Raw genomic sequence first — 63,848 nt, 5'->3', positions numbered from 1 at the left:
AGTTGACGCTTCCCATAGGACTTGTCAAAATTGCACTTGCCAAACCAAGATGTAAAACTTTGTGTCAGGATGTTTTCAATGGTGTGAGGTGAAGTGTGGAGAGTCCTGCTTTTCTGAGTCTCCTGAGGGAGTAGAGATGCTCTGTGCTTTTTTGATAACTGCTGTGGTGTTAATGGAGAAGGGCAGGTCATCAGCTAGGTGTACACCCAGGAACTTAACACTGCTGACCCTCTCGACAACAGCACCATCTATGATGAGGTCTGTGTGGTGATCTCTGCCAGACTTTATGAAATCGATCACCATCTTCTTTGTTTTGTCCACATTGATGGTGAGCTTGTGGGATCTACACCACACTTCAAGCTGCTCCACTTCCATTCTATAGGCAGACTCGTCATTGTCAGTGATGAGACCAACCACAGTTGTGTTCTCTGCAAACTTCACAATGTTTTTAGTGGTATGTACTTATAAATTCATTTCAAACAACTTAAAATCCCATAACAACAACACTATGAATACAAGCTTTTTTCAGCCTCTTGCAGGGGGTATGATTAAAGGTTTTCATCTTTTATGCAGTAAATGGTTTTCACCCATTGAAGTTATTCGTCTTGCCTGTTGTTAGCATCTGGGTCACCTGTGTTGATTCAGTCCTTTTTTGTTTCTTTTACATAATGCAAAATATAGTAATAACAATATAAAAATTATTATATGTAGGTGTACTTTCACACAGTAATGTGCTTTTCTTATTGAATATATTTTGTTATATATAATGGTGAATATCAAAATTAAACAGTACAAGCTATCAAGTTATTTTCATTCACATTTGAAAAAGTGTATTATTCATTTAAACCCGAGACAGTCATAAGAGAGGCCCAATGTTGTCACAGTCTTCATTCATAAACTGTAAACCGGCTGTCATCCCCTCAGAGAAGACTACAGGCTTAACAGTTTTCTGCATGTTTGCAGGCTTAAATGTGCGTGTGTGTGTTTGTGTACGGGGCGGGGGGGTGGGGGGGTGGTGGGGGGGCGGGGGGGCAACGACTGTCTAATGTGACGCCGTATGTACTTTGATTCTTGCTTTTCTCTCAAAGCATGACAAAAGAATGTCATGTTTTGTGAGAAACAAATACAACTTTCGTTTTTCAGAGTTTTCCATCTTTCTTTCCCGCTTTCTTTGTTAAAATACATTTATATGTTTTGGTAGAATATAGTACTTTACATCACAGTAAAAACAAAGTACAAAAGACAGCCAGAATGGAGCAATGCTTCAGGCTCTCAAGAGCTGGATTCACTCATGTATTTTGGTTCCCCTTTAGTTTAGCATTAATAATTGGTCTCTGTGTCTTATACATAATATACTATACATACTATAGACTATATATATGCTATTAACGTGTAATATGTTTATTTTGTTTATCCCTTAATAGGGAATTTGTTTTGAAAAATTTCCTTTTCATTCACTGTGCAGAAAGAATAATACTAGAAAATACTTGACTGTAGGTTCTTATGCTCACATTATATTTTTATAGGCACTATTAAAAAATGCACCTTCCTGTACAACTTTTGGCCTCATGATGGTGATGTGCAGATCTTCTTAGTTGCTTTAACATAATGTAAAGTCTATGTATTTTTAAATTGTATTAAACACTGGGTACTTATACAGTCACTAAATGTATCTTTGATTTGTCAGACTGAGAGATTCACTGCCGTCACTGTCTTTCTGTCCCGTACCCCACAAACTGCAAACTGTTGAGACTGCTTTCTACTCCGAGGGGATGACAGTGTTTGCTGACTTATATAGGCAATAAAATATCTGCTGTGACACTCTGTTTACATAGATTCTTGTTTTTCTTCTTTTTGTCATACCTTTAGGGGAGTCAATATTTTTTAAGACTTATCATATGCTCATCTTACTTTTACTTTTTCCTATAATGTTCATTTGTGATAAAGCATAAGATGATTTATTTTTCCAATTTGGTAAATTACTTTGTGACATTTTAGTAAAATATTTTTACTTTAAAGAATAAAATAGAAGAGGCGAATACAGACTACAGAAAGTCACCGAGAGCTTCCATGACAGAGAGAGTACAGGGAAAGGTCAGCTACTGGAAGACACAGAGATAAAACTGATTACGACTTCTTCCTGTAGTTCTGAGGTTTCTTTCACAGTGGACTTTTTTTTTTTTACCTGGCAAAAGAGATAAAGTACAACTCCATTAGCCCATTATGATATGCAGTTTGAAATGTGCAAAAACTAAGTGATTATAAATTATGGTTGCATAACAGGGAAGAAAACATTTGTCCCAGGGAATTTACATTCATCTGACACCTGTTACACATCTTGTTAATAGCAGCTGGATCCTTTTTGCCTAATCTTGCTCCTAACTCTAACCCTGTTCCATCCCCAAGGTACACTATTGGGTTAAGATCTGGTGACTGTGGAAGCCATTTTAATGTTTAGGAAACCAGTTTGCAAATGATTTGATTTTTGATTTTTACAATCTTCTATTGTCTGGTTTTGGTGAGCTCGTGCAAACTGTAGCTTCAGATTCCTGTTCTTAGCTGACAGGAGTGACACTCTGTGTGGTCTTCTGCTGCTGTGGCCCATCTGGTGTTTTGTGTTTAGGTTTGCTCTTCTGCTGACCATGGTTGTAACTAGTGGTTCTTTGGGTAACTGTTGCCTTCCTATCAGAATGAATCAGTCTGGCAACTGAGTATATAGTAGTTACTAGAAAAATAGATAGCTGCTGTACTACTTTTGGCCTCACGATGGCGGTGTCTTGCTAGACAACATCAAAGCTAACACAAGTAACCATCTTTTTGAATCCTCTCAGTCTGACTGAAGGAACATTATTTTTTGTACAGCATTAACAATCTTATAAAATCTGACATTTTAACAGTTGATGAACATACAGTTGTTCAGAAAGACAGAACCACAGTTGCCAGAGGCAAAGAGGAGTGGTCTCTGCCCCTCCCAAAAATGCAAACTGACTGTCACCCCCTCAGAGAAGAGAGCAGGCTCAACAGTTTTCTGTGTTTACCAACGTAAATATGTGTGTGTCTATAGTGACACTGTGTTTACTTTGATTCTTGTTTGTCTTCTTTTACTTTTTAAGTGAGTCCAAGGCTTAACACAAGATTTTAACAGTCATCAGTAACAGCAGTTTTATTTATTTATTTATTTTTTAATTACATGCATAGGTGTTCTGCAACTATACAGTATAAATGATCAAACTGTTGGTTACACTGCATGCTTCCATTACAGGAAGATATATACTGAAAACACAGAGATAAAACAGATGATCACTTTCTCCTTTATGGTAGACATTTTGCCTTGGTGGAGCAGATAAAGCAGAGCTGTATCATAATCATTAACTATGACTCTATAAAGTGCTTACATACTGGATGACATGAACAGAAGAAAGGCTTTAATGATGCGGTTAGTAACGCCTGCATGTACGTTTCCTAATGTCCTAGTGTCCTATCCCAGTAGATGCTATTGTGGCTCATTGTTTCATGATAAAGAGGAGGGGATAGAAGACACACAAGACTCTGACTGACAATCTGTTGTATGCTGTGGTGAAGTGAAGATTTTTTAGTCTTTCTGCCGTCCCTTTTTTTCTCTAGGGGGGCCATCGTCCACTGGATATCCAACCAGCTCTTGGTGGTATCTCGCTTGAGAGCCTCTGCACTCCTCCCTGTCTTGCTGCTGGCCTGTTCCAGCCGTTACAGCGTGGGGAGGCCATGATAAGGTTATCAGTCGGCCTCCACAGCTCAGTTCACTCTGGAAGAGTCTGCTGCCCACAGATTTCACCCCTCCTTTCCTCCCACTCATTCTGACTTCTCACTCAGCACATCCCTTCTCCTGTCAACTCATCTCAGCAGCTGGCGGTTTATCAGCTGTAAAGGAAATCTGTATTTATGGTCATATTTGGATGTGTTATGTGAACTTCAGGCCACACCTACAAAAGCCCAATCATTTTCTGTATGTAAAGCACAAGATTAGTATCAGTGATTTCTTTTACTGCTCTCTAGTTCATTTAAAAAGTGTCTTTTGCATGTTTTCTAGATGCTTATTAATGCTGAAAAGACCCTAAAATAAATCAATGACCTACTGTGACCTTCTGTCAAATGTTGCATGACCAGGTAAAGATATGAAGGAATTTATTTCCCTGTGTTATTTGATTTAATCAATTTTTTGTGATTTTGTGTGCCTAATGATTAATGGTTAATTTAGTAGCTATTAGCACATTTCAGTGAAATCAAACTTTCAATCCCCCTAGTGAGTTGCCCAATATTCCCCAGAGTTTTATAGCATAAATAGGGAAGATCCCATACTCACAGAGGCCTGTGAGCTCCATCTGTGTGCAGGGCATAATGCAAATCTCTGTGTATTTTCTTTATACAAGAGGCCATTGTGACAACTTGTTCACATATTAGTTTTCCATTTCAGGCACGGGGAAAGAGTTAGAATTAGGGTTTGCTCTAAAAACATGGGATGATATTTAACATTTAACAACAGGAAGCTTAATGTCTGTGAGGGCCCTGAGACAAAGACAGATTCTCTCTCCTAGTGGCTGAAAATGTAACACTATTCCTGGCAATGATCAAATATTTCAGCAATCAGTGTTTTCACATTATCACTATGTTAAAATTCAAACTTTCTGCTCTTTCATTTGATGTATATATGTATATGTATTCATAGAACAAAAATATGGTCACTGGTAAGTTCGACACAGTACTCAGGCAAGGCCAGTGTGCTTCATCATCTAGAATATGTGCAGTCACATGTGCAGGAGCCTACTGTAGTGATTCATTAGTGTTTCTTACAGTACCACAGCAGGCTTCACCCTCTGGGGACTATGCCTGCAATATTCCTAGAGACTGACGAGAAATTGGAGATAAAACCTGAACCTGTAGGATCTCATGGTGAGGTCATTAGATGGCTCTGCTGTGTTTCTTAAACCACTTTTTCTGGTATGGTTTAGTCCTACTTGTTCAACTACAAATCAAGTAGTTTTGAATGATCACTTTATCCTCTGATAAAATGCTTCTATACAGATGGCAACGCTTTTTTCCAGCATATAATGGTCCTTCCAAGGACCATAAGAGCCTCTGAAAGGCTTGAAAAGTCACCAGTTCTCAACCCAGTTGAGCTGCTAGGCAAATATTTTGGACCAAGCTTTAAAGAGCTCTCTTACTTTAAGACCCTTATCAGCCACGGCTAAACACCTTATATAGAGATGTTTTTTTATTTATTTGTTTGAATTTTTTCTTTTTATTTGTGCCTCGAAAGACCAACAGACTGGCCCACAGCATTAGACTAAAATAACATTAAGCTGTATTGTCTTGATGAATTCTCAATCATCCAGGTAAGTAAATCTCCAAAGGTTGAATCTGCTCATGAAGAAGTCACTTGGATGAGTGACGAAACATTTCTCCCACTGAAAACGCTACGTCCAGATGAACAGAGTCAACCTTTGGAGATTAAGCTGTATCTGCTTTTAAAATCATCTCAAGATCTCCTACTGGAAAATAAGCCATGATTAATTACTAACCAATGTGTCTTGTTTTGTACAAAGAACCTTTTACTGTGTTGTCTGTTTGGCTTTATCAGATAGTTTTGGCAGGAAAATATAACTACATGGCTTACATCCAAGACTGCTGGCCAACCAGGACATCCCAGCAAGTATTACCACTTATCATTGCTTACAATTTTGTTTTAATTATGGTGGAAAGACAATACAGTGAAAGAATCTTCCACATCAAAATAATATTTTATTACCTGCCTGTACTTAAAAAGATCAGTTAAGGAGCTGAAGAGCCAATAAAGGTTACCATTCCTAAACTAAATGTAGAAATATTGCAGTGCTGAAGGTCTCCTTATAATTATTGACAGTCTGGATGCAACTTGAATGCAGCACGTTGTTTCTGCCTCTAAAAAAGACGAGAAGCTCCCTCAAACATGCTAATCTGTTTTTTTGTTTTTCTCATGACTCTTGTGGAACATTTTGTAGGTGTGTCCGTTTGTACACGTCATCCCTGCACTTATCTAGAGGAAGGCAGGACCACAACACTGTGCCACTGGCAATCAAATAGTATCACACCCCGACGTTGTGTGACAGCAGTGGTTGTGATCGTGAGGCATCTGCCCCCAGTTCAGTCTTACAGAGGAAATCTGCTGACAGTTTGTTTTGTATTTGTTTTTTTCTGTTTGCCGATGATGGATCGTTGGCATGTCACACAAGCCTGACTCCACAGAGACAACAAACGTCTAGCTTCCTTGTGTTTTTTTTAAATATATTTTATGGCTTGTATTTTAGCACTTGCAGGCTATATATATTTTACACCTCCGAGTAGCCCGGGTTATTTATGAACCGGTCCAAAAATCCACCTAAAAGAAGTGTTTATACCAAAATTTTGAGTGCATAGTAATACATTCATGGTTATTATATTTTAATGCTTTACACCACATTGGCTGTCACACGTTATGTCCTATTTTGCCTAGTAGACACAACCTTAACAGCCATAATTGAATAGTACAGTCATGATAGTGAGAGATCTGGTGTCATTAAACTGAAACTAATAAAACCACTCTTGTTCAGGGTATTTTCGGCATGATCTTATGAAAAACAATGAGCTAAAAAGGCAGGAAAGCTATCTTCTTAAATCTTAAATTGTTACACTAAATCTGTGAGACAAGCCATTTCAATCCTAAATCTGTGAATCATCAGGAATGTCAAATAACAAGAGGAACAGGGAAGGGATGTCAGCCATAAAGCTTAAAAAAGAAAAAGAAAAAAGGGAAAAAAGTCTGTCCCTTGTTTCTGGGATCAACTGTCTCAGCCAGAGCAAGCTGGAGATGTGTCTTGTGGCACAACTTTTGTTTGGTTATTGGTATATTACAACAGTAATGACTGAGAGACCTGTGACGTTCCTTTGATCTTACAGGGAAAGACACACCACTAGGGGAACTCCCGCTCTGTCTTCCATGAATATGTCATTGATGCCTCAGGCCTTCATCCTGCAGAGTTTCCAATGTACTGGCTGAGACTCATTTGCATAGATCAAATTTGCAAGACAAATTCAGCGCTGTGCTCTATCACCTCGCCTGTTGCTTGTGTCTGTGAGATAGAGACACACTCAGTACCTGCATGTGGATTAGGGTGTGTTGTTCATAACACAAAGAGCTAATGTTTTAGTCTTGATTTTTTTTTTTTAAATTTGTTGGTTTGGTTATTTGCTGGATGGATCAGATAACTGTGGCTGCCAGTGCTGAGACTGTTTCTGGTGTATGATTCTGACATTTGACACCACCGGTCAGACAGAAACTTGAAGCCATTTTACAGACATCTGAGACACATCAAACAAGTACACTCAAAATATTTCACTGTTCTGCACTCCATGCAAACGTGCAGGGATTTTGCATATCTTTACATACAGTTTCTAAAAAATTTTGTTTTGTGAGAGTATTTCTGACTGTTTCCTGTTTAGTAGATTTACAACTTTGAGGATACAGCACCTCAGGCAACAAGATATACAAATTAACTGTGGCTCCCACTTTCGTCACACACAACTTTAACACAGCTGCTTCCATGTGGGATTGTTGCAGACACATGCAGGCATGCATGCTACCTTCATGTTCTCCGGTTTTCCCCCAGGCAGCACCACCCCTCCTCTTTCAGGACCCATGTCCTGTTTGCTCGGTTCCACCCAAGATGATCCTCTCCTTTCCTTTCTGTTGGTTTACCTGGGCAGGATTTTGATTTGCTCAGTCTCCTCACACCCACAAGCTGCAGCACCAGTAAGTCTAACTGTTGCAGAGGATAACAACAGACCCTACTGTAATATCAACAAATTTTGCATAGAGACCTCAGATTTGTTTGCCTGACAGTAAGCCCTCATGTTTCTACTCGTCCCTTCACAAACACTGATTTCTGCAGCACTAACACAGCTGAATACACACTTGCTCTTGAATTTATAATGTACGTTTTTATACTTTTTGTATATCTATTTATCTACAAGCCATCTAGTTCTTTAACTGTACAGTGGAGAGCTGCTGTATGCGGGCCACTGAGGTTGGTAAACTCAGACATACATATAATAACAAAATATGTAATGCGCAACATTTTTAATATCAATGAAAATTGGAGAACAGATGTGAATTGTTGCAGTTTGCATAGATTGGAGTCTTGTAGCGTGCCAGCTGTTCATTTTTTCACAGTCTTGCCCATGCATTTTGGATATAGATGCATGCATTGAACAACAGAAACTATTCATTCTAACATACCAGTAACGATCCACTTACCTGAAAAATTGATATCATCATGTTTACATCACAGCATGGCAGGGAAGGTGGGGGTGGGTGGGAGCTTCAACTTTGGGTTCACTTTAAATGTTCACAGTGCTTCTTTAAGTTCTTGTCAGATTTAAACAGAGCAGGTGAAGATCTGATTTGCATTTAGCAGCTTAAACCTAACAGGTTTGGTGTTTGAGGAGGGCGGTGTGTCTTCGTTAGAATCGCCATTTGTTTGTTGAAGTAAATCCAACAGGCTGCCTGGGTGTGGTTAGAGCTGAGTAAGTAATCGGTACCTTTTCAACAACCTTTTATTAATCCCTGTATCCCATTAGGCTGAATGCACTGCAAAGGCCATTTAAAGGTGTGTAGGGAAAACATACAGTATGGCCGGGCAGACGGTTTGTGTTATTCTGATTTTTACTGAGATTACAGAGCTCCTTTTTGCTCTTGAACATCAAACTGGACGATGCATTTGCTTCTAACTTTCCTTTAGCTGCTTTCTAGTCGACTCTCTGGAACGAATGGCTCCCTGCGCTTGGATTTGCATAATGTTCTGGGTGTTATTTGAATGCAGGATAACTCCACTACACACTATATCTAGTCTTGCGAGAGATTTCCACCTGGGGCCTGAGTCACAGTTTCATCCTGTATGTGTTTCTAACTATGAAAAGCAGAATAAACCAGTCAGGAAGGGAAAGTCTGTTTACAATGTTCATCACACTATGTGTGTATTTTACCGTGGAGTGACAAAGGACTAAGTATTATATTTTGCCTCATTCAAAAACAACAACCACAGACATTTGAGATTGCTTCAATATTTATTGGACTCTAAGCAATGGAACATTGCAACACTGCAACAACACAATGAAAAGTGCATCAGAATAAACATTCATTCATATCTTGAAAGATTTCTTTCAATGTAACTTATATAGTGCCTTTTAACCTTAACTGGGTTCTACTAAGCACTTCATAATGTGTTTCTCATGTGCCCATTCACAGTCACACACAGCTGCTGTTCAAGGTGTTTGTAGGCCAAGAGGATCTTCCCCAAGGACACCTCAGCATTTGAAGGGGTCAACGGCTGAGCCCTCAACCTTGTGATATGTTAACAAAATGCTCTACCAGTTGAGCTACAGCTTCCCCCAGTGTCAGCTTATTGTTAAATATTATTTATCACACAGGTTAAAAAACAACAACAACAAGAAAGAAAACACTTCCTCTTCAGTTTATGCCATGCTGGCTCTCGTGGTGCCTGCGCAGATCAACCTTGCGTTGGAAGCCCTTTGAACAAATGTCACACCCGAAGGGCTTAAATCCCGTGTGTTTCCGGCTGTGTGTGATCAGGTTGGAGCTTTGGCTGAAAGCTTTGCCACAAACTTGGCATTTGTGAGGTTTTTCACCTACAAAAAGAAAATGAAACACACAGAAGGACACATGCCGTAAGAAATCTACACCAGGGATATCAAACTCATTTTACATCATGGGCCACATACAGCCAGCTTAAGTGAATCGGACCAGTGAAACTCCCCTTTCTGTCAGTTTAAACAGCATTTTACAGGAGAAAAAGAAGCACAATGTCCACAATACATCTCATTTTTGCTACATGAGAAAGAAATACTGCTGGAGTGAATGACGGAATTCTGTCAGTACAATTAAAAAAAAGGTTTAAAATTACAGAAAAAAGTTCTGGTAGCTCACTCCCCACAACTCCCCAAATCCAAAATGTATGCCCTTATACATATTTCCCAAAGCTGTCAAGTGGGCCAGACTGGAATCTTTGCCAGGCCAACTCTGGCCCCTGGGCCTTAAGCTTGACACCCCTGATCTGCACAATCAAAACTTGGACAATTTTCAAGTGATTTGTATGAAACTGTTATAGTTTTCTTTTCACTGCTTAGGTAAAATCAGGTTTTCCAACATTACCAAAAATGGTGCCAAGCGTTTTGGTCATACAGATAACGTTTTTCATTAAAACCATGAGAGAAGAATCAGGCCATTGTTCAGATTTGTCAGAGACATACTGGCAACAAATATAAACTACAGTTCCTTTTACAGAGCTCTGTGAAGAGGAAACCCAGATATGCAAATCAACAGGATATTTGTTTAAGCTTCTTTTTCTGATTTATCAGCAGTTATATTACTCCTAGAAACAGTCCCTACATGCTTGACCTGGAAAGCAGGTGATTGCTGAAGATGGATCATATGTAGGGTCACACTGATGGTCACAAACTGTGAGAATGTTAAGACATTTACCAGTGTGTATGTAGGTGTGCTTTTTCATATCAGATTTCTGATGAAATCTCTTGCCACAGTACTGGCAGGGGTAAGGCCTGGTGTCGGAGTGGATAAGCAGGTGTGTCGAGAGCGTGGATGAACGCTTAAAGGATTTGCCACACATCTTGCACTCGAAACTTTTTTCCTGATCAAGGACAAAGACAAAAAAAGTGAGGCACAATAATCAGTTAGTGAATAAATGTCAGAAAAAATTGTCTTTAAAAGTTCATTCCAATAATTTTAGTAGATTTTTGGGACCTTTTGATGGGAAAAATTGTAATAAAGGAAATGTATATGTTCACATTTCCTTCATTGTTCCTACTTTAAATGATCAAGAGCATTTTACGAATAGGAACTATAGTTGTGTTCACTAAATGTAAGCATGAATCTTGAAAGCTGTCAGCATATCAGACAAGTAGAGTAAAAAATTGAAGCCTAATCCACACTAAAGATTTAAAGGCCAAGATGTGTTGTCCTCTGCATATTCAGGTCCCTAAACTCTTTTAACACTGAAATAATTCCTGCTTCGTCAGTATACCTGAGAGTGGACGTTCATGTGCTGCTCCAGGCTGACAGCATGACCAAATGTTTTTCTGCAGATGCTGCAGCCAAACGGCCTCATTCCACTGTGAGACCTTCTGACATGAACCTCCAGTCCATGGGAAGTTGAAAATACCTAGAACACAGTTTGCCCATAATTGCACTCGTCAGTGGAGTCAAAGTGACAAAGTGAAAGCCGTGAAATATGTCTGCACCTGACATAACAGCTTCGCGAGCGGCACAACCAGTTTTAAGCCTTTGATCTTGGCCTAAGCTGCGGTACCTACCTTGTCACAGGTGATACAGTGATAGGTGTTCGAAGAAGGCGAGTAGTGAGTGCTGCAGTCTAGAGGCTGCTGAGGCTGAGGACTACGGTTGATGTTGGTGCTGTACAGGTTACTGGCATGCTGCAGCACTGTGGGGCTGAAACTCATCTGACGGAGCTTGTAGGAAGGAGACAATGTCTCCCAGGCATAAGGCGACTGTGAGCCATAATGTTGGAAGTCAGCCAAATGAGGCTCTAAAGGGCGCACACATAAGAGACAAAAAAAAAGCATATCTTATCTTTGTTATAGATGCCTTTTTAAAAAGTTTGCATCAGGGGTGTTTTTCCAGTAGCACAAAATTTTCAGTGGGATGGTACAGGGTTTATGAAGACTGAGCTGCGGAGGGTTCATTGGAAATAGTTTTAAAAAGGCTTGAAAATTGTTTGAAATTCAGCGAGTTCTAATGATTTTAACTGTGAATAGACCAATAGTCTCTAAAAGCATGCATCAGATGACATGGCTGCCACGTAACAACAGTACACATATGTTGGATTCTTTTAGGTGGCAGAAGTTAAAAAGCTTCAGTTAACCTTTGAAAATTTAAGTAATTAGAAAATAGTTGGCAGTGAAGCAAACCACTGTAAGACATGAAAGGGCCAATCCAGCCTAAAAATATATTGCTTTATATCTGTTAAATCACACCCATGTCATTTTTTCTCAATCTCGTAGATGTAAGCATAAGGCTATACAACTCTATTTCAGCATGAAAGCATGAAATAGTACTGTTTTTCCTTATATTATTTTTCTTGAAAACAAAAAGGATCCTGTACATTAAAGATGTACATATCTGTTACTTATTTGGATAACATGTAATGCAAAATTGAGTGGAATGCCAGTGCAAACAGAAACTTCTACACATGAAAAACAAAGCCAAGGTGGAAGTGCTGGATACCTCCTAGCATGAAAAACATGTTTAACAACTGATATTAAAAATATATGCTGACAATGGAGCTGAATATTTTTACAGTGCATTCACCTATATACTGGGGTTAACTGGACTGCTGTCCTGACACAGAGACAGCTGTAGCTTTTGTGATGTTAGTGCCTTTTCATGCTCATTAATGGAACAATCTTTTTTCTTTTTTTAAAAAAACACTTTTATTTATCCCTTAAGAGTAAATCTTTTTCAGAGGAGACCTGACCAAGACTGCACACCATTACAATGTTACAAAATAAAAATCAAAGAGTTTGTACTTCAGGTTTTGTGAGTGAAATTAGTGTTTTGTTAGTTAGCTACTCAGCCTAAGGGAATAACTTTTAACCCTTTTTCATCAGAATGTACAAATCTTTAAAAAATAAATAAATAAATAAATGAACCTCAAACTGTGGTCAAAATGCCAACTTTGAAGCTTTAAAATGCTTTCCAAAACTAATGGGCCACGTCTACTTCCACCTCTGATATGCAGTCTCTATTCCAGCCTAGTCTTTTGACTTCCAGTTGGCAAGTTTTTAAACTTACCTGTCAGGTAGTACGGCTGTGTCTGAGTCATGAGAGGTCTACTTGGCTCTGGGTGAAGCGGTAAGGGACATTCAAGCTCCGGTTCCTCCTTAGTAAGTAAGCGGGGGTCTTCAGGGGAAGATTGCCCCTCTGACTTAGGCCTGTCTGAAATGTCTGTGGTCTGAACGGCTGGTGGGATTTCTGCAAATCCAAAACAAAGTGAAGTTCGGTTGATTAGAGAGAAAGTAAATCTAAATTAATATCTTCTTTTGTTCAATTAGGTGTTTTCTTTAATAAGAAAAAGCTACAAATAACATCAGAAGTTTTTTGTTTTTTTTTTAATTTGCAAAACAAATAAAAATTTGGCAAGGAGATTTGGGGTTGCGATAAAAAGCAGTTACACCCTGCAGCAGTAATTTCATTTAATTATTTTAATAGGGCCCCGTTCTTCACCTATTCAGATCAACTCACTTCTTTTTTTAAAGACTTACCAGATGTTGCGGAGGCCTCCGAGTCATCTTCATCGAAATTTTTTTGCCTGTAGGAAGTGAACTTTTTGCTTCTTACCATAAACGACAGAGGCATGGTGATCCTAGACCGGAAAAGTATAATAATTAAAAATATTTTTTTAAAAAGGTGATCGAGGCTTTTACGTAGGCTTTTACGTCAACGTCAAGAGTATAACAATAAATAAATACACTTAAACTCCCGGAAATTCTCCTCTTATTTGAATTTTAATGATCTCAAAGCTTCACATGAAATGATTTCAGTGCGTCTAATTATTTCATACCGTTAAAAATCCGCGAAGATTAGGAAAAAAGAAAAAAGAAAATGTCCCCCTGCTGATTTTGTAGCTCCTCGCAGCTTCTAGAGACGAAAACAAACGCAAAAGGGGAGAAAAATAACCCAGTTAATATTTCCTTTTTTTCTGGAAGAAAAACAAGTTTCAGAGGAGAGATGCGTCGATTCCAAAAGTCTTTGAAAAGCAGTGTAAACCTATCAGGCTTATACCTCCCGCTCATCCCCCCTCCCTGATTTTCAATCTCGCAGCGGAATCTGACTGTGGTTTTAGCCAATGAAAAGGCCAAACGGCAGGTGGAAATTTGCTTAGAAAAACACAGGGCCTTGGGAACAGTTATACAAAGCACACAGTACTCACAGGACCAAAAAAAAAAAAAAATGCCGGAACTAAAGGTAAAATATATGTGCAGTAGGTTTACAGGCAAAAGACCAATATAGTGATATGCTAGGCGAATTATTATTTGTTTCTTTTTATTAAAAAGGCTTTTAGACTTCGACTGTCACCAGCAAAGCAAAACCAAATTCAGCTAAATAAAAAAAAGCTTAAAATTAATAAATATAAGCTGGAATTTGAAATACAAAACTAATTAATTTAATAAATAAATATTTTCATCGCTCCGTGTTTGATTTACAGGATTTACTTGCAGTAAAGATGTATGATTGCGTGCAAGATTTAAACGGCTAAAAGATCATATGAGATTGTGGGACCTCCAAAGATACACACACCAAACCAGTCCGGGAGATTAACCGTGTTGACTCTTTTCGTGTACTTTTATCGAAGCTTGTCTTTATTCGGGTATGACAGATTTCCCGGCAGTCTGTTTTAGATTCACACAAGAGGAGGTCCGAATGACAGGAGACCTATAATGTGAGAGATTTGGGGTTTTTTCTGGTTGAAATGAAAATATCAGCTTATTAAATCGCATAACTGTAATCAGATTAAAGGAAGGAGGGAGAAAACGTTTTGTGGAGAAGGGCGAGAAATGCGAGTGCGCCATCTTGTGGATAACGTGTGCATTTTCAATGAGGATCATGTATTTTTATTCGGATGTTAATTCGGATGTTAAACAGATTAAATTGAACATTTATTTTTGAATGTGTAAGTTTTTCTGATTACGTTTTGTTGTGTGTATTGTGTGTGTTGTTATATCATTTTATTCAATTTAATACATCAGTAAAACATTTGGAGTAGGCTTCATTGTACAAAACAAACTCAATAATAATAATAATAACAATAATAATAGAAGTACGAAAATCTCACAAACCTGCATTTTATTCACAATAGAACATAGAAAATGTATAAATGTTTTAAAGAAAAATGCATTTTTGAAATTGATGGCATCAACACCTCTCAAAAAAGTTAGGACAGAGGCATGTTTACCACTGTGAAGCATCCCCTCTTCATCTAAAAACAGTCCGTTAACATCTGAGAACTGAGGAGACCAATTCATACACATCTGTTGTCCCATTCTAGAAACTTATCTGCTCAGCAATCCAAATATTTTCAATCAGTGAAAGGTCTGCAGTGCTGGCAGGCCAGTTCAGCACCCAGACTCTGCTGCTATGAATTCTGTGCTGTTAGAATAGATGCAGTATGTGGTTTAATATTATCTTGTTTAAATATACAGGTCCTTCCCTACAAAATTGCTGTTCTAGATGGAAACATTTGTTGCTCTAAAACATTTTTTCGCTGTTGATAGTTATTCATTTATTTATTTAAATTTGGCTGATTCCAAGCATGTCCAAGAGATTTCTCCAGATTTTCTTATCCTTTATTATTTACTGTGCCTTATTTGCTGTGCTGTAGATGCTGAGATAGTCAAAGTCTTCCCAGCTGTTCCACAATGTGTAGATGTGTTTTGTTTATTTTTCTGTGAATGTCTGTCCATCTTTACTTCTGAGAAAGTTTGTATCCAGTCATGTCTCAGATCTGCTGCCAGTTTACCTGAATAATTGAAAAGCCTTACTTTTTAGAATCTCTTTCTTTTCTGGTCTTTTGTTGCCCACATTTACACAGCATCACAGCTTTTTTGGTACTGGTGTTGTACACACTGCATACTATAGATACAAACATCCGATCACCTTCTGCACTACATCACTCCCAGTCACAGGACAGATTAATAAATAATGAAGAAATTAAGAAGATTTTTAAAATGATGGTAATAAACATTAACCATCATGCCCTGACTGGGTAGTTTTAGTCTACTCGGTCAGGTCATTCCAGCAGTGATATTTAATTTGCTGTCATGTAAAAATGACTATGAATGAGTTAATCTGTTACAATATGTGAGGCAGATCGTGTGGATTCTTTTATGTATTATGCTTTTATAACTGAACATACACACAATGGACAAAAACAAACAAATGGCCAACTGTACCCTCATACACACAATAATAACATGGACTGAACCACCACTTACAACTACTGGCACTTTATATAACTACTAGGGCTGGGCGATATGACCCAAAATTCATATCTCTATATTTTTTAGCTGGATGGCGATATAAGATATATATCGAGATATTTTTTTAAAGCCATAAAGTAAGAACAAAAAGAGAGTTTTTAGTCAAAGCTGTGTCCCAGATGTCACACAGGCACTTTTATTAACATACAGCATAGATGTACATGAAAAAAACTACTCAAAAATAAATTATGAGCATTTATTAAATAATAATGCTCCATAAATAAAAGAAAATAATGTTGTTTTTGTGCATAAAAAAGAGCTCACAATTGTGCAGTCAAAATGTAAACTAAAAGACGCTGAGCATAATAACAGACAGATTTCACAGCTGCTCTGTTCCCAACTTCTACTGCGTGACTGACAGCCTGGAGTTTGAAATCCGCTTCGTAACCATGTCTCTTAACAGGTGCCATTTATGGTCCTTATACACACAATACGGTAATATTACGTTGAAGCACAGTATGTATCACTACGCGAGGCTCCTCGGTAGCCGTAATGCTCCGACAATCCATCAAGCGGTGCAGCTCCGTAGCTTACCAAAGTCGTACTAAAACATTTTTTGAGATTTGCCGTGTCCATCTTGTCGCTGCCTGCAGGTGAAGCGATGGGGGAGGGGGAGTTGTGTTCAGTTAAGGAGAGAGGCGAGGTGGAGTAACGTTGCGTAAAGACAAAAGTGGACGAAAGAGAGGCAAACAGCTCCACAACTATAATTATAACGTAACATAGACTATATCGATATAAACGATATTGTCACATCTTATATCTCGTATAAAAATATATCAATATTTTTTAAAAACTCGATATATCGCCCAGCCCTAAATAACTACTGTATAATTTATCCATATATCTGATCTCAGCTGCATTACTGTAAATCGCTGTATAGACAATCATACTGTACAAGACAATAATTATAGTTCTACACTGTTTATTAATACTTGCAATTATACATTTATAATCTGCTATAGCTTTTCATATTTATAACCATACATATACTTGTTCATAGCCTGTACATAGCTTGCACACTCACTACAGTTATAGCCTGTACATACTTATAGTTATAGTATATTCATAACATACCTTCATACCGTGTACATTGTAACACATCTATAATAGATTTATATTTTGTAATATATCTATATTATTGCTAAAGCACTTCTGGATGGATGCAAACTGAATTTCATTGCCTTGTACCTGTGACATGTGCAATGACAATAAAGTTGAATTCTATTCTATTCTATGTGAGGACCCAAATGAAGGCCACAAAAGACAAAGACGGGAATTAACTGAAAGCGTGCCGTTTATTTAGGCAGATATAGCCAATGGGGAAGAAACATAAACAAACTAACAGAGGATTGCCTGAACTGGAGAAGCTAAAAAAAACCAAAACCCAGAACATTAGAGAAAACCTGGAAACACGGGAGGGACACAGGAGAGCCACAGGGGAAAGCACCCGAGATAGCAACGGTTGGGGGGACCTCCGATGAAACCTCTTGTTACAGTACACAATATATACAGACAGTAGGTGATCAGGGGAAGTGGAAACACAGGGGGAACACAGCTGATACAAATGAATCTGACACCACAGGGGAGGCAAAACTAAACATGCTGAACATCGACCACGAGACTATCAAAATAAAATAGGAAAAAGGCAGACTAAGACACTCTAACTTAACAAGGGAACAAGGAAGTGACAATGGGAGACCAGATGCGGACATAACTATGGAGCACATACAGAGGACAAAACAGACAGGAGAGGCATGGAACAAACGTACATATACAGAGACACAGAGGGGCACAGAGAACAAAGACTGAAGGGAACCTAATAAACAAATAACTAAACTGATCATCAGTAAACTCAGCGATGTAATAAGAATAAACTCAGAACTAACCAGTTAAATGAAAATAATAATCATACTAATACATAACAGATACCAAAACACAAGAAAATTCAAAACACAAACCATGACAGTAACCAGAACTGTTTTGAGTTACTAACCTCAGTGGTCAGTGTATGAGCATCAGGTACATAATTAAGTAGATAAACAAGGTATAATCTTGGGTGGGACTAAACAAACAGTACATGGGAGATGCAGCATAGTTCACCTCACAAAACGGCAGAAAACCCTTAGAAATGAAATCATTCTCATTCTGACCAGAGTACCTGATGAGGCTGGTGCTGGAAGTGTTGAAGTAGTTTTGAAGATAATCATAAACCACAATATGAACAAATACAATAAAATACGGTACAGTAAAAATACAGGGAAACTCAGCTGAGTTCATTTCCTCTTCAGTTTACGCCATGCTGGCGCTTGTGGTGCCTTTGTAAAGCCATCTTACGATGGAAACCCTTTGGACAAATGTCACAGTGATAAGGTTTGAAGCCTGTGTGTGTCCACCGATGTGTGATCAGGTTGGAGCTTTGGCTGAAAGCACTGCCACAAATTTCACATTTGTGAGGCTTTTCACCTAGAAAAATAAAAACACAAATGTACAGATTTAAAAAATTGAAGTAAAATATGTACATAATCAAATTTAAAATAATTTTTGTAATTTGTATAAAATAGTTACAGTTCCCTTTTCACTGCTTCTGCAAAATCAGGGTAGCTAAAAATTAATGCAGAATATTTTTCCAATGAAAAATAACAAACAAGAATCAGGCCACTGCACAGGTTTTTAAAAAATACTGTCAACAAATACATAGATTTTTCTCTTACAGAACTTGGAGGTTAGAAAAACAATTAAATTGCAAATGAACAGGATACTTGTTCTTTTTCTGATTCATCAGCAGTTTTATTCCTGTCTAATCCCCTGCTGCATTAAACAAAGCAGGAGATGTGAATCATATAAAGGTTTCATTTTATCCCATCATCACATTAATGTTCATAAGCTGTGGAATAGTTAAGATATTTACCAGTGTGAACGCGTGTGTGCTTCTTCATATCAGACCTCCGATGAAACCTCTTGTTACAGTACTGGCAGGGGTAAGGCCTGATGTCTGAATGGATTATCAGATGTCTTTTGAGTGCAAAGGAACGATTAAAAGTTTTGCAACAGACCTCGCACTCAAAACATATTTCCTGTGATCAGAAAAAAGAGCTTCATTACGAAAGTGAAGTTTGCCCATTTATCAAAGAATTGCATATGATCACATTTAGTGTTAAATATTGAAGCATAACTGTAACGTCAACTGTAAAGTCAAGAAAATGTTAGTAGTAGTAAGAAGTACTGCTCATGGCTGTGTTAAGCTGCAGAAATCAAAGCTGTTTGTTTAACAGGCAAAGAGAATAAAATAAAGAGGGGTGCATTATGGAAATTGAAGAATTTGGGGCAAGATAATTAATGGAAAATTCTGTTTCCATTGAAATTGGCTGATTTACCTTTGAGTGGATGTTCATATGCTGTCTCAAGCTGACAACATGACCAAAAGATTTATTGCACAGTATGCAGACAAAGGGCTTCGTTCCTTTGTGAGACCTTCTGCTGTGGACCTCAAGTCCATGAACCGTTGAGTAAACCTAAAACAGAGTAAGTCCATCAGTGGAAGAATATGAGACACTGACAGTTTAAAATAGACAGCTTTTTTTCTCATTAAATTGGATACACTTCAGGTTTGTACACAAAGGAAAGGTGCACTGAAAAGTAAATATGGATGTATTTTTTGCTCTTGCTTCTTGACACATGCATGCATGGTCTTTACCTTTTGACAGACAATACAACTGTAGTCACTTGAAGTTGGGGACCAGTGTTTTCTGAGCCGCTGGTTGTCTGAGGCTACAGACACAGAGAAAAAAAAAAGAGATCTCCGTTACTCAATAATAATAATTAAAGTAATAATAGTAATCATTAAAGTAAGCAGGATTCAAGCTTTGCCTCCTCCTCCGCAAAACAACAAGAAGCAGACTGCCCCTTCTGATTACTATAAATCCGTCAAATCGAACGTCAAATGTCTGAGTGATTATAGACTAATTAAATATAAATAAAAAAAGAAAAAATGGATGGTTGGAAGATTTAAAAAACAAAAAACATACTAAAAAAAAAACCCTGATTAAACACGTTTATAATCTACTCTGATTATTTTAACCGCTGTCTTTCTCAGATAGTTTTACAATCTCTCAAATCTTTTTTTTTTTTTCAAACCTTACCTGAAAATACCGGCTCATTTTCGTCTTGAACGGTTGTCATTCGTCTGAAAAACTTTCTGATCTTCACCATGAAACATCTCGGCATAATGATACTGCTGACAAACAGAAACATTTTGTTTTGCTTTTTGTTTTTTAATTCACGAAGCAGTCAAAAACTGTTGAAACTCTGAGTTCACCTGTAGTAAATCCGACATCTTTCGTGCAAATTGTAGCAAATCCGAAATGTACAAATTCTTTGTCGTAATTCTAAAAAAAAATAAAAATAAAAATAAAAATCTCGGACTAAATGTTTTAAGAAATGTTTAAAGTCGGTGAAAAATCCGCGCAGAGTTTGGAAGCAGCTACTTACTGTTAAATTTAGTTTCTTGTCCTTTTCCAGGAAAAATAAAAATCTTGTCTGTTGAAGTTGATCCGCGGAGAAGAGATGCGCTGGTGTCGATAAAGGAAAGCAGTGTCAAGTGACAGTGACGGTAGTGACAGTTGTACCTTTTGTTGACTCCACCCCTCACTGATTTTCATGGAAATCTGACTCTTGCCAGCCGGAAATTGTGGAAATTTGCTTAGAAAAACAAAGGGTCCTAAAAACAGTTACATCAAAGGACACCGTGGTCTTTTTTTCCAGATAACATGTTTGTGAATAAAGCACGGAGAGTGGTATAATTACCTTTTTTAGGCTTATTCCAACTGGCTGCCAAAAATAATCTGTATAGAAAAAAAAACACAAAAACAAAGAACTCTTAATTTTGGCACAATTTTTCAACCAAGACCGCCAGCGGTCGCTACTCAATAAACATTTGCTGGGTAGTATCTTATCTTCTTCGACAATTTGTACAGAATAAGAAAAAAATGCGGGCATCTGAAATCTCACTTATTCTAAGTTTGAGGTACATTTGCTTGGATGACGATAAAGGATTTACGTCTATAATTTAATATAACATGTTAAAAGCCTTATTAAAATGTAACTTTTTATAAGTGGGATTTTTTTTTAACATTTATCCATATTAAACATCATTAACAAACCAGAGTTTTAGATCCACCGTTACAAAATCAGCCACAGAGCCTCAAGTGAGGCTCTGTCTCCAAACAGTCACGTGGGCTGCCTGCGGTCCCACCACACTTGCATAGGCTCATCACCAAGGCAACAGGCACCTGTTTGTCTAGTCTTTGAGGTGACTTCAATCAGAGAAAAGTGACAAGACTTTAAAAATCACCCTATATGTGTATGTATATGCATGTATTCAAAGATTGACTGAAGGGATTTTTTTAATGCTCAAATGTTTTATTCCTGATATGGATGTTACAGAGAGGCCTGGAGGAGCTTTCCAACCAACATACATAGCCTAAAAACAAGTGAAGGAGCTCGTTTTTCCACTTCCAACCACCACAGTTGACAAATACATGAATAATGTGCCTGAGGGGTTTAAAAAAAACATGGGACATCTGAAAGGTGTTGCTCTGTCTCTGAAATTAAAGTCAAAAGACTTTTTCATGTTTGTAAACCTTGTCACCAAAAACCGTCTTTCATTAAACTTTTGTGTGGTGCAGATTACTCCTTGTTCATCCTGTAAAATCAGGACATTGATACTGATTCCCCTGTCCCTGATTTGCAGGGAAGTCGGACTCTGATGCCAGCATCAGCTTCTATACAGTTACACTAAGCACACAAGGCTCAGAGAGGAATACAAACAATTATCTTTTTGCCATTACATAATTGTGTACATTGTGTAGAATAATTTTCAGGGCTCTACACAAAAGAACTACGGGAAGCATAGTCAGAAGTTAGGAGATGACTGCTTTTGCAACACAATCATTTCTGTTTTTCATTGTCCTGACAGGGACGTGAAAAAATGCAAATTTGACTGATAATGTCTTTATTCATTGCCAAGATACAAAAGATTTAAGGCTAATCTATTCAAACCTTGTGTCATTATATGTTGCTGACTTCTCAGAGGAATATAGTTGTGATAAACCGTTATAAAACATTATTCTCAGTCCATATCTGGATCAACAATGATAAAAAATGAAGCGTGCCCGTTAGAAATAACACAGAAAAGAAGGACAAACAAATATACCTGAGGCATTGGGGGGAAATTCATGAGTCACGGGACTGAGTCAATATTTACTTCAACATTTGTCTCCTAACGGATCTTTTAAAAAAAAAAAAATCACAATATGTATCTCCAACATGCCAAGTTTTGAATTTGGACATTGCCAGATAATAGAAATATATATTTTTTTCCCTTTTCAAGTCAATGCATGCAGTATGATATATTTTCTCTATTTGTTCTTTTTTCTTTATTTAATGCAGTTCCAGCCCATTCAGGGATTTGTGACTGCAACCACCAAAATGTTTTCCCTAAACTGGAGGGAATAGGTAAAACAAGGGGATTTTATTAGGATACGCCTTTTAGCAGCAAAGGAAATAATATGAATTAGAAATATAACAGAACATCTCAAATTTTGAAATGTGTTCATTTTATTTCCAGCTGGAATCAAAGACAACTACAGGAGATATCTATTTTAACATTTTAGTGCGGAAGTGCTGCTGTCCCACGAAGAGTCACAATCTAAAACCGATTAAAATATAATTCTTTTTGTTCAGTGTGACGTTTTAATAACCAACTGAGCATCAATATGTGATAGTTTGGCTCTTAAATGTGATCCAAGTTTAGTGCACTTGACAAACATTACCATAAAAAAATTAAGTGATTTCAATTCACTGGAGAAAACTTTAAAAGTTCAAAGGTTCATATCAAATGCAGGTGTTTGGTCAATGCAAGTTAAAATATATGAAAGGTGTCATTTGCAGCCAGATTTTGATACCAGGGTTATCTTCTAGCTATGATTCCATCAGTGCCCAACTCATTTTCTAACATAGTCATGTTTAAGTTATGCTTGTGTGTTGTGTTGTGTTGTGTTGTGTTGTGTTTAGTGATATGGAGAAACATTGCTGCTTTATGCAGGACCCATTTGTTTGGACCTCCAGCTACCAGGTGAGGCTCCTTGAGTATATAATGGGTGGAAGCAAATAAGCTACAGGTGCTGCCCATTAGTGAGGCAAACAATTTCTTGACTGACACATTAAAATGGTGGTGAGTTGTACCAAAGTAGACAGTTGCATTTTATTTAATGTGAACTCTTACTTTGGACTTTTGGAGTCTGCTGCTGCCAACTTACCATGGCAGCAGCTTTTAAACTCCAGTAGTCACTAAATTCTATATAATAGTTTGAACATCACATTGGTAAAACACATGTCATTAATGAACAATTCTGTTCGGCTGCTTTTAGCTGCTGCCAAACGCTGCATGAACACTTTAACCATTGTACTGAAATTTATAAAGATTTGTCTCCAAACATGTTATAACTTCCAGCCAAGCATCTACAGATTTTTGGACGGCTGAAGTGAATGTATTCTATGTTTATCTATGTTGATGCATGCATGACAAAAAAAAAAAAGTTTACTATGTTTATATTTTCCTGCCGCAGTGTTTCACGGTGAAAGGAACGCTCTAGTCATTCAGGCCAAAATGTGAAGATGAGCTGAAGCCCAAATGTTCTGGTAAAGCTTTGATGTGATAATGGCAGTAGATAAGAATCTGATTTTAACTGCAGTTCCCAGTCCCCAATAGAGACATGCATCTTTGCCCAGAGTTATTTCAAAAACAAAAAAAATATACCCGTCTCATCTGAAGAAGCTGGAAAAACTACAGTTCAACAAAAAGCATCCAGGTAGCATGACTTCATCATTGCAGAGAGACAAGAATATACAAATAAAGTCTCATTACCTTAACAGATGACTCAAGACTTCTGCCTTCCAAAAAATGAGCAAGCATGAAATAAAATTCATCTTGAAGAGTTAACTGGAGGAACCAGAGTAAGCAAAAGTATATCTTGCTTTTAATTTAACAATTTGCAAAGTCTGCTGAACAGCTTCCAATTAACAAAAATATGAAATTATTCTATACACCAAGGCAAGCATCTATTAAAGTGCAACTTCAAAAAACCCTGCTGAGCTTAGTTTTAATCAAATCATTGCCTTGATGAATACTAATATTTAAAAAATAAATAAATTAAATTAAACCAAAATGACCCCATAGATGTACTTTTCTGTCTTTATACTCATTACAGGTAACTAAGTGGGAACAGCTGTGTTCAGTTGAGCTCGAGATAACCATGGAAGTGAGTAATCGCGCACAGATAATAATCTTGTATGGTCACTGAAACAAACCAAGTTTACAACTCTGAATTTGAATGTAGGCTAACAAACACACAACCAAAAATTGCATTTTTATGTTCTAGTATTGATCTAAAAAATTCCTTGGCATACTATGCTTTACCAGAGCAAAAGAGTTGTGGGGGATGTTAATGAGTGGACTCCATAAAACATGCAGGCCATGTAACAGGATCAAAACACTTTATTGTAAAAAGAGTAACAAATCAAATTGCCAATAAGTTAAATACAAAGCAACTGAATAGCAGCTGAATAGAAAGTAAAAGACACAGACTCATACCTGGGATGCTCTATTTTAGCTCTGTGCCGTGACTGCCTACTTTTGAACTGGTATTTAAGTAAGATTTTAAATTAATTTAATTCTTGTTACAGAGTATTTTTTAAATTTCTTTTGATACTTTTATTTGAATAAATGATCCGAATTTTCTGCTAATCTGTATAACAGTCAGATTCCCTGTGTCCCTACTTTTGATTAGGGAAGTAAATCTGATAGCAATTCTAATTTCCCTGTTGAAGTTGCAACAGGGAAATTAGACTTGTGAATCGGAATCGAATCGATTCTAGAAATCAGTAACAATACCCAGCCCGAGTTTATAACAATTTTTAAGAATGGACATGACTAACTTCACAAGGTTTTGATTCGATTTCGATATTTTCTTTACTAGATCTGCCATGATTGTGGAACCTATGAGAAACTCATTAATTAATTGTCTATATATATATATCTATATATATATATAGATATATATATAGATATATATATAGATAGATATATCGATTTGATTCAAGTTTGACTCAGACAGTCAGAAATATTATAATTCTGATCATTTATCAATTCTGACACTTGTGAGACTTCATCAGAGGTGTAAGCACCACAGCAGATGCCTTTGTGTTAAATTAACTGAGGATAAAACACAGAAAAACATGAAGGAGATTTTCCTGGCCTGGCTTTTTATAGTAGATAGCCCTAAAAATATTCTGCAATGGAACAAAAACGGAAAAAAATCATGAATCAACATATGAACATTACCTGATGGTGCTGAAGAGGTTTAATTAGAGATACAGCTAAGCGTCTTGCAATTTGGCATAATTCGAAAAAGTTTACTTTAAATTTCTTTTCTTTTTTCACTTTTTTTTTTTTTTTTTTGCTTGTCCTGTTTGGTTCTTTAGCCATCGGAATTGATGTTTGAAGGCCAACAAAGATACCCAACAGATTTACTTTACCAAGTGGATCATCACGGCCTTGCCGTATTGGTCCATTCGATCGACCTTTGTTGTTATTATTTATTTTATTGTATTTTATTTTCAGTTGTTACAGACCGGACAGACATGGCTGGGGGATAGGATAGGGAGAAAGAAAGATGAAGGAAAAGAAAAACAGAGGGGAAGAGGGACAGTGAGAAAGGACACTTAAAAGAAAAAAAAATCTCCCAGATCACCTGTTGAGAGAAAAAAAGAGAAAACAAACAAAAAAAAGAGAGCAGCATAATAAACACAACACCATCGCATTAATCTAGCCAAGTGTAAATAACAGTAAATACTAAATATTGAATGTTGTTGTGCAGCAGGCAAGACTGACAGCGCACAATGTGCTTTGAGGTAGCAGCCAAGAAAGGTGTACTTTGTGTCTATGAACAGTGAACACCCGTGTGCACACCTGTGTGCACACAGGTGTTGATGAGTGCGCTTGTATTCAAAAGGTTTCTCCATGTAACGATCTGTTAGGGGGTGTGGGGAGCCATAGCCCCGTCCCCCAGGGCATGAAGCATGCATGGAGGAGGTCCAGGCCCCAGGGCTTGGGCTTGGGCTTGCGAGAGCCCAAGGAGGACCATCAGAGGGGCATCCGTGCCACCCTCCTGGGAAAAGCTTGGGAGACCCCCAGACGACGGGTCACCCAGCAGCCACGGAGCAGAAGCCACAGCGGGCTGCATTGGCGTGCCCACGGGCTCTGCTGGCAGGCAGCTGTGCCAGAGTGAACCGAGCCACAGGCCCAGAGGCCAGAGGCCTGAGGGCCCCCCACCCCCCGGGCCAGGCCCCTCCAAGCAGCCACCGAGAGTGAGCTGGTACATACCACTAACGCACCGATGCCTGAGGGCAACAGCCACTGGCAGGGAGTGTGGTGAGGGGAAATAAGCCTCCATACTTTGGAGACCCAGGAGATGTTACTCTTTCCCCCGGGGTGGAGCCAAGCAGACCGCCCCCAGTTCCGCAGCAGCAGGGAGGCCCCACATCCCAGACCCCAATCGGGCAGCCAACACCTCCTCCCAGCCCCTCTGCCCCGATGGCTAACAGAGAGGTGTGTGAAGACCCCATACCTCCCTCCTCATGTGTAGTGTTGCTGCGTGTTGTTCTAAAGTGTATTTAAAACACGGGAGGGCATCGTGCTGCTGCCACAGAGCAGGCCCAGTTTGGGGTTCTGGGGGTGCTGCAGGCCCAATTTAAAATGCATGTCTATATGCACCCCCACCTCCTGGAACCCGCCCACAACCTCTGCGACACACCAACTAGGTCCGAAGCCCCCAAGGCCCAGCCAGAGCCCCAGCACGGAGGTGGAGCACCCCCAGAATCCCAAGCCCAGAAAACAGAGATTTGAGATGGGAAACTGTTCTTGAAATACACTGAGAGGCAGAAAGAGCTGTGCAGGAAGTGAGATTTTTTTTTATTGTGGTGGAAGCAAAACAGCAAAAGAGGGGAATCATGATGATGTTTATTAAACGTGAAGTGTAGTTTGGATCTTCTTTTTCAGCTGGTTCAGTGAATTTTGGTTAGTGACAAAACCTGCAGCTTCAGAATCTGTGAGCTGCTGGCTTTCAGCCACAATGGCGTGTCTGTGTACATGCCGTCGGGTGAGAAAGCTGACATCTCACAGATTCGTCTGATGTGTCGGGTCCGCGCTTCTGTTTACATCTTTGTGTGGAATCAGTTTATCTGCTCTCATTTACTGTTTTAGCTGTTTGGTGGTTGTTGAAATAGTTTTGTGAGGTTTAACCTGAGATTCTGGCAGTTCTGGTAAAATACATTTATATTTAAAAATCGATTCAGGATTTAATGAATCGATATCTCTTTATTTAAGCTAAAATTAATTTTAACTGGAAAATTGATTATCGAAACCTACCCCTATTATAAACAAGGCAAGCTTTTCTTTAGATAACAAGTGCTGCTTGTGGTTGCTTGAAGTTTTCACCTTGGAAAGGAGCCAAGTTGTCCAGCACCTAAAGTATAAAAGTTTACAAGCTTTTATAATTTATAATTACACAGTGACTTTAAAAAAAAATGCAAACACTTCATTAAGAAAAAACTAAAATTTAAGATGTTAGTCTTGCATAGAAATCAGGAACCTCTTGTACATTTATAAATACTATGTGGATTAGAAACTATTGGTTGAAGGTACTAGAAATATCTGAGTTTTAATAAAGAGAAATAATGATGATGATTAATTTCCCTGTATATTCATAGAGACTTGCATGACACATTCCAGTGTTGTAGTGATATGTTTTAACTGAATTCCGTTATCCACTAATATTGAGAAAATGACACCCTAAAATGTAGACTAATGATTAAACTGATGATTTCTTGTCAGTTAGCCTATTTTTTTTCTCATCCCTGTGTCTCCTGTGAGTGTCTGTCGTGCCCTCTATGTTTATTTGCTTCCCGTCTCATTACGTCTCTGTTTCTGCCGTCTTCCTATGTTTTTCCACTTTCCTTGTTAGTTAATCAAACCTTACCTATGTGTTACTCACTAGCTGGGATGTCAACCCCACAAACTGGTTAAAAAGCTAAGCAACTTGGGACTCAGCAGCTCATTGTGCACCTGCATACTGGACTTCCTGAGCGACAGACCCCAGAACGTTAGAATAGGAGAGCACATCTCCTCCATCCTCATTCTGAATGTAGGCGTTCTACAGGGGTGTGTCCTCAGTCCCCTCTTATACTCACTTTTTACCCATGTCTGTTCTCAAATTCACACCAGTAGCACCATTATAAAATTTGCTGATGACATCACTGTCATAGGACTGATCGAGTACAACAATGATTCAGCCTTTCGAGAGGAGGTTCAGCATCTGAAGCGATGGTGTGACAACAACCTACATCTGAACACAGCTTAAGACCAAGGTATGGAAGCCTGTTTCCGCCACTAAAAATTTTTTTTTTTTTTAAAAATGGATCCATAACTCGAAATTTGGAGTTATTTTCTCAAAATTTTGAGAAAAGTAACTCCAAATTTCGAGTTATGTTTCTCCAAATTTCAAGAAAATAACTTGAAATTTCGAGTTATGGATACTTGTTTGATTACTGATTGGCAGAGCTAACTCGAAATTTTGAGTTATTAACTCGAAATTTTGAGAAAAGTAACTCCAAATTTCGAGTTATGTTTCTCCAAATTTCAAGAAAATAACTTGAAATTTTGAGTTATGGATACTTGTTTTTTATTTTTTATTTTTTTGTGGCGGAAACGGGCTTCCATACCAAGGAGATGGTAATTGACTTCAGAAGAACAAAGTGATCTGAATACTCCCCCCTCTACATCAATGGGGAAGAATTACAAAGGGTACAAAGAGCTTTAAGTTCCTCGGGGTCCATATCTTGGCCGACCTTACCTGGTCCAAAAACATTTCCCACCAGGTAGGAAAAGCACAACAAAGGCTGTACTTCTTCAGGAAGCTGCGTCAGGCCCAATTACCCCCAAAACTACTGCTTAACGTCTACTGCTCCACCATTGAGACCATTCTGACCTACTGCTGTACACTCTGGTTAAACTGCTGTACTTTTGAGGACAAGAGAAAACTACAGCGGGTGGTGAGGGTGACAGAGTGGCCAATTGACACTACACTAACCCTCCTCAGAGACGTTTATACTGGCAGACTTCAGCGGAAAGCCAATATCATCATCAAGGACCCCTCACACCCTGGACAATCACTTTTTCCCTCCTCCCCTCTGGTAAACTCTACAGGTCGGTGAGGTCAAAGATAAACGGTCTCAAAGGTTTTACCCACAGGCTGTCAAATATCCATTACCTCCACCCTGACTGAAGGTTAACTATGCTATTAACCTTTTTGGACATTTTGAAAATTTTCACTGTAGTCAAATAACATTCCTACTTCCATTTATAAACCATATTTATTATAGTATAATGCAACCAACATTCCTACTTCTGGTCTCTACCTCTTACTTAATGTACACTACCACTGATTACACTGCACCTTATATTGCACCTGCTCCTTTATATTGCACATATAACCTGTATATATTTATGTATCTTTTATTCTAAAGTAAGACTACGAGCGATTCAAAAGACCCCTATGAAAAGACCATCGAGGGAACAGTTCACCCTGCCCGGGATAGGGTTACCGGGGCCCCGCCCTGCAGCCAGCCCCGGGGAGGGTGCCCGAGGGCAAGCGTCTGGTGGCTGGGCCTTAGTCCATGGGGCCCGGCCAGGCACAGCCAGAAAGAGGGACATGGGCCCATCTTCCTGCAGGCCCACCACCTGCAGGAGGCACCGTATAGAGGTCGGGTACAATGTGAGTCGGGCGGCGGCCAGGAATGGAGGTCCTGGCAGACTGATTCCTGGCTACCAAGACTGGCAATTGGCACATGGAATGTCCCAATTGCCCATAGTCACCTCTCTGGTTGGGAAGGAGCCTGAGCTAGTGCGTGAGGTTGAGAGGTACCGGCTAGATATAGTCGGGCTCACCTCAATGCATTGGCTGGGCTCTGGAACCAGTCTCCTGGAGAGGGGCTGGACTATGTCTGGAGTTGCCCCCTGGTGAGAGGCATCGGGCTGGGGTGGGTATCTTGGTATCCCCTCGGCTTACTGGGTTTCTCCCAGTGAACGAGAGGGTTTGTTCCCTTCGCCTTCAGGTCAAGGAACGGGTCCTGACTGTCAACTGTGCTTATGCGCCGAGTGGCAGTTCTGAGTACCCAGCCTTCTTGGAGTCCCTGGGTGGGGCACTGGAGGGTGCTCCCCCTGGGGACTCTGTTGTCCTACTGGGAGACTTCAATGCTCACATGGGCAACGACAATGAGACCTGCATGGGCGTGATTGGGAGGAACGGCCTCCCGGATCTGAACCCAAGCGGTGTTTGGTTATTGGACTTCTGTGCAAACCACAGTTTGGCCATAACGAACACCATGTTCAAATATAAGAGTGTCCATAAGTGCACGTGGCACCAGGACACTCTAGGCCACAGGTCGATGATCGATTTTGTAATCGTATCACCAGACCTGAGGACATATGTTTTGGACACTCGGGTAAAGAGAGGGGCTGAGCTGTCAACTGATCACCACCTGGTGGTGAGTTTAATCAGGTGGTGAGGGAGGACACTGGACAAACCTGGCGCGCCCAAACGTACATTGAGGGTGTGCTGGGAACGTCGAGCAGAAGCCCCATTCCGCGAGATCTTCAACTCACACCTCCGGCAGAGCTTCAACAGCATTCCGAGGGAGACTGGGGACATTGAGTCCGAATGGACCATGTTCAGCACCTCCATTGCCGAAGCCGCTGCACTGCGCTGCGGCTGCAAGGTAGTTGGTGCTCTCTCCCTCTGTTTTTCACTCACACAGACACACACACCACCACAAACAACTTTGCTAAATTGCTAATGAAAAACATTGACCAGGCAGCTGTAATTTAGCAGGAATGTCCATCCAACTCTTTTCGCTGTTGTTGCGGTCGTGATAATTTTTTGAGGCCACATCGAAAAGGCTTGGATGAGCTTGCCAAAGTTCTACAAGTTGTGCCTCCATCGCTTGTGTCCAGATCACACGCTGCACTGCCATGCTACTCCTTCCTTTTCACTTCCATTTCTGTGTTTGCGCGTGTGCAGTGTGAGAGTCTGCGTTAAATTGACTCATTGCACTGGTTCAACAGTGCGATACCCTCACAAGGGGCGACCAGGATTTCAAACAGGTTTGATTTTCTTGCGACTAGACGATTGCTGATCGGGAGCTGGTCGTGAGGTGTTAATCGCTTCTTGTTACCCCATGTATACTACACGATGCACGACACATGATTAAGGCGAAACTCGGGCCGATCCCCAAAGTGGTCGCACGACTGAAAAATCGTCTCGAAATGGGCCAAAAATCGCACAGTGTATGCCCAGCTTAATCAGATATAACGAGACAAGGGGAAGTAAAACTAGATACTAGAGTTGGATGTCTCGAGACCGGTCTTGGTCTCGAGACCACTTTTACGTGGTCTTGGTCTTGTCTTGGTCTCGACGGACTTTGGTCTTGGTCTTGTCTTGGTCTCGGATCCCACGGTCTTGTCTTGGTCTCGCTGTCTCGGTCTCGCTGTCTCGGTCTCGCTGTCTCGGTCTCGCTGTCTCAGATCGACATAGTGGTCGGGAGATTTGGAGTCAACCATCGGCGAAGCGGGAGGGTGGCTTACTGGGCTTAAGCCCGGGTCATTTTTTCAGCAGCCCGGGGTCTTTTGGAGTGTAATTTGTTTTGTAGTTAGATGCCTGACTGAAAACTGTATAAAACAAAAACTACACACAATATTCGAAGCGCATAGCGCACAGTCGTAAATTCCCCCTAATTTTGGTATGATCCGAACTCAGGCACTAGGCGACTGAGCACAGCACTTATGCATGTGAGCGAGGGGGGAGAAGCTGCTGCCTGCGAGTTTGCTGTAGAAGAAGCGCAGCCAGGCAGACAGAGGAGAGCTTAAGTTTGACCAGGTACCAAAGCAAATCATTCGCATTGTACAAATAATGTAAATATGGCGGTGTATCACAAAAGATTGATATCAAACTGATCACTTGACCGATATTACGTTACTTGCTCTTCGAGTGAATCAACAAATGGCGAAATGAAATGCTGAACAACAATGCTGGGTTTTTGTTTTTTTTTAGAGAGTCTTAGCTTTCAAAGAGAACTCAGGTACATGTTATTGTATATATTATGCTTTGTATGTTGTTCAGTATATTTCTATGCAAAACAAGAGGAATTTCAATACACAGCAGTATATTCACAGTTGAACCCAGATATTTACATACACTTTAGGGAAAAAACATGAAAAGATTTTTTTTTTACTGTTAAACATGAATTTAGAGAAAACTTGTTTTGTTTTAGATAAATAAATATTGAAATATCTTTTGAATTAGTTAAATGTCAGGATAAAGAGAGAGAGAGAGAGAGCTGTCTAGTTTTTATCACTTTCATCAAATTTAGGAGTACATATACACTAAATTTATTGTTAATTAATAAGAAAACTCCAGAAGATTCCATTCTGAGCTTAAGAAGCTTCTGATAGGTTAGTAGAGTCCATGTGAGTAAATTGTGGATGCATATAAGGCACCCCCAAAACACAGAGCCTGTTTCTTTGACATGGGAAAATCAAGAGATGTCAATCAAAACACCAGGAAAAAAATTGTGGAGCTCCATAAGTGTGGCTCAATTTTGAATACAATTTGGGTGCCATTTGCAATTAAGAAATGCATACAATTTCTCTCTTTACTCTTAAATTTAACAAATATGTTTTTTAGATTTATCAATCTAAAAAAAATAAACATTTAGTCTGATTTGATGTTGCACTTAAAAAAGTGTTTGTGTTTTTATCTGAAGACTATGTAAATATCTGGTTTCAACTGTATATTTGATGATGTTGGTGTTTGGCTTGATTGTCAGCACAAAGACGGAGAGAGAGGAACAGAGAGGGAGAGAGAGGAGCAGAGAGAGAGAGAGGGAGAGAGAGGAACAGCGAGGGAGAGAGAGGAACAGAGAGAGAGAGAGGGAGAGAGAGGAACAGAGAGGGAGAGAGAGGAGCAGAGAGAGAGAGAGGGAGAGAGAGGAACAGCGAGGGAGAGAGAGGAACAGAGAGGGAGACGGAGAGGAGAATGAGGACAGAACAGAGATGGAACAAGAGCCAGGTGAGACAGACATGTTAGTCAAATGGTTGTTTGCCAAAACTCATCAGAACATGTATCTAGTACCTAGTGTATCTTTTTAGGTTTGCTATTTTTCAAATTCTATATTTATTAAGTTCTGCAGGCTTGTTTGCACAACAAGGCTAAATAATTATATAAACTTTTCTGAATCTAAATAGTGTACTTTGGTAGAATTTAAAAAATAAGTGTAGTGCAGGTCTATGATGATTTTTAGTGCTACTATCATCTAGTTTTGATTCTAGTTCTGTCTTGGTTAAGTCCTAAGTCGTCCTAATTTTGAACTGTTGTAGTCCTGTTTTAATTCCGGATCAGTTCTGGGTCTGGTTGAATTGGGGTTTAGTCCTCTTGTCTTGATACAACCCTGATTTTGTTCTGCCTTGCTGCTTGATTAAAAAACTGGTTTAAGGTGTCCTGCATATGTGATATATACTTTTTTCCTATATGAAGTCATTCTTTTTTGAACAAAAACTAAAAAACCGAGCCTAATAAATCTTTCAGTCATTTCTAACCCTCTGGAGTCAACAGTATCCATGACACACAACGTAGCGTTCGATAATGTGTCATGCGCAAAAGCATCAGCTCTAAGAGCCGTGCTTAGAGAGTGCTTTGTAGTGAATCAGAAGAGTCGACTCCCATTAAGCGAGAGTCGGCTCCTCACTTAATTTCCTTTCGCTGCTCAGCTCACACAGTGGCTCAGCTATGCTCCAATCCCTCAATATTGTGGCCAATCACATGCGAGGATATAGGATAATATCATTATGTGAAAAACAGAGAGGGTGAGAGACGCGACAGTCATGTGGAGCATGCGTCTGTCCTCTCAGTAAGTGAGTGAGACAGTAGACAGCGGTGAGGAGGGCTGTGCGAGCGCATCGCAAAAACACATAAATATGCCTGACACCCGTAAACAAAGCAGCATCTGGCTGCAGTTTAAAGACTTTGTCTCGGTCTTGGTCTTGTATTGACTTTGTCTTGGTCTTGACTCGGTCTGTCTTGGTCTCGACACCCTCTGGCTTTGGTATTGTCTTGGTCTTGTTTTAGGCGGTCTTGACTACAAGTCTACTAGATGCACACAGGACAAGGACTATCAAAACAAAACGGGAAATGGGAGAAAATCACAAAGATGCCAACTTGACACTTAGACATAGAGACATGACTGACTGGGGAGATAGAGGGAACATAGAGAGAAGAGTGACTAGATGTGGAACACTGGGTAGGTAAAGTAACAGAAACCTAAATCATAGGAACTAAGAATATAGCACAAGCAGAAAACAATAAAGAGAACCAAAACCATGAATAACAATAACCAAAGAATCTAAATTAACCAACAAACACAAAACATTGGGTCACAGACCCAGTACCATGACACCACCAATCACAATTGTATGGTAGAGTAGATGCAAGTCACTCTTCAGTAAATGGCCCACCTGGAGTTTTCCAAAGGTTTGCCACCTGAAGGACTTGACTCTCAGACTATGAGAAACAAAATTTTCTGATCTGAGATAAAGATTGAACTCTTTGGCATGAATGTCAAGCATCGTCTCTGGAGAAAACCAGACACTGCTCATCACCATCGCAATACCATCCTTACAGGGAAGCATGGTGATGGCGGCATCATGCTGAGGGAATGTTTTTCAGCACCAGGAACTGGGAGACTATTCAAGCTCAAACAAAAGCACACAGCCAAGATACCAATGGAGTGGTTTTGGGACTACTCTGTGAATGTTCTTGAGTGGCCGAGCCAGAGCCCAGACTTGAACCTGAATATCTCTGGAAAGATCTGAAAATGGCTGTGCACTGATGCTCCCTGTCCAATTGATGGAGCTTGAAAAGTTTTGCAAAGAACTCAGAAATAGGTGTGCCAAGCTTCTAGCATCATACTGCAAAAGACTTGAAGCTATAAGGTGCTGTAAAAGTGAATCAACAAAGTATTGAGAAAAAGCTGTGAAGAATTATATATATGTGGGTATGTGTGGCATTGTGTAGAGAATTATGAGATGAAACAAAGTAATTAAATCCCTTTTGGAATAAAGCTGTAACATAACAAAAGGTGGAACAAGTGAAGCACTATGCATAGTGTTTTTGTAACACTGAATGGCTTGGGCCCACAATACTTTTCTGATCTGCTGATACATTTTAAACTACTTCTGTAATTCCTCATTTATTCGGTGGAGCTCGTTTCAGCTATGGTAAAATAACCAAAGAATGTTTTTTCTAAAGCAATACTTGCAATGAGTATTACAGTGTGCCATTATACAGGAGTGCTGATGGCTTAAAAGAAGTTTGTAGGTCTCTTAACCTATATGTAGATATGGCATTAGACATCAAAAATAATTCATGACTGTCGAAATAGTGCCATGGCCTCTGGATGGCATGTCATATGGCATAGATTCATAGAGATCTTGTTTGTCAGTCTTATGCTGCCATCTAGTAGGTCAGAGTAAAAAATTCTCTGTGGGCTTCAGTTGTAGGGGATCACACAGTGAGACAAGCTACTTAACACTTTTCTGTATGTTCGAGCCGTTAGATCAAACATGTTACATCCATTGGATCAGAGGTTCCCAAAGTGTGGGGCCCGCCCCATTGCAGGGGGGCGCGGTATGAAAAGAAAAAAAAAAAAGAACGCTTGGACACTGCTAGCATAATGGACAGGTTTTTGACGGGGCTCCCACACAAACGCAAAGGAGGAGATGAAGCATCGCCAAATATGTCTTCAAACTAACTCCCTTCCAAGCCAAAGACTAGAAAATATGGTGAAGCATATCTTCCCTTTGGCTTCACCTGCACAAGTGCCAAGGTAGGTTTCCCCGACAGAATTCGTTTCCCCTGCGTCGGGAGCACGCACTGGGCTCTCCAAATCATGGACAAACAGTATCCCAAATTCTTGATTTTTAGTTCACGAACACTTTTTTTCTTGTAAAACAAAGGGGGCCTAGCAAAAAAAGTTTGGGAACCACTGTTCTAACTGAACAACAAGTCACAGTTCCAGTTTAATTAAATGTTATCACAGCTATACAGCTATAGATTGTGTGGAGTATCTAGTAGCTTTGACCAGTGGTGTGCAGGCATGTGTTCAATTACTGGGCAGCCCTGATGTGTATTTGCATGCTATGTTATTGCTTGTTTCTAACCACATGATCAGATTTTAGACTATTAATATACCATAAAGTCATATATCTCACAACCTTATCTCAGCCATGTTTGTCACACACTACACGCTTCTAACATCTCTCTGCTCAGATCTCTCAGACTGTGCTGTGATAGAATAGCACACAAATGACTAATAACATGCCAAATAATTAATTTCATAGCCACATATTATTGTACATTTGTTGAACACATGTTCGTACAAATGTTTCACAATAAAATCCTCATTAAGAAATAAAATACTTCAAATAGAAGGAAAAAGAAAAAACCTGGAGCGGTTCATATAAATAAGGGTAAGTCACTATAAGAGGAATGGTGAACACAAACTTTTATAGCATTAGCTTATTTCAGAAATAAATCAATAAAAATGGATGTTAAACATTTTTTTATTCATTGATTGATTTAAATTAATACATTGTCACCTAAGTAGTTTGTTGCGTTTTGCTTTTTCAAACAGAAAGTATAAATTGTATTTCCTTTCTCTAATAAAAATAGGCTAGGTGTCTCTTGGGTGTTTGAGGGGCCGCCACCCATCATTATTTGCTATTATCGATTAAAGGCATATAATTAAATGTATAAAGTAAAAACAAAAACAAACAAACAAACAAAAAAACCTGCCTCATACATTTGACTTAATTATTCAGGTTAAAGAAAAATAATTGTATTTCATGGTGGATTTTCACCAGTATTTATTTATTTATTTATCTATTTTTTTATATCTTTTATTTTTTATGTTTTTAATTATTTATCAATTTTGGTTTTCTTTTTATGGCACGAATGAGCTTCCATATATTTCTACCAACTACTGCCACCTGATTTAATAATAAAAATATATATATATATAATTTCACTCTCTGCATGCAGGCTTCATTTTTCCACCAGTTGGGTGATTGAAAAATATTATAAGCTTTATTAAGCTTTGAAAATATAGATAAATATATATGTTTACATACATCATATATTTATTTATTTATTCCGAGATACGTCTGTAAATGCTAATTCTAGCGGTAAAGTATGCCTAGCAAGAGAGTTGGAGCTTTTTTTTATTTTATTTTATTTTTTTAGATGTAATTTGATTTCGAGTGGTAAAAGTTGCGGTTATGACGCGCAGTGCTCCAACGCCTGGGATTATTTTTGCATGCAGGCTGACAGCGGAGGCACACTGTGGTGGGATGGGCTGTGAGCTGTTCAAGATGGCGGCGCCCTGTGGAGTGCAGCTACTCTAACAGGTAAACAGGTCCGATTTTTTTTACATCTCGTCTGTTTTTCTCACTACGAATTTCAACGCACAAGTTACGTTTTGGTGAAAGCGATTAGTTTTGCTTGTTTCTCAGCTGGTTGAATGCGGCTGACAGAGTGAATTCTCCGCCGAGTGTGGGTCGCAGCTCCCAGCTAACGTTAGCTCTCAGCGGTGGGACTGACTTGTTTTTGGGGAGACCTGTGATGGGTAGATGTTAAGGCTTTAAGCGTTTCGTCCTGGTTTTATCTGGCTTTTGTTGTTTATTTATTAAAAAGCAGTGCTCAGTTTGCCAGAGAGGAGACGTCTGCATAGTTTTATAATCGGATAAAGTCAACCCAACCCTGCCCATTGTTCTCTGCGAGTTGTTTACGACAAGCAGCAGCCTCTGGTCAGTCCACATACAGCGGGGAGCTCTGCTGTTTTTCAGCCCCACATCTCGGCCTGTCCTGGCTCTGCACGGCCCTCCTCTTCCATGTCAGTATTTTTCCAGTCTTTACGGCCTTTGTGTATTTTTATTTGCTTTTTCACGCTTCGCTATTCATCCCTGTGACAGATCTGCTGCTCCTTTCTGCAGCGTCTCATTTACAGCCAGCAGTTTACCCAAATTCACCTCAGCAGCACCTATTGTCATACCAGCCATTAATATCCTGTTGTTTTTTGCTGGCTTGTCAACGCCTCAGCTTTTTCCATCACTCCGGAGACGAAATGGGTCACTAGTTTCACACTTTGACCCCCTCGAGCTCTCATTTCTGCCTGTCACATTGGCTAAGCTGTTAAAATTCCAGCACTGGTAGCTTGGCCTTTGCATTATATATAAACACTAACCTAACACATTGCCCGAAGGGATAAATGTTTATATGTGACACTTTACTTCTTTAGAATCCATTCATGTTTATTCATCTGAGTCATTTATTTTCATTTGTAAGCCACCCTAACACCATGTTCGTGAATAAATGGGTTTCACAGGGGTATTTAAAGCTTTTCACAAATATTTTAGACCATGTGTGATTTAACCTGCATTCTTTCTGTGCATGCTCACAGTCTTGACATAAATGCGTAAAGACATAAGCTTCGTGTCTCTCCAGAAATGGCAGCGTCCCAAGTTGAACCGGTCCTCTGTAGGTATTTGTTTTTAATATAAGCTCTCATCGAATTAGGAGCAACATGAAAATGGCAACTACTGTGCTGAGCTGATGATAGATGTCCTTAGACAGCTGGTCAGACTGGTGCCCAGGAGATAAGATTAATGTGTGATATACTCATTATTTCCCAGGCAATATAAAATGAACCACATCCCATGCATGCAGCTGACCTTTTTTATTTTTCAGGTCAGCAGCATGCATGGGATGGAAAAAAATAAATGGATATGGCTAATGTCAGTAATACTTATGGCCAGGTTTGCAGAATTTCCTGGTTTGGTTATCTATGCAGAATTTTTATTTAATTTAAATTATCATCATTATTATTGTTATTATTATTATTATTATTTTTTTGCACATAACTTATGTCATTAAAAAAAAATGGGAATACTGTGCACCAGCACTTAAGAGTTAGGCACCAAGGCTGCCCTCTGTCATGGTGAGAAAAGGTCCGAGCTATTTCCAGGGAATACTGACTGTTTTCAGATTAATGCAGTTTACCACAAGCTCCCAGCCACCGACATGGCCTCATACTGCCTGTTTGGATTTCTGGTTCTGGGAATTTTGAAATGATAGCCACCCAGTCATAACTGTTTAGAGTTTGTTTTCAAGTGTTTGAGGTGTTTTCTTTCTTTCAGGATGTTGTTGTGAAGGAAAGAAATTAAATTTTCATTAGTTGTGCGGCACTAAACTCCTCAAGACTCTGCCCCGAAATGTCCAGCTTAGCTAAGCGGACATTTGACAGTGTTACAAAGTCTGTGTGATATCCAGTGGTGCTGATAATTGTCTGGTAAATTTACAGCGAGCAAGTGGGTGTCATGTGTTCGGCCTCACATGTACACTACCCAGACAGCACCCCTCACCTACCCCAATACAGTATATTAGTAAGTGTAGCCTTAGCTTCTGAAGGAAGGATAACGTTGTACAACATCCAGATCTCATTCTTACAACATTACCTAAAGACAGTTTATGTAGGTGTGCACAACAAGTCTGAATTAATTATGTATATACGTGTGTTTTATATAAATACTTTAAATGTGGAGTCTTTTCAGTTCATTCAGTTTCATATTTGCATGTGGTGACCTGCTGCTTTTCTATTTTATCTACCATTATTTAATCAATTAGTCCAACACAATTTATTACATTTATAGTAATTAATCATTGTATTAACCATAATACTGTTTTTTAATTTAACATCAGACTCTTGTAAATTGTGACAGACAGTTTTGCTGGTTTTTTTTTTTGGATGATTTATATTTAAAAAAATAATAATCCAGATGGTAAGAAAATGATAAGAATAGATGTACACCGATTTAAAAGTTCATGTAAGATTTAATATGGTGTGGGATGGTTTGTTTGTTAAACAAAAGAAGCAATTTTAGCTCTGGGAAGACTTGATGGGGCATTTTTCATTATTTTCCACCCATTAGATAGCTCAGGAATAGAAAGTTAGTTGTATCTTTGCTCAGTCCAGTAAACCTCTGCAAACTGTGTCTGATTAAAAACCTATTCAAACGGACCGTATAGCCCCATCATAAAGAAGGCAAATGTCCTTCTTTATGATGGGGCTTTTAAATATTCACGCAGGAGAATAGAAGGCTACTGCTAACAGCTCGTGCTCGGCCAAATGTAATTTTCAGTGTGTACATGGAAGCGCTCGGGCTGCATAAAGCTTCTTTGTGTGCTCCTGAGCATTCCCAAGCTGCCTGAGATCACACTGAGGCTAACTCTTGTTTACACCACTGACCTGTCCCTGCAAGACTCTCTTCATTTCCACACCCCAATTCTCAACCCCCGTGACTCAGCAGTTAATTGATTTAGAAAAAAAAGAAGAAAACTGGGCTGTGACTTGTCCTGCGAGTGAACAAACGGGAACATGTGCGAATGTTAATCGTCCTGTTTTTTTTGTTTTTTTTATTTGTTTTGAATGGGAGCATCCTGGAGCGACTAATATTGTCACGTTTCCATCCAGAGGGGAAGTGACACATGACTTCAGTGGAAATACACTGGATATCGATTCGTTTATTTTCTCCAGATAAGCTCCTGTTATCTTGGTTTTCATAGCATGTGACTCCATGTTGAAAGCTTCAATATTTTGCACTAATAGTTTACACCCTGTGAGCTACCAAAAACAAACAAGAGTCTCATCATTCTAACTTGTTAGGGGTTGTGGTTTAAGAGCTTAAATTAGATCTCTGGTGCTGATTCATTATTCCTTTTGGGGAAGAAGCTGCTGGGTGCAGACACCCTGATGCTAATGGCCTGTCTATCAGTATTATTAATGCCCGTTTCTCAGATGGAGATTTGCGAGGATTCCCTGGCCTCCTTTACTTCGAACAGCTGACTCAGCGTCTAGCCTAAACGCATTACAGACAACATAAACAGACTTATCCCCTAAAATGGTAAACACATTAGGTCCCGTTGTGTGTGTGTATACATATATATATATATATATATATATATATATATATATATATATATATATATATATATATATATATATATATATATATATATATATATATATATATATATATATATATATATATATATATATATATATATATTTTTTTTTTTTTTTTTTTTTTTTTTTTTTTCTCAAAGCACATACTTGTGTATACTCAATATAAATTGAATAAACTTCTCACTTAAAGCTCAGATAGTAAACAGGAAGGATTTGAAAGGATTCTCTTGTCTTCTTGAGGTCAGATTAGCAGCAGGTCACATAGTTGGATCCATCGACACTGCGTAATCCGCTCCAAGTCCATTCTCTGACCTTTTTTTTTATTTGTCCCGCAGTATGTTTGACAAGCGAGGTGGTTTATGTGTGTTTGTGTCAATAAAGCTGTGTGTGGTTCAGGACTTTGATGGAAAATCGGTTATAGCCTGCTGAGCTTGTGCTTCCCTGAGGAAAAGATTAAATTTTCTTACTTCAAAAAACAAAATGTATAGGCTTGTTCCAGATTTTTGCCTTGTCACTGTAGGAAAAAGCATGGGTTTAAGTAACATTATGAATTGGCTCCATTGTCAAATTGTCACGACTTCCTTGGACGTTTGATTAATGGTAAAAACTCTGCATTCTCTGCGGTGACAAAGTTAAAATGTCTGCAGAGGAAAACAGTCAGACATATAATTGAAAAATAACATGAACTCTGTCATTTCTTTGAGCATTCAGCCACATCTTATCATCAAGTGTTTGGTTTGTTTGTGTGTCATTTTTTGCCGTTTTCAAACTATTACCAAATTATTGCTCTGATTGAAACTATAGTAAATGCAAGTTTTCAAAATGTTATCACACTGTTAATTCAACCTTATTAATCTCTTCAGATATCTTATATAATAGGGATCTCTTATACTGACTTTCAGCTCCATACTTTTATTCTTGGACCCATGATGCATAGCCCAGGGTGGTCCTTATTTATCTTATACTGGCTTTGGTGCTACCACTACTTCATCCTCATGAACTGGCAATATATTCTTGCCTTTGACCCTTACAAATGGTGGCTTCTCAAAAGTGGTGTTAAACCTGGGGGTGAACCCTGGCATGGCCTGAGTTTCCAGGTTAGAACACATGGGCATTCTGTAGAAAACCTCAACAATTTCTCTGTTTCTTCTTTTTTCTTTTGTGAGCACTGACATGGTGATTCTTTAGTTGTTTAGGAGAAGACTGTAAGGAGTCCAGCGTGCCTCAGGCTTGAGTATAAATGGTTACTGGTCTATGTTGACGTCACAGTTTGCACAAGCCCTGAGCACCGCGTCAACCGTAACCACGGTTTTATATTCTTTCCCTTTAGGGACACCCTCCCTTTAAGCCATCTTCTTTCTAACTGGCTGCCATTGTGTGAAAACATTGACACAATAGCAGCCAGTTAGAACTTCAGAAGGAAATATAAGGCTGGTGAATGTTCCACCATCACCAGTTTATTGGGTACTAAGCAGGCACCATGAAGTCAGGGTTTTTCCTACTTAGAGGAATTTTAGATTGACTAGCTCTAGTAGGGGATTCCTCTATGCCTTCTGGTGTTGCACTTTTTGATAACATGTTAATTTGGCTTCATAAACTCAACACGAACACAATTATGTTTCACAAATGATCAGAAATAACAGAAAAATAATTGATTTTGCTTTATGTGGCCCTCTTAAAAGCCTTATTTGGCCTCATCTGCGGGATGATTGAGAGACTTAAGGACCACTGCGTGTCTTTACAGCAGAGACATTGTATTCATTGCTTACAACTTGAAATTACATGGAAATATGGCTGCATTGTCAGTCATTCACACCTCCCTCACCTGATAGGATACCAATACAAGGCCATTATGTTAGTCAAATCAGAGCTCTTGTCTCTGAGTGGGTATCACAAAAGAGAAGTCCACTCATTTAGGGTGAACTTTTTTTTTTCTCTCCCCATTTAAGAGAATTCTCTTTACTGCAAACCCTGCTTCCCATTACACAGTTGATATTGTCACGCAAGCAGTAATCCTGGATCAGAGCTTAAACACATTCTTGGAAATGTTTTTGATTTGATCTTGGTGCATTGTAGAGGTGCCTGGAGACTGTATTGGTGGGTGGGTCCCGGGAGTCCTCCAGGCAAGTGGGGACGGACGCCGTGACAGAGACGCTGCCTCCACGTCCAGCACTGCCACCACCATGGCCAGGGAGCAGCCAAATGTGGGGGACCTCCTCCCACTCTTGGAGACCTCTGACCTCCACCAGCTAGAAGAGATCAGAGGCCTTATCAATGAGCAGCTCAGCACTGGTAGGCACTTGGCTTGTTATGTGTCGGCACAGTTTATTCTGGGCACAGCTTTCTTTCTCTGTGTGTGTGTGATGTCACCACAACTTAACAGAATAAATAATTAAAAATTATATGCATACTTGTGCTTCTTCAGTGAGTTTCTCATTCTGTTCACAAACTCTGGTCCACTCTCTTAAGTTGCACCTAGCAGTGGTAGTCCTTGTTCTGCTCTGCAGCCTTGGTTAACTTACATCATAACTGGAAACCCCTCTTAACCCTGCGATGTAACCTTCAACACCAGTTGCAGTCGTAGCAGGCTATGTCAACTCAATGTGTAATTTGCAACATAGATTTCCAGCTTAAGCAGAAATTGGCCATTAGACTAGAATATGGACTTCCATTGCTAGCTGTAGTCCAGGAACGTGCAGGTTGAGTTTGTGAGGCAGCTGAAGGCTATATGACCATGAAAAAGATAACCTAGTCAACCTGGCTGTAAGGAAGTAGGAGAAAGGAAGCTAGCTGGTTAGCAGTGATACTGCTACTTGAGCAATTGCATCATCTTTTCAGACAGATAAAATAATACATCACAAAATGTACTTGGGTATCAGTAGCCCATAAAAGTAAAATCTGTGTGTGGGGAAACCACTGAACTTTGATAACCTTGGCCATTCTGTGCAGATTGCATCTCATTCTTTTAATAATGCTTGCTTTATCATCTGGTTTAACTTACCTCACTGCATATTTATTCAAAATCTCCTTCCTGTTTTCCTTGAAGAACGTGGGTCCATGCTGCTAAACACGCTGGTGGACTACTATTTAGAAACCAACTCCGCCCAGGCTGTGCATATCCTGTCATCTGTCAGAGAGCCACATGATAAGGTGAGGTGGAGTTTGTTTGTTGTAGCTTACCTGTGACGTGGTACTTTTTAGGGTAGGAAAAAAAAGAAAAGAAAACCAACAGAACAAAAAGCACTACTTATAGAAACATTAAACTCTATGTATTGATTGGTCATTATGGTCCTGTATAAAGTTACAGCTTATATTGTCACAGATTAGTTTCAACATGCTTTAAAAAGGAGACTAACTGCCTGTGCTGAATACTGATTGTGTTTGCTACCCTGACCCTAATGTCCTTCTGTCACAGCACCTTCTAGATAAGATGAATGACTGTATGACCAAACAGGCCTGCCGGCTGCCCACCCTCACTCTGCTCGGCCATGTAGTCCGCAAGCAGCCGTCCTGGATCCACAAGATTGCTCGATACCCTCTGCTACTCTCACTGCTCAAATGCCTAAAGGTAACGACCCAGATACGACTCGATGAACAAAGAAATCTTGTAAAGGCACCGAGTCGTGTGTGGATGGATGCGGATCAGAAGTTTTTCATCCAAGCAACTTTTAGAATGGATTTAATTCTAGTGAGCACACAAAGCAGTAGATTGTTTAGTTTTCTGCTTTCAAAGCAGTTACTTACCTGGATTTTGTTCATATACACACATCTTTGAGCTGTTAATAGCAAGTATTTAAATGTCTACATTAAAAATCATTTGACACAACATCATTAAACACAACATCACTTACAGAGTATAGGCTAAGAATTCAGTGTGTATTGTACTTTGGCTTGTATTATTTTTAATAGCTACAACATACCCATCCCTAAACCTCACAAAATCCGCCTTAGCTCTACTAGAGCTTGTCAGCAAATTGTATGCTAATACGCTAAGCCTAAGATTTTTGATTGTCCTATGTAATGTCTTTTGTATGCCCTAAACCTAAATACCTTCACCTTGATATCATGGCAGACAGATACAGATGTAGTTGTGCTTATCACTGGAGTGCTGGTGCTGATCACTCTGCTGCCCATGATCCCTCAAGCTGGGAAACAACACCTGTGGGAGTATTTTGACATCTTTGGCCGTTTGGCATCGTGGAACCTGAAAAATCCAGGTAGGAACTTCCTGTCATGTCTCAAAAATACGTTGTCGGCTTTTTGAATGTTTTCTAGTTCATTTTTAAGGGTCTTGATCCAGTTGTGTGGGAGGTAAAGGGGTGTTTAAAGGCGCTGAGCAAGCTTAGGTTTTTGTCTCTCTAACCCTTTTCCCCCACTTTAAGGCCATGTTTCAGAGGTTTACCTAATCCACCTACACGCCAGCGTCTATTCCCTCTTCCACCGTCTCTATGGCATGTACCCTTGCAATTTTGTGTCCTACCTGCGCTCCCATTACAGCATGAAGGAGAACATGGAAACCTTTGAGGAAGTAGTTAAGGTAAGCGCATTACTTCAGATGCAGTGATCTGTTGCTCTTCATTAGAGTTGGTAGCAAAGTGATGATGGATGTTAAATTTGTGTCCAACCTTCAGCCGATGCTTGAACACGTTCGTATTCATCCAGAATTGGTGACGGGAACCAAGGATCATGAGCTTGACCCCACCAGGTAAGACAAATTTTATTTCTTTATTTTTCTGTATTTCCAGAAGGACTTTGCCTAACATTGCTCTGCTTTTTTGTAGGTGGAAAAAGTATGAAATCCATGATATCGTCATTGAATGTGCCAAAGTGTCTCTAGACCCCAAGGAGGCTTCCTGCGAGGAGGGCTATGCCACCATGCCTGAGAACTTTTACCCCCAAATCCACTTGCGACCACAGGACTGCACTTCCAGCCCCTACCCAGACCTCCACAGTAGCTATGGTCAGTTTTGCATATGAAACAATACTGATACGAGTAAGAATAATAATAGACATGTTGCATTTTTGCATCTGCATCAAGAACCATAGCTCAGGTGAGAACATAGTAGGGATTTTATCATTTGAAGTATTACTTTGAAGCATTACTTGTACAGTTTTTAAAGAGCACCGGAACAGTGGTGTCCTAAGAGCAGACTGAAAGTTGCTGGCTGGATCCATTAGTGGCTTGTTCATACCATTTGTCTTCTTGACAACAGGAAGCACTTCTTCAACCCCATTTTCAACTCCACGACAGCCTCTACCCCCACCCCTGTCCTTGCCCCCTTTCTCAGGGACACAATCCTCGTACCGCAGCCCACAGACCTCCAGACGGCAGGTAAGATCATCCATAATTCGATCAAAATCTGTCATAATTGTTGGTTTAGGACACAGGGTTTGTCAGTAATTGATGATCAGAGGGTAGTGCCAGAGCACGTTGTTGTTAAGCTTCTGTTTGATGCTGGCTGTTGTACACAGGGTCATGTTTACACCCCATATAGCACCTGTCGGACAGAGTTAGGCGATTGTTTGTCCAGAAAGCCCTACGAATGAGTTCAAAAAGAACAATAGCTGTCCTCCATTTTTTTGAAAAATGCATAGAAAAAGTGTTTTTGAGTCCCTAAAATCAGCTGGCGGGCAGAGTCAAGTTCATGCCCCTATGCTTAACCTGCCACTACTCCGTAAGGGCTGCAAAGGGTTTGTTGCCTTGGAGATGCTGTCTCCCTTTTTATTATCGGACCAGCTGCATGAAGGAGGGGTCTGGGTGTTTTTCTGCCCCCTTGGGTTTTGTCTGAGAATTTTTCTCTCCCACAACTGTGACGGATGGATAATCTGGAAAACACGTGAGAGCCGCCATTTTATACTTGGCTTGCTTCACCCACATCCACCTGTTCCACTATTCACCCACTATTCAATGTTTTCTAGTTCATTCAAGCTACCATCTGACAGTAAACAGAATAAGAAACCCCAGCCAATTAAGATGTATTTTAAATTCTAGAATAATAAATATCCTGTAATTTTTGAGAAGCTCAACTCAGGTATCCAGGCAAGTGGGCATGCGAATGGTCCTGCAAAATGAGGATAGTCAAGCTTCCTCCAGAAGTGCAATTTTAAATTGCCCTCAGTTAATGTAGCACTGCCAATCTTTCATAAAGCTGATTGTGATACAACAGGTGGTCTGTGTCCCTCTCTGTGTGGGCGATGAAATGCATCAGGAAGTTTTAGTTCCCGCTTTATAGTTTATAACAAGAGGGCACCAAATCACCATATATGACAGAGAATGATCTAATAATTTTGTTTACTAAGCTACAACAGTATATCATCTATAGACCAGTTTGTTTCCCAAATTTTATTATATTACAGTAATAATGACTCTCTTCTTTGCAGAACTCCTGTGAATTAAATTCCTCCTGTGGTGGGAAAGACCCTCTGTGGAGCCCCTCCTCATTGTGTGGCATGACTACACCCCCTTCCTCAAGGGGCATGTCGCCCAACTTGGAGCTCTCCCACAGTGCCTCACATCTTCCCACCCGCTTCCACTGCACATCAGGTACAGGCTACATCATGCTGTATGTACCGTACCGTTTTCTGACGTGACGTCCTGTCGTGTCTTTTCTGGTGACTGCTGATTGTTTTTGATCCGAGCAGGAGGCAAAGGAACGCCTGCCTCCAGCACCCCAGCCACTTCTTCTCCACCTCCCACCTTATCAGATGACTTTCCTGTAATCTCCTTACCAGCCAACACAGTACAGTCCAGTCCACCAAGAAAAGTATGCTCTCTCAACGCTATCCTGAAAATGTCCATAAGATGCAGATTTTAGAAATCCTGCCAATCACTTTGCATGATAGAATTACAAAAGGTCATTGGCAGTGGGCAGATTGTGATTATTCATTACACTATGATGTTTTCATTTTTTTTTAATCACTTAAGAATCTGAAAAAAATATGACTAATATGTTGAACAATTCAATGTGCCTTACATGAAAACAGCAAGAGGCAATATGATTTGAGTAATTATGTTTAATGAGGGAAAAATTATAACTTTATTTAAAATTTATTAAGAATTACACTGGGAAAGAAAAGCTGGAACAAACCACCGATGTATCCTGAAAACTGTCTCTAATGAGACTGTTAACTGTGTGTGACTTTTCAGGATCGGAGACATGGGGAAGGCACAAAGCCCACACTGGTGAGACAAGACCCAGTAAAAGAGCCTGAGAAGAGTTCAGAAGTGGCCACAAGCAAAGGTTAGACGTGATGTCTGTCATTGATACGATTTATTATCATTCATTTTACAGTAGTCTTCACAGGCCATCACTTTTTGGATTAGATCCAGAATGATCCAATAGAAAACCAGTCTGACTGAAATACATTTCAGATGGAGATGCTCCAGATGAAGCAGTTAACTCACAACTGTAATTTGATCTGATGGTCCACTCCTGTGGGCAAGACTCCGTTCTGCCTCATTTTAAAATGCTGGATATTTTACAACAGCATAAACATTTGTAATCTGAGTGAAGTGCACACTTCTACTTGAAATTACCTAAAATGTGTGTGATTTCTGCTTTACTGTTTATAGAGGTTTAATAGTGAATTTCTCAAGTTTAGGGTAAAAGTATTTCTTCTTTTTTTTTGATACCATATGCAAACATGTGGCATGTTTTTCGTCATCAGATGCAGGGGCTGCAGAGAACATCTCCATGACTCTGACAGAGCTTTCAGTTTTCATGAAGAAACAGGAGTTGGAGCTGCAGCTGAGAACAGAGAAAGAAAAAGAGAAGGAAGAGGGTGAGTTTCTTTCTTGCAGAAACACATTTATGTACATTGTCAGCAAATTCAAGCCACAAGGACTAAAGTCAACCCAAGAAAATGTTGCTGTACTATTAAAAAAAAAATATTTATTTTGAGGTTAACAAAAAAGAAGTCTATAGTTTCCCCAAGTCATTCACATGGTATTAAAGGCAGTCTACCTGCTGCTCTCATTCCTCTTATTGAATTATAAATGCACACAAAATGCTAGCAGGATGTTGAATAAATTCATGCTAGCCATTTTTTATTCAAACATTGAATCTGAGCAGCATTCACAGGCACATATTCATTAGATTTCTGAAAATAGAGCTGTATGAACTGGTGATTCTGGCACAAGACCTACATACATTACAGGTTGCCGGTTCGATCCCCCTGCTCTCTCTGTCCTGGTCGTTGTGTCCTCGGGCAAGACACTTTACCCTACCGCCTACTGGTGTTGGCCAGAGGGGCCGATGGCGCGATATGGCAGCCTTGCTTCTGTCAGTCTGCCCCAGGGTAGCTGTGGCTACAACTGTAGCTTGCCTTCACCAGTGTGTGAATGTGAGAGTGAATGAATAGTGGAATTGTAAAGCGCTTTGGGTGCCTAGAAAAAGCGCTATATAAATGCAAACCATTATTATTATTATTATTATTATTATTATTATTATTTGAAAATTCTCAATGTCATATGGCTTTTCTGTTTAGTGGTTGCTACTGGCAAACACTGGAGCCATCAAAGCTATTGTTGGATGTGCCTGCCATTATCAGTCTTTCCTATTGATAATCCTGAGAGGCTCTTAATGTAGCAGTTTTCTCCTTTTCTCTTTAATATTACACCTGCAGAGTTCTTGGTTTGTTTGTTTGTTTGTTTTTTCATATTTGTCAACCTTAAGTGTTTCAACTCATCAAATTTTTATATTAGACAAAAAGAAAAAAAAAAAGTAAATGTAAAATTCAGTTTTTAAATTGTTTAACGTAATAAGTGGTTTTGCCACCCTGGCAGTAAGAATTGCAGTCGAGCATTTGTAGTAAGTTTCACATCACTGGAGAGGCCCACCTTTCTTTTAAGGCCTGTTTGAGATGCTTTGGCATGACCTTAATCAGATTCAGGTCCAGATTTTGACTAGGCCTCTCCAAAACCTTTGTTTTGCTGCCTTTTTTTTTTTTTTTTAAAGCCATTCAGAGGTAGGCTTGCTGGTGTGTTTTGGATCATCAGCCAGCTTCACAGCCCAGCTTGAGCTTCAGGGCGCGAACTGATGTCCAACATTCTCGTTCAGGATTTTCTGGTAGAGAGCAGAATTCATGGTTCCATTAATTACAGTGTCTAAGTCCTGAAGCAGCAAAGCAGCCCCAGGCTATCACACTACCACAACCATGTTTGACTAGAGCCTATCCCAGTTGTCATACGACTAGAGATGGCCTACGCTGCCTCTCAAAAAGAAATGAAAGGAAAGTTAAGGAAACTGTACTTCCTAGCCCAATAGATTTTCCCTTAAACTAGTTGCATTCTTTAAAGCAAAGTAATTTGATTTTTCAGAACAGACACCTTAATAAAATTGGATAACACATATATGAGAACAATGAGTCAGTAGGATGGTCTGTTTTTAATTAAATCAACATTCTGATTATGTAAACAGATTCCCCCAGTTAAGTTGGACAATTCTCAGCTCATGAACTAAACATCCAGAATGCCAACACATCTGTTTATTTCCCTGTATGTTGAGCTTTCTCTGCATAGTTACTGGTTTAAATCCCACTTGAGCCACTTGTACTAAAAATAAATGCACCTGCAGTGCTGCGAACACCACTTTTAACAGAAGCATCTGCCAAATGGCACAAGCTCTGTTTCTAAAGCTAGGTGCTTAGATGTAAACATCCAGTCCTTCTTAAATAAATTAAAAAAAAAAATACAAAAGAAATTGGGCGCTCGTGTTGTGATTGCAGAAATATTTAAACCTGCATGTATATTCTGAATGTCATTGTCTCCTTAACTCCATCACAATGTTGTTTCTACTGCAGCTGCCATCACAGAGGAGCTATGGAAGCTCACTGAAGAAAAGCTGGAGCTGTCGGGTGTCAGGGGCTTTGACTCCCCTTTCTATCACACCACTGAAACGCTGACTGGCTGTCAGACACGAGACAAGACCCGCTCCAGCACCCAGCCTGGAGGCACCGTCCGGGACACCCATCATGCTGTATCAACACCAGATAAAGCAGAGAACACCGTGTGTAGCAGCACTGTTGGCAGTGAAAGAGGAGGGGGAGCAGGAGGAGGAAGGAATTCAGCTGTTGGCCTGGAGCAGTCATGCTCCTTTCACACATGTTTTACTCCTATTGAGCACCACCTGCACCAAAGCCCCTCTGTCCCGGATGATGAAGTGACTAAGTTTGGGATGTTCTCACCGAGTCCGTGCAGCAAGACGCCAGCCCCGGTTCCCTATGAGTCATTTTTTGATCTGGCCTTGCCAAGGGCAGCTTCACTCTTTGTGCACCAGAAGACGTCAGAGGTGGTGCACAAGGTCACCATGGAGAGATTTTTGCAGCGGGAAGAGGGGTTGGAGGATGGAGAGGAGGAAGGGGTAGTGTCTGCTTCACCACTGGAGGTGCTGGATCGCCTTGTTCAGCAGGGAAGTGACGCCCACGACAAAGTTCTCAAGAGGTGAGAGACTTTTAAGTCTACATCATTTTAACACTCATAACTACAGTGATTGTGGTCTAAAACACAGGTGACCTGCACTCCATCCTGTGCCTGCACACATCCTGTGTAGATTCAGCTGCTACAGCTTCTGCGCACACTACAGATTCTATAGATTGTAGCTTATTTGGAAACATTAGCAACAGTGTATTTTAATAGTTTAAAATGTTCTGTTGTGCATGAAAAGACTAGAATTGGTCATGACCCAGCCTCAGATTCATCTGATGTGCTATAGCCAGACCAGAAATGGTTTGATTTGCCAAAAATATTTCTTCTAAAAATGTCATAATGGCAGCAACTGCATCTAGTTTTCTCACAATGCTATTACAAACGCAGCAGCCAGTATTCTATCAGATTAGCCCCTTGGGTAAAAAGTCTAAGTCCCTGTATTTGAGTATTTCTTATCTCCAACTCCTACAGGATCCGCTCAGCTCTTTCCAGTATTTAAATTGATTTTCAAGCCATAAAATATTTTAAAAGTCTTAAGTACTTGTGAGAGATCATAAATTTTAAATGTCCTAATACTTTGACCATATCAGACATGCATTACTACATGTAGTCGGCATTGTTTTCTATTACAGGCTGTTTAGAAGAGGTGAAATGAGAATTAGAAGGTGACAGATGGGAAATGCAAGTAGCAAGGACACGAGGTTCCAATTGTTCATATTTGAGGTGATTTCTAATGGTCTGGAAAAAAATTAAACTTAAAAAATAACATTTAGGCAGTTGAGTCCAATATAAGGTTCAAATTGTTTAGAAAAATAAGGTGCCAATGGAGTCTTTCATTTCCACTGTTACCTCATCATCAGTGCCACGTGGACCGCAAGCTGGTTATGTTGGGCGTAATGAAACACCCACAACATTATTAAGTATTTAGAAGAGGGTTTGTGGCTCCTTTGCACAAACCACAACATTTGTGTCATTTTCAAGTTGATGATTCCTAAATCAGAATGTGTGAAGACATTTAATTTTAATAGATAATCAGTGTGCATTGCTCAAGTTATTACTGTTCTGCTGTCAAACATCTTAAATTAACTTTTGAAAAGCATGCAGAAACCTTTTTTTCAACATTGTTTTAAGTACATAACAATCCCACCGACAACTAGGATGACATGAAACGCATGCCATGAGGTTAGATGCACTGAAACTGTATTTTCAGTTCTAGTTTTAGTTGCACAGAAAAGCTCTGTGCCTTTCCTGATTAGCTTTAGTGAGTCTGATACAAACTTTGCTATATGGGTACAGTTTCAAAGAAAATTTAAGTTATTAAATATCAACTTTCAGTATGAAAATACTGAAGTAACACATGTATGTTGCGGTGGTTTAGGTATTCATTCTTTAACTTCTTTGTTGTGAGTCAGCCACTCATCTTGATCACACTGAAGAACCTCATGAGTCTGTTTTGATGTGCTTTTCAATGTTCAGAGCGTTTCTGGGTTGTTTCCAGTCTATTACCGCAGTTCCAAAGGAAAACACCCAGTTTAGAACAAGCATGACATTGTTCGAAATCCACCTCCCCCTTCTTTTCTTTCTCTCTCTCTCTCACACTCACACACACGCACACACACACACACACACACGCAGCTGGCTTGTCCACAGTGCCAATAATACAACAGCACAAGCGGTGTCAGCAAAGCCAGGACTAAGCACAGATCATTTAGACTGCATTCAATTTTAGTTGCTTGCTACTGCCATATTTAGATTTTATCTGTGTTAATACAGGCAGATGGAGAGAATGAAGTTGGCACACACACATGTCAAAATCAAGGCAGAGAGAGAAATAAGACAAGTTACAAGCATGCCATTTTTACTGCGATGTGGTCACCTGTAAGGGGAGGAAATATGGACAACATATGGGAAAACTGTAGGAGCATAATTATAACTCCTATAAACAGTCTTGATATATCTTGACATTTAGTGAATTCTAGACTCTGTTAGGTAGATTTTGATACTGTTGGACAAAGCCGAGCCAGCTGTTGTGTCTTGTCACTTCAGCATTTGTGAAAGAAAATAAGTCCCAAGACTGAGCCCACAGAGTAGGCTCTTAGAGTCTGGCGTGATCTGGTTTCCAAAAATACTGAATGTTCTGCTAGAAAGATAGGAGGTGCATCCAGATGCTTCCTCTGACACTGACTTTCATCACAAAAAATGAGTCATTTCTGTATTATTGTATATTCAGTACAAGTGCACTTTTTGAGCTAAAGCACACTTGCTGTCAAATACAGTGGTCTGATTGGTCAGATCGGTTTATTTGCATCTGGTGTGCAAAGGCCATTAACCTGTGCTAACATTTGCTTTTACCAGTGACTATATGGGGTTTTTTTTTTTTTAGAATGCAAAAAGGGCAGATTAAGAGTACAATATGACAAAAACTGCTCATGTTACTGACCTGACCTGTTTTGTTTTGTTTTGTTTTGTTTTTTTTTTGTCCCCCCCGCCCCCCAAAAATTCTCTTTAACAGATTACCTTTGCCAAGTAAGTCAGCTGACTGGACACACTTTGGAGGTAAATCCTTCACAACACTCAGAACACCATTGTACACAGATGAAAGAAGCCATTATCAACACTGCAGATGGAGCAGTATATAAATAATACGCATGACTAAGTTTGGCCGCGAGGTCTTAAGACATTTGCAGTATTTTGAAATGATACCAAGGTGGACAGAAAATATGATTAAAAACTATCAAAATAAAAGTTCTCTCGGTCATGCAGATCCTGTTCAGTGCAGAATTTCAAGTTAAGATGTCTTCTCTGCCTTTGTTTATGCTTAAGCACACAAATCTAATTTTCTCCAGCTGCAGTTCATAAAAAGGAAAAACAAATAAAACTCTGCCAACCTATAATTACAACTCTGGAATTTGATAATCTCCCCTGGCTGACTGATAGGAGTCATGTCTTTGTAATTACATCTAAAACAAAACTCCACTCTTCACTTGTGGCTGATGGGCATGGAGCCCTTGGATGACTGTAAAGATCCTGGATCAAACTTTCCAGCACATACTCACTAAATTAGTCTATCATTTTTTGATAAGCAAAACCGTGTATTCAAAGTTAGACTGGGCATTTCCTAGATTTTTATTATTATTTGACATAATTTTAAATATTTATAATGTATATAATATTTATGATGTAAATAACGTGTAATGACATCAGGTTATTCATCAAACTGCCAACCAGACCATAGTACTAGTTACTTTTGCTTATTTAATTGTTGAACTTCAGCCTTTAGTGATCAAATGTTTGTTCTGTTATCATGATGTAAACAAATGCCAATCTTGATTTGAAAATAAGAAAGAAAAATTCACATTTTCTTACTAAACTGCACAACTGAAATCATTTTTAAAAGGTGTTTGCTATTTTAAGTGCTCTTTAATATACCACTGTGTGTGAGTGATCAGCAAAGTTAGGAAAAGCAATCGATTACAGAATATAATTTTATACCTAAACTATTACCTGTGCTCATCTTGTGTTTCACACTCTAATAATAATTAACTTCACTAATTAGTCGTGTGTGTGTGTGTGTTAATTACATTATTATTACCTGGGCTTCCTCAGGCTCAGCTCCGCTGGATGAGCTTCACACGCTGCGCAGCCAGCTGCTCCTGCTGCACAACCAGCTGTTGTACGAGCGCTACAAGAGGGAGCAACACGCCGTCCGCAACCGACGCCTCCTCCGACGCATCATCAATGCCACCGCACTGGAGGAGCAGAACAACGCCATGGCAAGTTTGCAAGTGCTCATTATCACAGATTGAACACTTTCAAACACAGTGTTGAAAATGTACAAAAGGCGATGTAGCTATCTTATACACTAGATGTGCACTGATTCAACAGCTTATTTTCATTTGGAACGATAAAAAAGGGACAAAGCTCATCTAAATTCTTCAGAGACATTCAGTAATCACTGAGGCATTCGGGCATTTCATAATACCAGCTGTCTAATCAGCTGAGGGTCATCTGCATACATACCAATGAAACTGTAACAGAAGTTTTGATTGCAGACAGATTAGTTTCCAACAAATAACGGTTACAAAGAAGTCACAAAGGCTGTTTTACCTCCAGTAATCAAATGTAAACAAAGCAGTGTCACATCCATGTCGCAATCAACCAAAAGAATAACTTTTTACCCCTCTGCCCACTCCACCGGGCAAGCAGCAGGGCAGCATGGACACCAGAGTTTGTGAATTTGGTAACTTGAAAACGAGGCAATGTAGGAACTTCAAATTGATACCACAGGTGCATCTAATAGCAATCTTGGAGTTCGAAGCTCCGTGACCTTGATGTTAGGGTCAGAGTAAAGTTTCTTCTGAATGCATTAACTTGAGAACCAGGTGACATATGTTACCATAGGTGTGTCTACTAGGAGGTTGTATTGAGACGTGTGCCAGTATTTTTGTAAATCATTCAAAAACAGTTCAGTCTGAGTTTCTGGTTTAGAAAATTCTGTGCTTATCGTGTGTGCGTGTGCGTGTAGAAGGACCAGCTGAACCTGCAGAGTGTGGACATCCTATCTCTAAGGGAGAGCTTGCAAGTGGAGCAGCAGCGATACAGGCAGCTGTGGGAGGACCGGGAGACGGTGGTGACCAGGCTGCACAGTCAGATCAGACAGCTGCAGCAGGGTCGAGACGACTACTACACCAAGAACCAGGAACTCCAGGTACACATGCGCGTTCACTCTTATATTATGATGTGCTAACATTTCTATACGGTATACATTAGAGTTTGGTATTCATGTAAATCTGTCCTGCATGTTCAGAGCAAGCTGCAGGAGTATCAGAAGAAGATGGATGAACTGGAAGCTGAGCTTCAAAGGGCCAACAACAAAGTTTGTCACACTGGTCACCTCCTGAATCAGATGACTATCAAGGTAAAGAAGTACAGAGTGTGAGATCATTTCAAACCACAGTCAGATCTTTGGCTTTTGTTGGTCTGTTTTGGTAGTTTGACATTCTACCTTTGTAGCTACATTACTAGTGCGATAACCTCCACCTGGTGGTTGATGGGTGGCTTTGCCACTTGTTATAGAAAAAAGGAAGGTGTCTCTATGCTGTACGTGGTGTGATTACAGCACACTGTAACTCCTTCTGTAAGACTTGCCGAATTTAAACTTTGTTTCAGTTCAGGGTTGTGCATCTGTACAAAGGTTCAGGTAGTTAAAAACTGGATGCTTGTCTTTAGGCAGCAGGACTCGCAGGTTAACCTTGGGAGACAAATTCTCAGTGCACCAACATGAGAAGGTCGAAGACATTGTGCTCCTTACTAGATTGAAAACTGATTCCTTGACTCAAAAATTGCTGTCTGGTATCTGAGCGGTAGAAGTCACCACAGGTTGAAATGAAAGTTGAGTCAGTTAGAGAGAGAAGTGGTTAACTTTCTAAGCCAGCTTCAAGCCTGTGGTGAGGAATCTAAAAGTAGCAGCTGCACTTAAAGCTGCTGCAGGTGCACCCCCCAGAGTCTTTGATTGCCTTTCATATTAAGACTTCCTATACCTTTTGCTATAGGAAGTTCTAATCCAGTGGTATGTGTGCCTGACCTGGTTGTTTTTAAGTCAAACTCTGATATCCTTATATCATATCTATCATTCTCTGTCAGAGCAAGTTTTCTACTTCAGGGACATTAACATGTCTTTGCCAACAGACCTATATGACCACTGGTGAGACATCACTAACTTCCTAACACAGTCAGGTTGTGTTTTTACTCTATTTTTCTATGTGCTTGCTTCTCCTCTAAATGGAAAAACTGTGCAGTACCATGAGCAGGCTTGCAGACAGCTGGGTCCGACTTGGGGAGCTCCAAAAAACATGCAGATTGTCCCAGGGCTCGTTGCCTTGGAGATATTGTCTCACCCTCTTTATTTTTGGGTCAGCGACACAGGGGGTCTGAGTGTTTTTTCTGGCTCCTGGGATTGGTCTGAAGTCTGTTTCCCTCCTCTGACCCAGACTGAACCGAAATCCTGATGAGCAGAGAGGTGTCTATTCATTTCAGATCAGACAGCATCCATAGGGTCATATATAAGGTCCTTGTTCACGATATTCAGGTTAAGTACAAGTTGGCAGAGGCAAAAGATGCCTCACCATATTCTGAATTATTCCTTAAATTTCTCACTTATTAGGCAGTCAAGATATTCTTCAAGACCATGACCATATGGTTTAATATCACGACCTGGGAAGTAATTTCTTAGGACGCTTTCACAGAATGGCTGTAAAGTGTGACACATTTAAACAAAGTTGAAATCTTTTGGATTTCTTTGTATACTGAAATATCACATGACTTTTTGCCGCACCTCATTGGACGTTTATCAGAGTCAGATCATTAAGGACTGCTTTTCTCAAATTCTTTCGAACAGGGTATTTGTAGCATAATTGCTAATTTGCCCTCCATCATCATTGTTTGTCTCATTTGTCCTTCAGCTGAGCAACAGCGAGAGCACCCAGCAGCAAATGAGCTTCCTGAACAAGCAGCTGCTGCTCCTCGGGGAGGCGCATAAGCTGTCCATGCAGGAATTACAGCACGCAGACGCCAATAACACAAAGGTACTGTGGAAGAAGGTTCGTGTGTGTGTTTGCAGGGAACAGCAGAGATGACGTACTGAAGTGAAAATGGACACTAATTGGGTTTGTTGGGTGTGAAACAAAACTCTCCCAGTGAAGCATTTTCAACTTCGTGGCAATATGAACTCTGGTGAATGAAGTCACAGGCAGTCAGCTAATCATAATGCTTTGAAACAAAGACATGACTGTGCTTATGTACCACTTACTGTTAATTTGCAGATAACTTACCTTGTAGAATATGACAGATTTGTAGTAAGGCTTGCAGCAAATGTTAATCTGTATTTTGTTCACATTTTCATGCATTTTTCTTGTGTTGTGACCCACCACCCAGGAGGCCCAGATGCTGCAGGTGTCTTACGGAAAGGAGGTGGAGACTCTACGGCAGAGTCTGCTGGTTCAGGGTCAGAAACTCGAGGCGGCGCAGCAGAGAGTCGCCGAGCTGGAGACGCTTCTCTCCAAGAAGGAACACCTTATCGCAGAGCAAAAGAAGTTCCTCGAAGACGTAAAATGTCAAGCAAAGTGAGCACCAGGATTCAAACAAAAAGAGAATTTAATGTAACTCTTTTCTGTATAACTTTAAAGCAGCATTGTGTAACTTGAAAATTAGCGTTTGTCGTAATCTTTGTGTGAGAAGATGGATCGCTACTTTAGTACGGATCATAAACTAGTTGTGCAAGTAGGCAAGATCATTTTTCCTACAAGCAAAACATTTGGCTCCTTCCAATTTGGTCTCATATTCTCTCTCCATGTTTGTCTTTTCCTACATTGAAGCAGTGTCTTCTCTCTTTTCTTTGAAGGGCTGAGCTGCAGGCCTCAGACAGCAGGTATCAGGCTCAGAGGAGAATCACTCAGCTGCTGCAGACCGAACTCTTGCAGCTCTACAGCAGAGTAGAGATGGAGGCTCCAGCCAGCACCACCTCCAGCTCACCACCAGAGGGCAGAGATGACCCACACATGCCTTGTGACTCCAGGTCAGGGTGGAGTTGTGATGTTACTTTTTGTCATGCAAAAGTAAAGTCAGTGTTTCAGTCCTTGCTTCCTGCAACCTGCATGTCAAAGTATCCTTGGGCAATACACTGAGCCCTGAGTTGCCTCTAATGCATCCATCAGCGTGTGAGTGTGTGACAGAGTTTAAAAAAAAAAAGGAAAAAGGCATATAATAAAGCACCTGTAAGAGTGTGTGCAAATCCACCAACACTCAATTTGGTGAAATCTTATTATTAGTACATTACAAATTATATAATATTCTTTTTAGTGCTAAAACTACATAGCTGAAAACTAGAGTCTGACACTTTGGTTCAGACACAAATGGGTGGATAGCATAGTATTTCATAGATAACTTCTATTATTGTGCAGATCATAGATGGTTCATAGGCTTTTTAACAATGCAAATCTTTAGTTGTATGGGGAAAAAAATGTCAGTTGTCTAATTTCTTCATAAATAACCTGGAGGAGGAAAAAAATGGAAAATGTATGTTTCACTATTTGGTCCACTCTGAAATTATTTTTTTCCTCCCCACCACAGTGGCATCGTGCCAGATGGACAAAGTAACATTCACAACAACGAGGACACGGACAGCAGACCACCACATGACTCCCCTCATGGCAATGGCAGCACTTTATCGCCAGGGCAACCAAAGGCGAGCAACTCTTCCAAGTCGACGGCAAACTCCATCAATGGCAGTCAGGAACTTGCCCCACCCCTGCTGGTGGAGCCCTCTATGTCCTGCCCCCACGCCAGCCTGCTCACTCCCCTGGCCGCCTCAGACACACCACTCACCGTGGGCTCCTACCCCAGTGCCAAGAGCTTCCTGGGCATGAGGGCACGTGAGCTGTTCCGCAACAAGAGTGAGAGCCAGTGTGATGAGGACCAGCCACCTCCTCGCCTCGCTGGCCTCGCCCACGGCCTGAAGACTGAGCTGTGCGTGGAGTCGATAAGCCCAAGTTATATTGCCCCAGTCAGCCCCGCACCTTCGCCCATCCCTCCCCCTCCCCCTGTTACTCCTCTCACTGTGCCCACCAAGGAGCCCGCCTCTGAGCCGAAGCAGCAGAGGGCTTCCAGGCAGGAAAGTCTCTGCAGAAAGACAGGGGCGGGGCCTGGTGGTGGGAGGGTTCAGGTAGGGTCAAGTCGCCCCCGGCAGCAGCAGCTTAAGATCATGGACTATAACGAAACCCATCATGAGCACAGTTAGGGACATAGGACTGAGCCGGGATGAAAAGCAGATGAAGGGAGACTGAAATTTAATGACGGAGAAGAGCTACAAAATCGACAAGAGGAACATGTCAGCAACTCTTTGGAATTCAGTGTTATTTGTCCCATTCCCTAAGTGTCACTCTGGGTGGACAACAGGATTTTCACCCCAAGTTCTTCTACTTATGATTATTTTTGTTTTTTTTGTTTTTTCTTTTTTTCATAATGCTTTATTTCCCTGAAGAATTTTGATAATGTGATACAAGCAATGTCAGCATGTTACCAGTGAGCACGCTACGCTTGACAAAACAAAGGTGCTGAAAGATTCACTGACAGGAAGTTGATAACAGTGATAAAGAATCATGAAGCTCCCTACACAGGACACCTTGACTATTTACTTTTTAGAAAGTCAGTTCACCTAAATTGGAGCTACTTTCTATTGTGGTGGTGTGGCTATCCACAGTAACACAGACGGTTTGTTGTTGAAATATTTAGAGATCATGTTTAAAAGCTGTGAGCAAAATTCCACTCATCACGATTGCATTAGCTGAGAAGGCAGAAACTGTCTCTTTGACTGTAACTGAAGGCACAAGTCAGAAAACCTGAATTTTGGGTAAACTGACAGCTTACTCACTTTTTCTTTTTCTTCTTTTTGTTTGAAACATTTTCTTTTTTTCTATTTAAATGGTGGCAATTCTAAAAAAAGAAAACACTGTTTATTTTTCATCAGTTATCACTTCTAATCAAAGTTCGAATATAAGTTCGCTTGAGTTTTTGGTTTGTTCTAGTGACATTTTGAACCCACACTTTATTGTTCTTGTGTCTAAGCAGAACATTTCCGACAAACCTTTACATTTTTGTTAAAAGGTAAATTGGTTTTGGATCCAAATGTTTAAGTGTAGGTGCTGCGGTCACACAAAAATGATTATTTCCACAAAAAAGGAAAGTGAGTGAATGAGATTTGGAAACTGGTAACATTTTTATGAATTTTTATAAATGCTACATTTTCTACACCCCCCCCCCTTTTTTTTTTTTTGTCCTTTTTTTTTTTTTTTTCTTTTTAATTTTGGGGTACATGAACTAAAATTGAATCAGACCTGACAGGTTGCACGAGCCCAGGTTTTATCACAACATTCAGTTCAATACAATTATTTTGAAAGTGCCAAGCAATATATTTGCATTCTGGCTGACCTCAGTCATCTCTAAACATAAGTGTTGTTTCTCAACTTGTTCACTCCGCTTGAAAACAGACGCATCCTGTCCGATGGGTTTTCCTTTCTGCAGGTCTGATAAACATGGAGTTACCTGTTCTCCTTTGTAAGTATTAGAAGTAAACTCCGGCTGTGGAAGTCCATCTAAATCCTGTTGTCCACCGGGAACACCTGCTGTTTTTTCCTTCTGCCTCGCTATCTAAAGCATGTTCAACAATCCACTTTAAATGCCAACCGTAGTATCTACAGCAAACCAAGACAGAAGAAACCAAGACAGAAGGTACAATCAGCACAAACTGAAGGAAGAAATCAGGACTCTCACCGGAGCTGGAGAATCTGGGACAAAATGGCAAAAAAGGAAGTTCGTAAAGCAGTGGCTTGTGTTTAACTGTGAACAATAAAGATCGTCTTCAATGTTTTGCACTACAGTTCTGAGTTTTCCTCGTTTTTTGTTTTTTTTCTGGTCATTGTGAGCCTAATCTTTGGACAAAACCAAATGGGTTAATATTTTACTTTCAGCTCTGACTGAATTTTAGTTTCTTGATCTTCATTGACAACATTATTAATTTAGGAAGTGACCTCCCAGTCAAATTGAAGTAGACAAATAAGCTTACTCTCCTCAGTTAAGCTACTAGAAATTTAAAGTTCAAGTTCTTTAAATTTGGACTTAATAAATTTAAAATTGAGTAAGTTGAAAAGTTATCTGAAATGGTTGACTTACTCAGAATCAGTATTATAATAGTTAACGTAAACTTAAAAACTAGAACTAGATGGAAAAAAAAAACTAAGGAAAGACAAACGACATTGTGAACTTGTAAAACTAAAAAACGGAGGAGATATCCTTGGTTTGATTATGTGTTAGCTTGGTTAAAAAAAAAAAAAGTTATCAATTTGCTTAATGGGTTAGGTGGACATGTTTATTCAGACTTTGAACTGCTCCAAGTCTAAGTCACTGCTTTTATAAAGTTCCACGTTTTAATTGTAATACCTGTACAGATTTTTTTTTATTCTTACCTCTGACATATGTCCTCCATACAACAATAATTAAAAACACTTAAAAAACAAAAAAACAGATGAAATTGAAATGAGAAAATTACAAAAAGTCAAAGTAACTCGGAATTTAAAAATTTCAAGATACTTAGTGTCAGCAGAAACAAGCTTCCATAAATAGCAGTTAAAGTTTAGTTGATAATATGGCAAGGATAAGATTAGATTAGCTTAGTTAAGCTAAGATTGCTAGCAGGGAGGGAAAGGGGTTTGTCCAGACTAAAGGTAAGTCCACCTACTAGAAACTCTTTTAAGGATTAATGAGGAGTAAATGGGGGTAAATGTCCTTAATGTCACGTGGGAATGTTTTACGGCTAACTAGTTAAATAGTAAGCCTCAAAGTTACTAGCCTGGGCAATTATAGCAAATACTATGTAAAAGTATTTTCTAGTGCGTCCACAAATTGACTAGTTAGGACTTTTGGGCCCAGCTTGACCTAGTATGGCCTTTATTCCAACTATTTGGACAAATACCCCAACAAAAATCCTAAACTACCGGAGAAAAGCGCGACATCGAGAATGGCTTTCCATACCAGTCTATAAGATAAGCTAATGCTCCCTGGCTCTGTCGCATTATTTAATAGATATAAACAACATAGCTAGTAGCAATGAGGTGACTTTTATGGAAGAGGATCAGGGCCAAAATCTCTTTAATATGTCAGAATTCTGACCTTTTTTTCTCAGAATGTCAGATTTTTCATAATTCTGAAATTAGAGTCAGAATTCTAAAAAAAAAAAAAAAAACCCCAAATAAACAGAAAGACTCCCACTCCTCCCGCCCCATGCAAATATCACTTCATCCAGTTTCAGACAAGTTAAAAGAAAATCTTCATCTTTTACATACCAGCATCTTAACCAAAACAAAGATTTAAGTTCTTTAAACCTAGAGTTTTTGTTTTTTTTACTTACGTGATAGTATTTTAATCTAGTTTTCTCAGCATCATTAACAACTGCTCGAACTATCAGTGCTGTTTTGCCTTTTTTTTT

At 39.7% G+C, this 63,848-nt stretch overlaps 3 protein-coding genes across 3 annotated transcripts; 1 reads left to right on the top strand and 2 right to left on the bottom strand.

The window, feature by feature from the left end:
* Nucleotides 1-9,106: 9,106 nt before the first annotated feature.
* Nucleotides 9,107-13,918, bottom strand: LOC134632193 (zinc finger protein Gfi-1b-like). The gene is made up of 7 exons (XM_063480846.1): nt 13,665-13,918; nt 13,366-13,466; nt 12,896-13,075; nt 11,398-11,630; nt 11,109-11,246; nt 10,550-10,715; nt 9,107-9,696 (listed from the first exon to the last, which is right to left on the bottom strand). Exons 2-7 carry the CDS (start codon nt 13,457-13,459, stop codon nt 9,518-9,520), a joined length of 990 nt encoding a protein of 329 aa, XP_063336916.1. The 5' UTR covers nt 13,460-13,466; nt 13,665-13,918; the 3' UTR covers nt 9,107-9,517.
* Nucleotides 13,919-18,424: 4,506 nt separating this feature from the next.
* On the bottom strand, nt 18,425-20,364 carry LOC134631745 (zinc finger protein Gfi-1b-like). The gene is made up of 5 exons (XM_065471483.1): nt 20,280-20,364; nt 19,835-19,908; nt 19,515-19,652; nt 19,049-19,214; nt 18,425-18,603 (listed from the first exon to the last, which is right to left on the bottom strand). Exons 1-5 carry the CDS (start codon nt 20,362-20,364, stop codon nt 18,425-18,427), a joined length of 642 nt encoding a protein of 213 aa, XP_065327555.1.
* Nucleotides 20,365-37,702: 17,338 nt separating this feature from the next.
* On the top strand, nt 37,703-62,243 carry tsc1b (TSC complex subunit 1b). The gene is made up of 22 exons (XM_063478862.1): nt 37,703-37,771; nt 43,462-43,677; nt 44,432-44,535; nt 44,801-44,953; nt 45,458-45,602; nt 45,768-45,922; nt 46,017-46,090; nt 46,167-46,345; nt 46,599-46,717; nt 47,767-47,929; nt 48,028-48,149; nt 48,533-48,626; nt 49,054-49,167; nt 51,187-51,826; nt 54,324-54,367; nt 55,418-55,584; nt 56,337-56,519; nt 56,619-56,729; nt 58,273-58,395; nt 58,745-58,932; nt 59,211-59,384; nt 59,939-62,243. Exons 2-22 carry the CDS (start codon nt 43,569-43,571, stop codon nt 60,603-60,605), a joined length of 3,828 nt encoding a protein of 1,275 aa, XP_063334932.1. The 5' UTR covers nt 37,703-37,771; nt 43,462-43,568; the 3' UTR covers nt 60,606-62,243.
* The last annotated feature ends 1,605 nt before the right edge of the window (nt 62,244-63,848 follow it).

This window comes from Pelmatolapia mariae, linkage group LG7 (genome assembly GCF_036321145.2).
Source record: "Pelmatolapia mariae isolate MD_Pm_ZW linkage group LG7, Pm_UMD_F_2, whole genome shotgun sequence".
NCBI classification, from domain to species: domain Eukaryota; kingdom Metazoa; phylum Chordata; class Actinopteri; order Cichliformes; family Cichlidae; genus Pelmatolapia; species Pelmatolapia mariae.
Note: the sequence above shows the minus strand (reverse complement) of the source record. Positions and strands in the feature narration are given on the sequence as shown.

Coding starts and splice junctions, on each gene's coding strand:
- LOC134632193 (XM_063480846.1), bottom strand. CDS start 13,459: ATGCCTCTGTCGTTTATGGTAAGAAGCAAAAAGTTCACTTCCTACAGG. Junction 11,631..12,895: donor ACAGCCGTACTACCTGACAG/GTAAGTTTAAAA, acceptor TGCGCCCTTTAG/AGCCTCATTTGGCTGACTTC. Junction 9,697..10,549: donor GCACACCTACATACACACTG/GTAAATGTCTTA, acceptor TTCTTTTTGTAG/GTGAAAAACCTCACAAATGC.
- LOC134631745 (XM_065471483.1), bottom strand. CDS start 20,364: ATGCCGAGATGTTTCATGGTGAAGATCAGAAAGTTTTTCAGACGAATG. Junction 19,653..19,834: donor GTTGTATTGTCTGTCAAAAG/GTAAAGACCATG, acceptor ACTCTGTTTTAG/GTTTACTCAACGGTTCATGG. Junction 19,215..19,514: donor ATATGAACATCCACTCAAAG/GTAAATCAGCCA, acceptor TTCTGATCACAG/GAAATATGTTTTGAGTGCGA.
- tsc1b (XM_063478862.1), top strand. CDS start 43,569: ATGGCCAGGGAGCAGCCAAATGTGGGGGACCTCCTCCCACTCTTGGAG. Junction 49,168..51,186: donor AGAAAAAGAGAAGGAAGAGG/GTGAGTTTCTTT, acceptor TTTCTACTGCAG/CTGCCATCACAGAGGAGCTA. Junction 56,520..56,618: donor CCAAGAACCAGGAACTCCAG/GTACACATGCGC, acceptor CTGCATGTTCAG/AGCAAGCTGCAGGAGTATCA.